Genomic DNA, 67,675 nt, shown 5'->3' with positions numbered 1-67,675 from the left:
GACTGAGCAGCAGAACTCCAACAGTACGGGAAGTGGCCGCGATCTCCCTGGCCATCGGAGACTCGAGGCCAGTGCCGTGACACCGCCACAGCCGACCGGGGAGAAGGCACAGCGGGGTCAGTGCCCACAGACGGCTGGGCAGGCCACTGCTCAGCACACAAAGGCTGCACGCAAAGGCGGACAGCGGCGTTGCAGTGACGCTCGGCTGTGGACGCGGCCCGCGGGCCGGGCTCCAGGGAGGCGAGGGCCGCCCAACAGGCCACAGGGACGCCCGCCGATGCTCCGTCCACACAGAGTCCCAGGACACCGGCGCCGAGCGCACCCCAGACTCCAGGGAACCGCACGCTGAGAGTCAGCACACTGCTGCCTTCCAGGACTGGACAACCGCAGGGGGCCTCTGCGGGCAACAGAGACATTGGGGTGACGGGGACAAACTCACTGGGAACATGACTGGGAAACTCACCCACTCAACAACAAACCTCATCTGTGGACTTCACTGCCTACAACTTGAAAGAGTGTTAGTCACTCAGTCGTGTCCAACTCTTTGCAATCCCATGGACTGTAGCCCGCCAGGCTCCTCTGTCCATGGACATCTCCAGGCAAGGACACTGGAGTGGGGAGCCACGCCCTTCACCAGGGGGTCTTCCCTGAATCAGGGATCAGACCTGGCTCTGCCTGCATAGCAGACTCTTCACCATCTGGGCCGCCAGGGAGGTCCGTGCAACTCACACCTCAACAAAAAAGTGTTTTTTAAACTTGAAACTTTTAAAAGCTGAGCTCTCTACCCACCTAAGTCTGTACCTGCAGAGCTGGACACGCCAGGGGCCACAGCACACTGAGGCCACACCCACGCAGGCTGGCACACGCTGACTCTCCCTGGCCATGCACCCCTCGCCCCTCACGGGCTCCTTGCCCAGGCCCCACCAAGGCCTGTGAACAGGAGGCCTGCTCCCCAGACAGGCTGCAACTTCTGCTCCAGCACCGGTCCTCACCGAGAAGGGACGCCAAGCACCTGTCCCCAGGGGCTCCTGGCCCCTCCCTGGGCTCTTGGCCCCTCCCTGGGCTCCTGGCCCCTCACTGGGCTCCTGTATCCTCATGGGCTCCTGGCCCCACGGGCTCCCGGCCCCTCCCTGGGCTCTTGTCCCCTCCCTGGGCTCTTGTCCCCTCACTGGGCTCCTGGCCCCTCACTGGGCTCCTGTATCCTCATGGGCTCCTGGCCCCTCCCTGGGCTCTTGTCCCCTCCCTGGGCTCTTGTCCCCTCACTGGGCTCCTGGCCCCTCCCTGGGCTCCTGTATCCTCATGGGCTCCTGGCCCCATGGGCTCCTGGCCCCTCCCTGGGCTCTTGTCCCCTCCCTGGGCTCTTGTCCCCTCACTGGGCTCCTGGCCCCTCACTGGGCTCCTGTATCCTCATGGGCTCCTGGCCCCACGGGCTCCTGGCCCCTCCCTGGGCTCTTGTCCCCTCCCTGGGCTTCTGTATCCTTATGGGCTCCTGGCCCCTCCCTGGGCTCTTGTCCCCTCCCTGGGCTCTTGTCCCCTCACTGGGCTCCTGGCCCCTCACTGGGCTCCTGTATCCTCATGGGCTCCTGGCCCCACGGGCTCCTGGCCCCTCCCTGGGCTCCTGGCCCCTCCCTGGGCTTCTGTATCCTTATGGGCTCCTGGCCCCTCTCTGGGCTCCTGGCCCCTCCCTGGGCTCTTGTCCCCTCCCTGGGCTCCTGGCCCCTCCCTGGGCTCTTGTCCCCTCCCTGGGCTCCGGTCCCCACCACCTCCGGTCCCCACACTCTGAGCCCTGTCCGTGCACCCCCCGCAGGACCCTCATCCTCTCTTGGCTCTCGGCGACACGCCCACTACTGCAGAGACCCGGCGGCCCCCGTGTCAGGGCGGGAAGAACAGACAGGACCTTCTGGCCATGCCTCTCCAGGGGAGCCCTCCTGCCCACCTCCTTCCCTGCCGGACTGGCAACAAGCCGGCCCAGGGCCACCAAGGGCACGCCAGCTCTGAGCGCCTGCCCAGGAGACCTGCAGGCTCGGACTCCAGCACCGGGCAGTGCCCACGCTCTGTCGGCTCCTTCTGGACCTGCAGCCTGAGCAGGCGGGTGTGACCTTCCGGTCACGGGAACTCAACCTAGAGCACAGCACTGCCTCTGGCGAAGCCAGCGCCGGGAGACAGAAGGTGAGACGGGCTCTTGGGAGGGGCCGCGCCCGGAGGCCAGGGCGGTGTTGCTGGGCCGACATCCAGGCTGCGCACCAAGGGCCGCACATGGCCACAGGGAGCTGGGCTCTCGCTCACAGTGGTTCAATGATGCCAGAACCCCATCACTACCTTGGGGGGCTCTTTGAGCTCTGAGGACGCCAGGGCCTCCCTGGGGAGCTGCCCACCCACCCCCGTCCCCTCCCCCAGCTGAGAACCAGCCCGGGCAGCATCCCCTGACCCGGGGTGGGCAGCTCACCAGGCCGGTATCATAGCTCTTGTGGGCGAGGTCGTCCAGGCGCTGGCTCTGCAGCCTCTTGGTGATGAAGGCGCCATGGCCTGGGGCCCAGGCCCCCTGTCGGTCCCAACAGGCCCCGGGCTTCTAGAACATCAGGTTTCGGGAGGCCCAGGCTGCTGTGGGCGCTGAGCTAACCCACACGTGTGTGTTTTGGTTTTAAAGATGAGCAGTCCGTTTCCAAGGATTCTCTGGACTCTGTGCCTGTTGTCAGCAAAGAGAAACCGTCACACACACGGGACCGCGAGCATCCCACCAGCTCCGTGCGGTGAATGAATTCGCCCCCTAAGATCCTTCCGCGTGTAAACGACCGCACGAGCTTTCTCCTGGAAAACCTAATAAAAGCTGCGGTCTGATCGCAGGACGGCGGGTGGACAGGGTGGGAACCAGCGAGGGTGGCCCCCCACGCCCTCCAAACAGGCACCAGATGGAGGAGCGCAGTCGGCCACACTCTGGACGGGAGGAGCTGCTGGGAAACCGAGGCCTCGGCCAGCGGCGGGGAGACCCCAGGGACGGCCCGGCCGTTGAGGCTGACCACCGCAGTTAAACACGCCTCCCCCGCCGCACCCGGCCAGCGAGAGCCCCGCCCCCAACTGAAGCTGGGGGTCTCTCCCGGGCGGAGTGAGGGGCTGCAGCTCGGGGGTCGCAGAAACAAGGAGCCGGCAGCGGGGCCCAGTCAGGAAGGGCCCTGAGCCCAGGCGGCTGGCCCCCCCGCCTGCCACCCGCCCTGGCCCCTCCCGTGGGCACTGCCGCCTGCGGGCACTGCCAGGGCCGCCTGGGAAGCCGCAGGCGGAGGCGGAGAGACAGGAAGCCCAGCGACGGGCGGAAACGATGCCAGAGGAAGAAGGCGCCGCAGCTACAGAGGGCGGTCAGGAAACACTGAGGAAGTACGAGCTCGGAGGCTGAGCCTGCTCGGGGGCTGAGCCTGCCCGCAGGACCGGGCGCGGGGGTCTGCAGAGTCCAGTTCCCACCCACCACCAGGCCGGGGGAGCCCCCTTCCCCGAGGCCTCCCGGAGCTCGGCAGGCGCCCAGGACCCGCCTCCAGACAGCCGGTCACCATCTGGGCAGCTTCACTTTCCCAAAACCTGGTGCACAGCCCCCTTGCCATGCGAAGCACCCCAGGCGCCTTGCGCGGATCGCGAGGGGCACTCACCGTCATAAAATCCGTGGTCAGATCCGGAGGGGAAGCTGCATGAAGCCTTCCACAGATGCCGGGACGCCCTCTGATCCTAAAACACTTGTGAGCACACTCTCAGCGGGTCTCAACAGGCCCGCCGAAGGACTCGGAAACAGTGCCCCAAGGCCAGCATCACCGAGGGAGGGGAGAGGGAGGCGTCCTGGCACAAACAGGGCACACCTTCTAGCAGAGAAGGAACAGGGGCCTCCAGGGCGCAGGGCCCTCCCACCGGCAGGAGTGTGTGTGATGTGAGCTTGCCCACCAATGGCGCCGACCGCCCCCAGGGCTGGCTCCAAGCCAGGAGAGGCGCTTGCTGTCTGCAGCATCCGCATCAGCGCACTTCAGGTCTGAAGCTCACCCACGGGGTCCTTAGCCCCTGGCATGCTCGGCCCTGACAGCATCCCCGGGTCCCCCCACGGGGTGACCATCTCTTGCAACACAGTCGGGGCCCCTGAGGCTCCAACAGGTGGACAGGGCCAGCGGGTCCCCAGGGAGCGGCTCTGCAGCAGGAGCGGCCCCACTTCAGTGTGTTTCAGACCAAAGAGCCAGACCAGAGCCAGCCACACCGCACCTGCACCCCAGCCCCCAGCCCCCAGGCAGGAGCCGCCACAGAACACTCGCCCTGCCTCGCCCCATGGGGGCCCCACCCAGAGCCCAGAGGGAGAGGGGCTTCCCCACCCAGAGCCCAGAGGGAGAGGGGCTTCGCCAGGGCCCGACATGGGACAGGCCAGCCCTGCTGCAACCTCACCAGCCCCCAAGGGCCGTGACACCACCCCAGCCCACTAAGCTGGTCATCCTAGGCTCTCTCAGAGCCTCCTGTCAAAGCCTCCCGGTAGCTCACAGCACGCACAGCCCTAGAAAGGGAACAGCAGCAGTGACAAGATATGCAATAAATAGCAAAATTACTAGTATTCGAAAAACGGGCCCACAGTCCTTGGAGAGATGCTGGGTGTCCAGGGCTGGGCGGGGCTTCTCCAGGGGCCCAACCGTCAGGTCAGGTGAGAGGGTGGAACAGGGGCCCCGGGCAGGCGCCAAGAGAAGGAGGCAAGAGGAGTGCACGCCACAGAGGAAGTACGGTGCACGAACCCAGACTGGGAGAAAACTGAGAAGAGAGGGAAATGGGGGGAGGAGGAAGAGGGGGTTCTTCCTTTTGGGAAAATGCTGACCAAGAAACACAGACGGAAGGACGGAATGCTTACGTCACCACCTAGCAGACGTCCCGTAAAGCTTCAGGCGAGAACAAGCTGAGCTTCGAAAAGGCAGAGGAGCCAGAGACCACAGTGCCAACACCCGCGGGGTCATAGGTCACAGAGAAGCAAGGCACGTCCAGGAGAATGTTTGCTTCTGCTTCACTGGCTACGCTAAGGCCTCTGACTGTGTGGATCACAACAAACAATAGAAAATTCTTCAAGAGATGGGAACACCAGACCACCTGACCTGCCTCCGGAGAAACCTGAATGCAGGTCAAGAAGCAACAGTTAGGACCGGACATGGAACAACAGACTGGTTCCAAATCGGGAAAGGAGTGCGTCAAGGCTGTGTATATTGTCACCCTGCTTATTTAACCTCTATGCAGAGGACATCATGCGAAGTGCCGACCTGGATGAAGCACAAGCTGGAATCAAGATTGCTGGGAGAAATATCAACAACCTCAGATACACAGATGACACCACCCTTATGGCAGAAAGCAGAGGAACTAAAGAGCCTTTCGATGAAAGTGAAAGACGAGAGTGAAAAAGTTGGCTTAAAGCTCAACATTCAGAAAACAAAGATCATGGCATCCGGTCCCATCACTTCATGGCAAATAGATGGGGAAACAGTAGAAAGGGTGACTTTATTTTCTTGGGCTTCAAAATCACTGCAGATGGTGACTATAGCCATGAAATTAAAAGACGCTTACTCCTTGGAAGAAAAACTATGACCAACCTAGACAGTATATTAAAAAGCAGAGACATTACTTTGCAGACAAAGATCCATCTAGTCAAAGCTATGGTTTTTCCAGTGGTCATGTATGGATGTGAGAGCTGGACCATAAAGAAGGCTGAGCACCAAAGAATTGATGCTTTAAAACTGTGGTGTTGGAGAAGACTCTTGAGAGTCCCTTGGATATGGCAGTTTAATTGCTGAGTTGTGTCCGACTCTTGTGACCCCATGGATGGTACCCTGACAGGGTCCTCTGTCCATGGCATTCTCCAGCCAAGGATACTGGAGTGGGTAGTCATTTCCTTCTCTAGGGGATCTTCCCGACCCAGGGATCGAACCCAGGTCTTCTGCATTGCAGGCAGAATTTTTACCAACTGAGTTATGAGGGAAGCTGGAGAAGACTCTTGAGAGTCCCTTGGGCTGCAAAGAGATCCAACCTGTCCATCCTAAAGGAGATCAGTCCTGAATATTCATTGGAAGGACTGATGCTGAAGCTGAAGGTCCAGTACTTTGGCCACCTGATGCGAAGAGCTGGCTCACTGGAAAAGACTGATGCTGGGAAAGATCGAAGGCAGGAAAAGGGGACGACAGAGGATGAGATGGTTGGATGGCATCACTGACTCCATGGACATGAGTGTGAGCAAGCTCCGGGAGTTGGTGATGGACAGGGAGGCCTGGTGCGCTGCAGTCCGTGAGGTCGCAGAGAGTCGGATGCGACTGAGCGACTGAGCAACAAAAAGTGGGAGCAGGAGGAGAACAGGGTGTCACACGGCCCCAGAGGCTCCCCCACGAGGCGCTTCCTCAGCAGGAAGCACACAGCGGAGAAGCCTGGACACCACCATGGAAGCCAGCTGCAAGGCACGCCTGGCCGGTCACAGGACAAATGACAGTGTGGGACACGGGGTTCCTGCCAGAACGTAGGACCTGGATTTGCTTGTGAGAAAAATCAGAGAAACCTGATGAGGTGAACTGTGCAAAGGGACGGGCAGTGATCAGCAGCATCAGAGCCGGAAAGACGGACGCGAGGGGCCTGCCCTGCAGGCCACCCTGCGGGGGCGCCGGTCCTGGGCCAGAGAGAGGGCTCCGGGGACAGCGTCCGACTCGTGTGTCAGACAGCAGTCAGAGCCCGCACCTCGGGTCCCAATCCAACCTTGTGCTGCGCCGGACATGGACGCGGGAGCCACGCGGGCCATGGATGCCGAGAGACAAGCGGGACGTGAACACGGGAGCCACGCGGGACGTGGACACCGAGAGACAAGCGGGACATGGACGTGGGAGCCACGCGGGCCGTGGACGCTGAGAGACAAGCAGGACATGGATGTGGGAGCCACACAGCCCGAGGTGGGCACACGTGGGGGGGTCCTCCGCCACCACAGACGTGCAGGGAAAGGCAGCCACTCGGCAGGTCCAGGCAAGCATGTCTCCTGGGGCGGTCAGGCACCACCCAGGGGGCAGCAGCCACAGGCAAGGCCAGGGATGCCCGGTGAGGACGCCCAGCAGCACGCCGGGCATCGGGGTACAGCTCAGCACCGAGTGCAGAGCACGGCCGTCCTGACGACGCTCTCACTGTCCTGCTGGGAAGGGACGTGTGCCACCTGGGGTTACCAACACGCGCACTCCAATCCCACTCCCAGGGCCACCCCCACGAATCGCCAGGACAAGGTGGGGTTAGGACGGTTCTGAAGCGCAGAGCCAGAGGCCCAGCCGTCGGCAGGGTTGGCTCCCGCTGGGGGAGGCCGGTGGTCCATGGGGCCCCGGCTGGGCCGGCATCACGGCCAGCCCCGCCCCCTCCCCCCACAGCCTCTGCTGGTCCTGTATCTCCGCGTCTCTCCACCCCAGGGACCAGGCCGAGGTCCACCCTGATCCAGCGTGACTGTCTCTTAGTTCAAACCTCAGTTACACTTGAAAGGACCCCGTTTCCAAATGAGGTGTGTGCACAGGTGCTGGGGGGCAGGGCCTCAGGGGTCAGAGGTCAGGGCTTACCTGAGTAACTTTTTGTGGGGACACAGTTTGGCCCATGAGGCCGAGCCAGTTCCCCTCACAAGAAACCCAGCAAGCGGGATGAAACATCACTGTCACAGTGCGCGATGCCCTACTCACCCCTGCCTGTGGTCAGCGTGCCGAGCGGGGCTGCAGCAGCTCAGAGCCCTGGCCCTGGGGACGCGTGCTCTCGCTGGGGACAAGCCAGCTGATGGCAGACGCGGAGACAGGAGGGTCAGGAAGCCCAGAGACCCCAGAGCGCCCCCTTGACCGGGGCAGCCTCCCCCCGCGCCAGGCACAGCCACGGCAGAGGACACACCCTCAAGGACAGTCTCCACTTCTCCTACAGTGAGAAACCCAAGCTCACGTCCCCACCTCCAAAGGCCCTGGTCCATCCTTGCGACCAAACCAGGGACTCAGCGGCCCACCTCCTGACTCCCCTCTCCCTGCCCGACAGCCCAGTGAGCCTGGGCAGCTGCAGCCCCTAAGCTAACCCTTCCTGTCCATCAGTGGCCCCCAGCCGGCCTCAACTGGAAGCAGCCACAAGGCTCCAACCCCAGAGCACCCCACGTGGCTGCAGGACACAGGCCAAAACCCTCAGGCTTGCCCTCCCTGCCCACCCTGTCCCGACTCGAATCCTGGCAATGCTGGCATGCTCTAGGCCCAGGGTGGCACACACACAGTGAAGGCTCCACAGACTGCCCTGCGCACGGGCCCGGCTGGCCGGGAGGCCCCCTTGCGGCCACTCTGGCCCCTCGGCCTCAGGACCCCACCCCACAGGGGCCAGAGTGGGCTCCGGTCTGTTTCCATCTCAGCTGATGCACAGAGTCAGACAGGATTTGCAGAGCGCCACGGGAGTGTCTGTGGAGGAGGGCACAGCGCCCACTCCAGCACTCTTGCCTGGAGAACTCCACGGACAGAGGAGCCTGGTGGGCTGTCGTTCATGGGGTCACAAAGAGTCGGACGCAACTAAGTGACTAGGCACACACAGGAGTGTCTAGACAGCATCACGGATGCGGTGAATGGACTGGGGCAGACTCCAGGAGTCGGTGAGGGACAGGGAGGCCTGGCGTGCTGCAGTCCATGGGGTTACAAGGAGCCGGACACAACTGGGCGACCGAACGACAACATATGAGTGTCTGGGGCGGCCGTGACAAGGTGCCGCACGCTGGGGGCTTATCGACAGATGCTTCCTGTCTCCCGCTCCGGAGGCCAGGCTCCCCAAAGGCGCCGAGGAGAGCCTGCTCCGGGCTGTGCAGCTCCTGGCAGCTCCTTGGCTCATGTGTGTCCAAACCCCCCGCTTTTCATAAGGGCACCAGTCATCCTGGATCAGGGGCCACCCTCCTCCAGTGTGAAGGCATCCTGATGCATTCCGCACACAAGCCTATTCCTGAGGCACTGGGTTTAGGATTTCAACACAACTCAGCCGACGACAAGCAAAGTCCGATGTATCACCCCACGCATTGTTTCAAAGACCAGCACTGCCGCATTCCTGTGACGCGGGGCTGGGCACCTGGCCCGCGGCTCCACCCTGGCCTCTGCTGTGTTCACAGCAAACGGCCCCACGCATGGCTCTTCCTGGCTGTTTCTGACTTGGGGAGCATCAGGGCTGAAGTCTTGCCACCATGGTCCCCCACCCCACCTCCCCGCCCCCAAGCTCTACCAAATCCTCGTTAAGTCATCACGACATCATTCTGTCACTATAAATCATGTCCCCAGCGGAGCCACACGGGGAGTCTGTTTCCCAAAATTTATAACTGCCTCCTTTTCCTCCTATGCAAACTTTCTACACAAGGCAAACTCTTCCCCCAAACTCCCCCAAAGAATTATAAACTCAACAAGTAAGCTTGGGACTTCCCTGTTGGCCCTGTGGTTAAGACCCTATGCTTCCGACACAAGGTTCAAGCCGTAGTCAGGCACTAAGATTCCACGTGCCACAGGGCGTAGCCAAAAAGTTGGCTTTAAAGAAAAAAAAGGCATCATTTGGTCAGACACCAGGATGGCCGTTAGCCCTCATACTCCTTGACCTGTGGCCTCAGCTCAGGTCCAAAGGGCGCTGTCCAGCTCGGCCCTGGGCCCCCCACACCTCGGTGCTTCCCGAGCAGGGTTCCCAGTGCCCCTCTTCTCCTCCCCGGATGCCCGGCAGGTTTCCACATCTCCCGGGGTCAGGAGATGTGCACAGGCCTTGAGCAGGGTCTTCTCAACAAGGAGCCCGAGCTGTCAGGGCCTCTGAGGTCTGCCCGGGGTCACTGCTGAGCCCTTCCTGCACCCCTACCCCCGTTCCTGGAGCAGCCGGTGCTCGGGGCTGGGGCCTGGCCCGGCCTGGCCCGGCCTCCCTGCCTGTCCGTCTCCGCCTCCCTGTTTGCTGCTGCTATCTGTTCCCACACTTGCCCAGTGACCACATCTTCCACGCCTCCCGACGCCACGCCTATTCCTGCTCCGGGTCTAAGCGCCAGGGCCCCGCCTCACTGAGCACCGCGAGCCTGCATCTGCCCACACAGCGCTTCCCTCGAAGCCTCGCCTCCAGTCCCTACTGTCCTGCCTGGACTCCTCGGCCTCCTCTGCTCCGCTTCCGGCCAGAGGGGCCCCTGTGCCGGGCACCTGGCTCCCCACTCACACTGGGAGAAGCGTGCACGGCGTCTCCACTACGGGCGGCCCGGCGTTCGGGGAGGTCAGCAACGGGTGGGTCTGCGCTGGCAGCAGGCTACAGACAGGGTGCAAGGGGGACGGGGCCCCGGATGGCAGCCTCTCCAGCCCTTAAGCCCGACCCCGGCCTTGGCTGCAGCCCGGATGCTAGGCCCGAGGCTGGGCTCCAGACAGGTCGCTCCAGCTCCCCGGCCAGCTCCTGAAGCCCGAAACGGGGAGGAAAAGGTCCAGGACCTGCTTGGCCCGTTGTGTCAGTCGGAGCCGGGAGGCCAGAGCCCGATTGCATTGGACCCAAAAGTGTCGGTCCCGAGGTTTCCACGGAAGAGACAGCACTAAGGCCTCGGTACCCCAGACCCAGCAGCGCACCCCCATTCCCGCCCCCCGAGCAGTCGCCAGCCCGCGGCCAGCAGCCGCGGCAGACCTCCTCCAGCGTCTCTGAGCTTCTACTTTGCTTCCTCTCCAAAAGCGCTCAAGTGAAACTCGGAACCCGGCTGGGCCTGAGTCTCTTTTTTCCCTAAAGGGTGTATTTATTCATGGTGTGCTGGCTGGGATGGGTCTTCACTGCAGCGCGTGGGCTGCCCTCGTTGGGGAGCACGGCTCCAGAGTGCAGGCTCCGTACCTGTGGCTTAGTCGTCCCTCTGCACGTGAGATCCCCGTTCCCCGACCTGGGATCAAACCCGCGGCCCCTGCGTTGGAAGGCAGATTCTTCACCACTGGACGAGCAGGGACGTCTCCCTGTTCTTGAGCCGCTCTCCTCGCCTCCCCAGAAGAGATGGTGCCGAAGGCCCCGTGGACCTGAGGGGAGCACGGTGACTTCCAGGAGCCGCAGAGGCCTGGTTCCTTTAGGAACACCCCGCGGGGGTGTCACACGGGGGGCGGCCACAGCCACAGAGAGGCCGGCAGCCCTGCTGTCCACGTCTCCCCAGCCCTGGAGCCGGGAGGTCCCTGAGGGGGTGCTCAGCCCCACCCCCAGGCGGCCAAGCTGTCCAGTGAGAACCAGCGCGCTGCTCCCAATTCTGGGCCCTGAAACCCTGAGTGGTAACAAACGATGCTCACTGTAAGACTGGCTGTTAGCTCTCTGCCGGAACGTGCAGAGCACACAGGCTCAAGGAGGGCCACACCCAGGAAGCTCGCTCTGGGAAAGGACACGAGGCGGACTCTGCTCAGCTGGACAGAAGATCCAGGGTCAGACCCGCTGGCCCACTCAGAGCTGGGCTCTCCCAGGCCTGTGACTTCACTCTGGGGAAGAACCAGCCACATCACGAGGTTGCAAGGGATCCAGTTAAGGAACGGGCAGGAAAATGCTGGGCCTGCGCGGCACAGGCACTATGACCACTTATAACAAATACTCCAAAGATTGTGCAAGTCCACGTTCCTTTGAAAAATATTACAGCAGAAAAAAGGTTTATATAAAAATTTTAATTTGCTTTTTTTGAAAAAAGAAAAAGCCAATTTTTTGAATGTTTGCAATCCACCTGTTTAAAAAAAAAAAAACCTGGCAGTTGCACTGGCTCCTTTATCCACCAGCAAACAAACAGGCCTCCTATGAGCCTGTCCCCTGTGTGCACAGGTGCGCATGAGCAATGACAGGTCCTGATGCACCCACTTAAAAAGGAAAAAAAAAAACATATTAATGATGGCTGCCTCCCAGTTACACACTCCCAGGGGCTCCCGGAACAGCCTCCTCTCCGTGGTCCCCAAATCCAAAGTAAGACAAGACAACGTAGGGATCCACCCAAAGGGCAAATCATTCACACCACACGTGGCCGCCCCACCCCACGCAGATCCTGAGAAGGGCACTGCAGAGCAGGGCAGGGGGCCACAGCATCAGAACCGAGGTGTCAGTTCACTGGGCACCAAGGGAGGAGACCGGCTTAAAGAAAGGCCACTGTTCCTAAACAAGCGTATTTCAATTTCAATTAGGAGGTGGGGGTAATATTCTAGAACTTCAAAATCAACCTGTTTTCCTGCCTTCTACTACCAGTGGGCAAGTCTGTGCTTCTCTGCCCAGACCTGCTTCAACGAGGACACACTCCAGTCGGTCAGAGGAAGAAGCCGCACCTAAAAGCTCGATTAAATTTCTTTAATACTGTGAAGCTGAAGCCATTCTTGAAGTCAAACTAACTTCCCTGGCAAAGCTCTCAACTCTGAGCGATCATCATAAACTCAGCTAAGCACTGAGTAACACAGGTAAGAAGAAACGTGAACCTGTGGGCACTTAGGAGTCCAGAAGAGGTAGCCCACGATCAAAGGCAAACGACTGCTCAGCTGAACACAGCCTGACACGCTTCAGACCCGCGAGTGCACCTGGACAAGGGGGAGACGACGCAGAAGTTAAGAAAAACGCCATCCCCCTAACACGCGTCTGCACTCCCAGGAAAAGCCCTGCAGAGACTCAGAACCCTCGTTCTTGGCACAGACAGCAGCGTGGGAGTCCACCTCCAGTCAGTCGCCTTCCACAGGTCCCCGGCAGGGTCTGGCCTCCCCGGCCCAGCGGGCCCGCCTCTGGGCTCCCATAAGGCACAGTCGATGGCGTCCAACTTCCTGCTTCTCCCGCTGCCGGAGAACAGGCGCGGGAGGGGCCCTGGGAGCCGCTCAGGCTGCGCGTCTGGGCGCTGGGAAGAGGCCGCTCGCAAGGGCGGCACCCAAAGACGCTGTGGCGAGTGAGTGGCAGGGCGCCCCGGGCAGGGCCCTTTACAGCCCAAGGGCGGGCGGACTGCACGGGGCCCTCAGGCTCTCGGGGCGCCGGACTTCTGGGCAGCAGGGGTCCCGGGGCGCGCGGAGATACCAGGGGGCGCAGAGCTCTCGGGGTACAAGGGTCCCGAGACTTGTGGGGCGCAGGGGCCCCAGGGTGAGCGAGGCCTTGGGGTGCAGGGGCGCCTGAGGCTTGGGGGGTCCCGGGGCTCAGGATCCCCAAGGCCAGGGACTGCTGGGGCACGAGGGATCCCGGAGTGCACAGAGCTCTCGGGGTACAAGGGTCCCGAGACTTGTGGGGCGCAGGGGCCCCAGGGTGAGCGAGGCCTTGGGGTGCAGGGGCGCCTGAGGCTTGGGGGGTCCCGGGGCTCAGGATCCCCAAGGCCAGGGACTGCTGGGGCACGAGGGATCCCGGAGTGCACAGAGCTCTCGGGGTACAAGGGTCCCGAGACTTGTGGGGCGCAGGGGCCCCAGGGTGAGCGAGGCCTTGGGGTGCAGGGGCGCCTGAGGCTTGGGGGGTCCCGGGGCTCAGGATCCCCAAGGCCAGGGACTGCTGGGGCACGAGAGATCCCGGAGTGCACAGAGCTCTCGGGGTACAAGGGTCCCGAGACTTGTGGGGCGCAGGGGCCCCAGGGTGAGCGAGGCCTTGGGGTGCAGGGGCGCCTGAGGCTTGGGGGGTCCCGGGGCTCAGGATCCCCAAGGCCAGGGACTGCTGGGGCACGAGAGATCCCGGAGTGCACAGAGCTCTCGGGGTACAAGAGTCCCGAGACTTGTGGGGCGCAGGGGCCCCAGGGTGAGCGAGGTCTTGGGGTGCAGGGGGCCTGGGGCTTGGGGGGTCCCGGGGCTCAGGATCCCCAAGGCCAGGGACTGCTGGGGCACGAGAGATCCCGGAGTGCACAGAGCTCTCGGGGTACAAGGGTCCCGAGACTTGTGGGGCGCAGGGGCCCCAGGGTGAGCGAGGTCTTGGGGTGCAGGGGGCCTGGGGCTTGCGGGGGTCCCGGGGTCCGGACTGACTCGGGGGCGGTGAGCGCAGCGGGAGTTCCAACCCCGGGCCGCGAGCCCCCAGTCCCGGCGCCCCCAGGGAACAGCCGCGGAAAGCGCCCGGCGCCGACGCGGGCGGACGCGCTCCGGGCGGCGCGGGCCAGGCTCGGCGCGCTGAAGGAACGGACACCGTCCGGCCCAGGCTCACGCGCGGCTCCGCGCCGGCGCTCCCGGGCCACGCCGAGCCCGGCGCCTGAGCGCGGCCGGGCGGGAGAAGAGCGGGAGGCTCCGGCCCTCAGGCCGCGCTCGTCCCAAGGGTGCGGCGCCTCCGCGCTCACGGGAGCGCCGGCGGGCGGCCGCCAGGCTGCGAGCTCCCGGGGGCGGGGCTTGTGTTGGGGGCGGGACCCCCGTCTGCGGGTGGGCGGGGCTCGTGGGGGGAGGAAGGGTTGTTGGATGGGCGGGGCTTGCGGGCCGAGGGGGCGTGTTCGGTGGGCGGGGTTTGTGCCGATGGGCGGGGCCCGCGCAGACCCCGGCGCGTTTCCGCGGCCAGCCGGCGAATGGCGCTTGCGCAGCCCTGGCCCCGTCTGCAGACTCGGAGCACCACCGGCCTACACGGCTGCGAGCGGTGGATGTCGGTCCCCCTCTCGGACCGCGAGGCCCGCCAATGGCGGCGACTTGAGGCGGCGCGGGGCACGCTTGGCTCGGGGTTGGCGATCTATCCAGCGCGAAGAGCCCGGTCCTGCTTAAGGCCCGGCCGGCCGTTCGGGGTCTCCACTGGCCCGGACCGCTCGCCCGCCGTCGCCGCTCTTGGTGCCCTGCCTGGGGCTGGCTGCGTGGCCTTGGGCAGGCCTCCTGCTCTCTCGGGTCCCTCTGCGGCTCCGCCCTGTGCGATCGGTAGGGCGGCGGAGGCCCCCAGGCCGTGCGTGGTCCAAGGCCAGAGAGAAGGCTGGGCACTCTCCATCTGAACCCAGTGGCAGCTATGGTCGGACCTCGGAGGGGTCTCCAGATGAGGCTGGCGGTCAGCGCTCCTGCCCTTAGAAGGGGCCCTGCTCCACCTCTAGCCTTCCATCCTGGGGGGTGGCTGGGATACTGACCCAGGCCCACAGGCCCACTGGACCCAGCAGCAGACAGGGCCCTGGCACCCCAGCTCAGGAGCAGCTCTGAGTCTGGGAGTCTGCATGAAAGTGAAAGTCAGTCTGTCATGTGCGACTCTTTGCGACCCCATGGACGCTATACAGTCCATGGAATTCTCCAGGCCAGAAGACCGGAGTGGGTAGCCTTTCCCCTCTCTAGAGGTCTTCCCAACCCAGGGATCAAACCCAGGTCTCCTGCATTGCAGGCAGATTCTTTACCAGCTGAGCCGCAAGGGAAGTCCGTTTGTTTCAAATGAAATGGCTCACTAAAAGGGTGAAGACAGAAGGCTCCTCCCCCAGGAGAGGGGTTGCTGGGCCTGGAGTGGCCGTAGGGACCATGTGGTCCAGAGGCCTCCCATCTGAGTTCCCAGGCTCTGAGCTTCTTGCGGGTGGTGAGAAGGGGTCTGATGGGAAAGAGCCCCTTTCCACCTGTATGCTGACTCTGCCTGGGGGCAGGGAGAAATTGAAGAGGGGGCCCCAGCTGACCAGGCCCCGCTGTGGGCCCTGAGGCCAGACGATGCATGACAGAGATGGGGTGGAGGCTCTTTTAGACAGGATCAGGGGGCTGGATGGGGGTGGGGGACAGGCACTCTGATGCAGGTGCCCAGGCTGTCCACGGCGGGCCGGCAAAGCTGCAGCTGTCCACACCACCGTCCTCTAATCCAAGAGTCAGGCAGTGCTGGCCAGGTTCCCCAGGACCAGCAGCTCTGTGATCCGGGCCAGAGCAAAACACGGACCCCTGGGGGTGCCTGTGCAGAGGATGGAAGCTGGGTCTTTTTTCTAGTCCATCTGGACCCGTAATGACCACCTCAAGTCACCAAGGTCCCACTTCACAGCATAGAAGCCCGGGGCAGGTTGTGAAACTCAAGCTGGAGGTGGGTCTGGAAACCTGCCACTGGGAGCCAGGGTCCAAGTCCTCCTCGGGCCCAGCACCAGCCTTGACAGCCTCCGGGGCCAGGTGGGAGGTGGGCGGAGGTCTGGATGCACTGGGCTCAGCAAGCCCAGCGTCAGTTCCAGGTGCCGCTCGTGCCCCCGGGCACATGGCAGCCTGGGGCCTCCCTCCCGGACACGCTGCCCTTTGAGCTCAGGGCTCCAGGCAGAAAGTGCCCTGTGCTCCGGGGGGGTGGGCCTGGGAACTTGGGGACCAAAGTTGCGGGGCAGTGCTCTTGGGGAAAGATCCTTCTTCCAGGGCAGGAGGGTCCACAGGCCGGTGGGTGAGAGCCGTCACAGTGGACTGGCAGTGGGGATGACCGCCCGGGGAACAGCGGGAGCCTGGACTTGGTCTGGACCCCACCGGGCAGCCTGCAGGGCTCTGCTCGGGCCGGTGAGGCCCAGGGCGCAGGGCTGAGGTCATGGCTGAGGGGCTGCAGAGCCCCTGGGGAGCCTGGCCGGGGGGACCTGCCTCACGACGGCCAGCTGAACCGTCAGGTGAGGGTGCAGAGACAGGTCTGCCAGGGCCTCGGGCAGGAGCAGACTCCCATCTGGGAGCAGCTCCGCTCGTGGAGGTGGCTTCAGGCTGGCCTGCATGTTAACATGGCATCCGGGGGAGCGAGGAGCCAGTGTCTGAGGGGGCCTCTGCTGCTCCAGCCACGCTGCACTGGTCACCCCCCAGCAACTCAGGGCAGCACCCCGGACCCCTCAGGACACGGCCCACCAGCCCCGAACGGGAGGCCCCCCATCACTGCTCGAGGCTGGTGTAGAGGTGACTGTCCATGTTAGCTCGCTGGGTCACTGGGCGCCCAGACACTTGGTCAAACACTGTGCCCTTAGGATTGCTGGGAGCATGTTTTTAGATGACAGTGACATTCAAATGGGTGGACTTTAGGCACAGTCAAGCAAGCACACACGTGCACACACACCCCACACACAGGCGCACCCTCCCCTCCCCCTGAGTGCACTGCTGGCTCTGAGATCACTGTTTGTCTGGGAGCGCTGGCCAGCAGAGTGGGTTTGTCAGGACCAGGCTCCTCCCACCCCTTGCTGGGCCTGTTCAGTGGAAGGCTGCCTCCTGCTACAGGCAGCTGCCCAGCTCCCCTCGTCCCCTCTGCATCCCAGCCATAGGGAAGTGGAGGGCACCCCTTCCCTTCAGGGCAGAACCTGAAGTGGGTCATAGGTCACTGGGCTGGACCAAGTCACATGGCCACAGCTACTGAGGAAATGTGGCCTTGAGCTAAAAATTCAGTCACCTGGGGAGAAAGAGAAGGCTGAGCAACGGGCTGTGTCCTAGATGGGACAATGGGCCGTGTTCTCGATGGGGACAGCGGGCCGCGTCCTAGACGGGGCTGCTCACCAGCACTGACTCACAAGGAAGCCGCGGTCACCCAGCCTCCGTGGTGACAGTCCCAGCACTCAGGCTAGTCTGAGTCCTTGAGTCAAGGACCAGGAAGGAGGACACCCCCACCCGGCGCCGGCCGTCCTGAGGCTGTGACCACAGGGCCAGGCTGCCCGCTGCCTGCCCCCTGGAGGGGTGCCTGCCTGAGCGACGGTGATCCCAGACCACAGAGCGCGGCCTGGGAGGCCCGCAGCCTCACCTCCTCTCCTTGAAGCCTTCAAAGGGGCACTCGTGGTTCGGGGATCTCCCGGCCTGCACACCGTCTCGTCCTCCGCTGCGGGTGCGTCCCGGAACGCACGAGTGATGGATGCGGCCGTGCTGATCTGAATGCTGAGCAGCCCAGCAGCAGGAGCAGGCTTGCACGTCCCGACCCTGGCGTTTGCTCCAAAAAGTCAGAACAAAAAATATGTAAAAAACTAAAACAATTAAAAAATGTAAAGGTATGATAGTCCAATATGCTTTCTGATATAATGTGCTTTTTTCAAGATGCCCAAAGGATCCCTTTTCCCTTAAAGTCCAGTCATTCCAGCAGAGGTGTCTCTGTGTCGGTCACTCTGAGCCAACACACCCAGGAGCATGACGTGCCCTTCCAGGATGTGTCAGCTCTCTCGTGCTCCAGGAAAACCGTCAGGAGTGCTCACCGCCCCAAGGTAGCGTCTTGCAGAGCCCCAGCCTGCGCTGGGTCGTGGCCAGGGATCCGTCTGAGCTGTGGGTGCCCTGGGGCTCAGCGTTGCCTGCAGCAGGACCTCTGCCGTTCTCCAGGAGCGTTTGCACGCGGGGTCCTCCTGAACAGGCGTTCTCGGGGAGCACTGTGCTGGCTCCAGGGGTAGCTGTTGGGTTTGAGGGGAGTCTGAGTACTTTCCAGAGCAGCTGCACCGTCTCCCCGCCTCCAGCCCTCCGAGTGTCCCCCGCGGTGCTGGCCTCAGGCACCTGGCTGGTTGATTCCCAGCCAGCTCCCGCCGCCGTGGGCAGCCAGCCGGCCACACTGGGTGTCTCCCCACGCGCTCCGCTGCCACCCACGCGTCTCCAGTGTGATGCCTCCCTCCTCACGCCCCGGCCCGTCCTCCAGTTGGACTGCTCCTTCCTGTGAGTTTGGGGAGTCTCTGCCCATCCCAGAGGCAAGCCCATCGCGTCCACGCTTGGCAGTCCTCTTGTCCAAGTCTGCGGCTGGTCCTTCTGCTTCTCAGCAGGGTTTTGCCCAGAGCAAGTCTTTCATCCTCATGGGGCCCCGTTTGACAGTTTTCCCTTTAACTGAGCGTGCTCTTGGTGTCCAGCCTAAGCACTGCCTGGACCTAGAAACCCGTTTTCTACAAATTCTATACTTTTGCACTTTATGCTCAAGTCTGAGATCCATTTTTTCCCCCTACCATTTATTTGATTGGGTTGGGCATGCAGGATCTTAGTTCCCTGACCAGGGGTCGAACCCAGACCCCTGCACTGGGAAAGAGGTCTTAGCCAGTGGACCACTAAGGAAGTCCTGGGGCCTGTTTCAAGCCGAGTTCTGTGTACCATGCAGCTGAGGTGCCAGAAGGTGTCCACTGCCCTGCCAGGGCCTCTCACAGGGGGGTTGGCTGTGGTTCCAACAGTCCCGCTCCTTGTGGGCAGGCTGGATGGCAACTTGCTCCTGCCCAACCAGAGTGACAGGCCGTCAGCGATGGGCCCCCACCACGCCATGTCCACTTGCTCTGGTGAAGCCAGTCCACCCTGTGAGGGGCGAGGGCGACCTCTGGACTGTGAGGCCCCCTGACGACAGCTATGGGTGTGGGTCCTCCCGGGTCAAGCCTTCGGATGACATCCCAGCCAAGAGGCAAGGACCCAACCAAGCCGCGAAAGCCAGGGACGATTAAGACCATCTGTTAAGCCAGCCAGCCTGTGACTTGTCCCACAGCAGCAGGCAGCTGTCCCGGCCTCACACACCGGCCCGTTTCGGTGGCAGGGGCCTGCTTGCCTCTCCCGCCTGAAGGACGGAAGGCGGTTTCTCCGCCCTTTTCCGAAAGAGCACGGCAAGCTCGCCAACGGCTATGATACTCGGAAACCCCTGGAAATCGCACCTGCTGCGTGCCCTTCACATGGCTTGGTGCTCACTCAGGGGAGCAGCAAGCCCTGGGCTCCAGGGACACCCCCTCCCCAGGCAGACTGACCATGTCTCAGCCTCCGGGAGGCAGCTTTGTGCCCGTGTGGCGGGCACCCACTTCCTAAAGGTCTGCATTGTTACTTTCGTTCGAGGACCACCCCGCCCTACCCGTCGGTGAGAGTTAATGGGCCTGGGGCTTTTGCGGACTTCTTAAACGGGGCCCTCGGCCGGCACGACAGCTGCCGTCATGACGTCACTAAGATCCCGTGTCCTCTCTCCTGTGATCCTCAGGGCTGGCCTGCTGGGAGGTGCTGCTTCCTGGTCTCAGCCACAGGGACACGGAGGCCCCGTCACATGGCTGGAGAAGGCGGAGCTGGCACCGACGCAGGGCCGCACTCCACGTGCCTGCAAGAGCCAGGTGGCGGGCTCTGCGGACCCCAGACATAGTCAGCACCTTATGGGAGGCCAGCCGCCACACCAGTGCCGGAGCCTGTGCTTCCTGCATGCTTCACTGAGGGTTTTCCAGGAAAACTTCACAGGCATCTCTGAGGTGTGCGTTTTACAAAGTGGCTTAGACTCCAGTAAAAATATGTAATTTTTATGTAATTACAAAGCAAATATTGACAAGAAAGCAACAAAAGTCTGAAACAAACGAAAAAAAATCCTCAAGACTCTTTTTTTTTAATTTGGCTGTGCTGGGTCTCAGTTGCATGTGGGACCTAGTTCTTTGACCAGGGATTGAACCCAGGTCCCCTGTACTGGGGGCGCAGTCTTAGCTACGGAACCACCAGGGAAGTCCCTCTCAAGACTCTTCCTTTAAAAAAGATTATCTATTTGGCTGTGCTGGGTCCCAGCTGTGGCACGTGGGATCTAGTTCCCCAGTGAAGGGCTGAGCCCAGGCCACCGGCACTGGGGGCTCAGTCTTAACCGCTGCACCACCAGGGGAGTCCCCAAGAGTCTTCCTTTTCTTAAAAAATAATGTTTCACTAATGTGTTTATTTCCTCGTTGCTGCTCAGGCCCTTCTCTAGTTGCACTGAGCAGGCGCTGCCCTCCCGCTGCAGTGCGCAGGCTTCTCATTGCGGGGCCTCCTCCTGTTGCTGAGCACGGGCGCTAGGTCAGGCAGGCTCGGCAGCCGCGGCTCCCGGGTCCAGAGCGCAGGCTCGGCAGCTGTGGTTCCAGAGCGCAGGCTCGGCATCCGCGGCTCCCGGGCTTTCAGCAGCTGTGGCTCTCAGGGTTACCTGCTCCCCGGCGTGTGGGATCTTCCCAGACCAGAGACGGAACCAGTGTCTCCTGCATTGGCAGGCGGATTTCCTCGCCACTGAGCCACCAGGGAAGCCTCCCTTCAAGATTCTTAAACATGAAATATACACAGCGGTGATTAAAAAGGCACACACCCCTCTCCCACCCCGGTTCCAAGAAAACAGCTAACGTCAAGGTCCTCCCAGTTCAGCTACTGCCATCCTGTGACTTCACCCAGGAGGACTTTTCGAGTCGGCCTGCCTGGGACAAAACCGCTCCTGTAACCCCTCTCTTAACCAGAAGAGCCACCACCCGGTGGAAGCGCAGCCGTTGGCTCAGGCAGGCTGCCTGCTCACGCGGGAGGCGTCATCAGCACCTCCCTCCCAGAGAGGCAGAGGGTTAGCAACTTGATGGCAGGGTCCCAGCGGGCCAGCAGAAAAAGACGACGTCCTGGCACAGGAGCGGCCCGGGCTGCGGATGACAGCCCCGATAAGCCGACCACGGCTATACACGGGAGACAGGAAAATGAATCTCCGCTGGCGACAAGATCACAATCAGCCTGGTACGGTGAAGAATTAATCATGCTGGCCAAATGTAATTGAGTTCTGACACCTCTGGGTTCGAAGTACAAGAGTCAAGAATAAAGGCCAGTCAGTCCCAGCCGATCGGTTACTTGTTACACTCACATGGAAAGGCCAGATTATGTTAACAGCACTCACAGGCAGGAACTAAAGTCTGAAGACCGATTTCCTCGGGGCTTAAGAGCATTCTAAAAATACAGGTGACAGCAAAGGGGTAGCTGGGCGACTTCCAGGACCTGAGTCGGGGATCATGCCTCCCGCCCAAGGCCCCCACCCCAGACCACACCCCTCAGCCTCTGCTCCAGCCAGCCTGCCTCCTTCACCCCGCTTGTGTCCAGCACAGTCCACGCTACGGCCGCAGATTATTTACAGTGCTCCCAAGGGCCCCGTCTCCCTCTCCGTCAGCACCAGCCTGAAGCCCTGGTTCCCGTCATGAGAACAGGCTCTGACGGACGGAGTCCCCTAAATCCAGGCCTCAAGGTGAAGGTCCTCAGGGTCTGAGGACACCTGAACAAGAGACAACTTCCCTGCACTCTGTCCCCAGGCCCCCCGTCACATACACACCCCGACACGCGGCAGGCTGAGCCTGGGGCCACTGCTGCAACCACTCCCGTCTGGGGGACCCTGGAGTGGGGGCACGCAGGAGGGCTCCTCGGAATAAGCCCTCTGTGCCTTGGGACAGGGTCGTCTCAGATGGGAAGGCTCTCCAGCTCCACAGTCCTGACAGCCTGCTCTGCTTCACTAAGGACCCCCCTCCGCCGCTTCTGGGGAGAGCAGGCCGGGACCGGGAAGGGCCCGCCCCCAACTGGACAGCGGCCCCGCTCCCCAGGAGCCCGGCAGGCAGGGGCGCCTCTGTGGCTCCGCCTAGAAACCCCATCCAGCCCGTCAGCCTGTCTTCCACGCCTGTGTGCACAGGCCTGCTGGCGGTCACTAAGGAGCACGGGTCTGCTTTGCTTCGGTTCCCAGTGCCCCACCCCTCCCGGGCACTGAGGCACCCCCACCCTGCGCCCCCGGCCGAGCCCCTCACGAGTGTGGACAGTCTGGCCACCGGCTTCCCACCTCTGGGCCTCTGTGCTGGCCGCACCCTGGGGCCAATGCTCCCAGCTCCCGTGGCACATCTGGCTCCCGGGGCACTCAGGCGTCTCCCAACCTCCACCCTGCCTGGCGGCCCTCCTGCCCTGTGACCTGATGCCACACTCACTCTCTGTCCCCAAGTACCTGAGCGTAGGCTTAGAGCGCCCATCTGTGTCCCCCCGTCCATGAGGCTGCTGGACAGCTCAAGGGCTGCACGAGACAAACCAGGAAGGGCTTCTGCCCGAGCATAGCACTTTGAACACAGTGGCGAGAGCCCACCCCTTGCTTAAAGGGAGCTGTGTCACTTCCAAGGAGGTGGGCAGAACTGCGGGCAGAGCTGCAGGCTGCAGAGACGCACCGTGGGCGGGCAGCCCCTCGGGCTGCAGGGTGGACTGTACAGCCCTGGTCCCCAGACACGGAAAGGCGCTGGCCTCCCAGTGCCCGCGGGGTACACACTCTTCAGGAGCAGACTGGGGCCGACAGGCACACACAGGACCTGGCTGGCTCCACACCCAAGGTCTAGACCCCGCTTCAGCGTGACCAGGACCCCAGGGCAGAGGTGCAAACCGACTTAAAGGAGGTCATTCACCATCTCCGTGTCCACCCTCCCCGTGCACGTGCCCAGGACCGACGCTGACGTAGCTCCTCCCAGCACAGCCAGCACCCAGCAGCCAGTCTGTCTGGCGACACAGTTTAAGTCAGTTAAAGAAGGTTTTTATTTTTGCAATGTCATTCCATACAAAAGCAATAGAAACATAACAGTCTTAGGAAGTTTACAACTGAATATACGAACAGAAAATCTGTACACGTTATCCTTTACAGCCATTTTACAAAGTGAATTAACTGATTATTAAAAAAAATTCTTTCTAACCCCTCTGCTGCCTTGCCTTTCGGAGTATTACAGGGAGAAGGCCCGCTTAGTGCTATTTACAAGTACCCAGTTAAGACTGTATAACTCACAGAAAATCCACTAACTTATCAGCTCAGCTTAGTATCTTTGACTATTCAGTGCTCTGTATGAGGAAAAATCCCACCTTGATATACTGACAAACAGCCAGAAAACCAACGCTTTCCATAGAGATGGTGAAGGAGCCGATTATGAGAACACTCACTCAGATACCAGTAAAGAAAGTCGATGCCAGACTGGTCCCAAGAACACAGTTAAACCCAAGCCAGCCATCTGACGAGTAGCAGTTTCACATCTGCAGTGTTTAGCAGGTAATGTTAAATCACCCGTGGAAAAAGTTACGCTACACTTTCCAGGTTAACGTCAAGGACATTGGAGATGAAACGATTGAAGTTGGTGCAAGACTGCTTCAAGTTAAATTTTCCTCGAATTTAGTTCCATTTACAATTTAAAACATGCAAAGTACACTCCCTATACATAAAGTTAACATTTTTTAAGAAAACAGGGCGAGAACACTTCCCCAGGAGACAGCAAGCTATTAACAGGAACCTCCAGTTACACATGAGGATGCATGCTGGGCAGTCGGCCTCCAGGTGGCGCCGGTTAGCTCATGGCCGGGAAGTCTCTCAGGGGCTCCGTTAAACAGGCCTCCAAGTCAAACTCGTCCTCCGCCTGGCGGTCCACGTGCCTGACTTTAGTGGGGGTGCCGCAGAACATGTCCTGGAAGACAGAAGCACAGTCTCAGCGGCCCCTGGGGCACCGGACTTGCTGCTGGAGGGCGCTGAGCAGGGCCGCTCAACCTCTGGGGGACTCAAGACTCCCCAGGAATGCAGGGAACTCCCGGGAGAGAATCCAGAAGTTAGTTAATTAACATTGGCAGGTAATGTCCAACTTTAGCTGACCTCTCAAATTCCAGCCCCCAATCCTGCCCCATGAGAAACTGAGCGACCATTTAAGGCCTCTGAGCCTCAGCCGCTCGAGGTGACGGAGCTGATGTGGACGAGCCGCGATGCCGTGGCTCAGAACCACTGCCAAGCGCCCGAAACCAGGCAGGGAATCCCTCTCAGCTCTGGCCCTGGGGTGACGCAGCCTCACTCCACCCCGAAACAGGGGCCAAGGTGTTCAACCTGAATCTAATCTAAGTGGCCAACATGACAGCCCCCCACTGAGGAGCCTGAAGCCCTCTAGGAAGTCGTCTCGTGGAGGAAAGCAGGAAGACTACTCTAAACCACAGGGAACTAGAGAGACGTGGCTATCAAACATGTAACCCTTGATTAAACTCCAGCTCAAAAGAGAGAAAAAGACCTGTGAAGAGTATCTCTGGGACAAACGGGCAGCCGGAACAGCCTGTTCGCGCGGCAGTGGCCTTCCGTGCACAGCGGTGACACTGCGGCGTCTGTGCTCAGCTGAGCAGCTCTCCCCCCGGCTCGCCTGCTCCCACCCAGACTGCTCTCTCGCCTCCCACATCCCCCACGTCCGCTTCGCCTCCCCCTGGATGCCCCGGGACCCCTGCCTCTATCTACACAGCCACCCCTCCCAACTTGTCTGATCACAAGCGCCCGATCAGAATCCTGATCAGAATCCGTCTGCTGAGCTGGGACGAAGGTCACTCTTAATCCAGATCAAGGACGCCACTTGCCGAGATCACCTGGCATGGGTTTCTCTGTAGTCCTGCCTGCATCTGAATACCCACTCAACTGGGATCCTCCTGTGGTTCAATATCCTGTTTTCATTTGACAAGTTTCCAGGTTACTGGTCCTCAAAAAGCACTTGCGGTAACTGTATTCCTTACCAGTTATCTGTGTCTCTTGCTACACTGGCGTTTGCGTCACTTCTAACACCTCGCACAGTCACAGAAAGGACGTGGGGTGCGGGTGGCCCCCGTGACTGGAAGGACAGGTGCCCGTTTCCCAGGGTGACGGGCAGCAGGCAGGAAGGCAGCTGTGGGCTTCCCTTTTACCTGCTCCTCAGCTGTCCACAGTATAAGCTGGTCTTATATGAAGTCTGAATTTTCCAAGAAAACATTTACTTCTTCTAGTTTTTAACCTGTTTTTCCATTCAGTGGGCAGGATATTTATACATGCAAGTACTGGAGCAGGCTCCATACCAAGTGAGATCTCAGTCACTTCAGTCATGTCTGACTTTTTGAGAGCCGGTACACTGCAGCCCATCAGGCTCCTCTGTCCATGGGATTTCCCAGGCAAGAGTACTAGAGTGGGTCGCCATTTCCTCCTCCAGGGGATCTTCCCAGCCCAGGGATGGCACCTGCACTGCAGGCAGACTTTACCACTGAGCCTCTGGGGAAGCCCCTGTGGTCACAAAGGCACCCTTCGCTGTCAAGTGCTGTGTGTGTGTGGCTTGTACACATGCGGAGAAGAACTCACACTCAATCAGGAGCCACAGAATTAGAGACGAACGATTCTGCACACGCTTCTCATCTTTCGAGGTTTTTTCCTATCCCAAAACATGTACTTTTTAAAAACTGGCAAATGTGGGGAAACCCCTAGGCCCAACGCATCTCTGCACGTAAGACAACTGGCCGGTGCTCCTGCACCAACAGTTCACCAGCACAGGCTGCACAGCCTGACTAGCACTGATGCCACAACCGGAAAAGGCCTTCCACCTCCACACGAGCGGGGGTGTTGGTCAGTCAGACTGAGCTCGGAGTCTAAAAGAAGGATCCGTCAAATCTGACATTCCAATAAGATCAGAGAATGATGCTTCTAAGCATCAGAATCGAACTTCAGCCTCCACTTCAGTTTATCAAGGGGCGTAGGTCATAAACAATTAGCCCGCAGCACTTGTGGGAGATTCACCCAGGGAAAGGCACTTACGAAGTTGTCCTGAGAGCTCGTCTGGGACTCAGAGCTGCTTTCTGCGGACTCAGTCTCCATCTCCCCGAGGTCCACAGGATGTCTGTGCAGTGAACACACGCGTCAGCCACCACGTGAGGGAACCAGGAGGCACGCGATGCAGACGAGCACGCCAGGCCGGTTCCGTGAGACCCTGCCAGTGCCACGCCGCCACGCACGCTCCCAGCACCTCCTCCGCCCTGAGGAGGGGATGCCCCCCCCCCCCGAATCCTCCCCGAGGAAGGCTGGCAGCGGCCACCACGGGCACAATGCCCACCACGGGCACAATGCCCACCACGGGCACAATGCCCACCGTGCCCAGAGCACACAACAAGCTGCCCACTCCTGTGCGTGTCCAGCTGTCTGTACGCGCCCACAAGCATCCCTCTAAGCAGAAGCGGCAACAGTAAAGCCCAGTTTGGGGGGACACACGCTGACAAACCAAACTACACACCACCACTCATGTTTCCAATCTCCTGCTCACAGAGAGAACGGGGCAACAATGGCAACTGGAAAGAAACCAGGCATGCTTGTGAAGTGAGGCCAACTTCATAAAGACGTGCCTCGGACCTCACCTCAGACCTGACAGCTTCTAATAAATGTCCCCAGCTCAGAGCAGAAACTCAGACATTTGGACAACTAACTGGGTCTCTGAAGGAGGGAGAGGTTCAGACAAGGGAGCTGAGGAGAGAACCACAGGCCAGCCTCCATCTCCCTGCCAAGCCGGCATCCACACCACATGGCAGAAGCTCAACCCGAGGCCTTCTCCACTGGACAGAGTTTAAAAAGAAAAACCTTCCGTAGGCAAAAAAAAAAAAAAAAGGGAAAGCCTCTCACGTTTACACTGCTGTTCAGCCACTAAGTCAGATCTGACCCTTCTGCAACCCTGTGGACTGAACGCTGGGATCCTCCGTCCATGGGGTCCTCCAGGCAAGAATACTGGAGTTCTCCCTCCTCCAGGGATCCTCCTGACCCAGGGACTGGACCTGTGTCTCCTGCATCAGCAGGCACTCTTCACCACTGAGCCAACTGGGAAGCCCCCGTTTCTACTGAGTGTAGTTGCTTTACGAGCTTGTGTTAGGCTCTACCGTACAGCAAAGTGAATTAACTACACAGTATGCCTACTTGCTACTGTTTAGTCCCTAAGTCACGTTCAACTCTTTGTGACCCCATGGACTATAGCCCGCCAAGCTCCTCTGTCCATGGGATTTCCCAGGCAATACTGGAGTGAGCTGCCACTTCCTTCTCCAGGGGATCTTCCCGACCCAGGGACCAATCTGCAAGTCTCTTGCAGATTCCGTACCCCTGAGCTGCCTAGCTCAACATAAACCATTCAAGCTTTTCAAAACATTTTATCTTAAAAAACAAAGAAAACCCCATGTACCTCTACTAAGATCAGTCTGGTGTAACTACAAACAGTAAGTCCAACCCAGAAAGCACATCCCTCCCTCTAGCCCCTCCTGGAGCCCACACCGCCAGCTTCAGACACTAGCAGAGACAAGACAGACAGGATACAGGGTGACCTGCCACACAGCAAGAGCCGCTGCCATCACGACAGACAGGGAGGACAGGACTCCAAAGAGACATACATTTCTTGCAAATCACATCCTTCTTCAGCTGGGGGATCCCAAAAATGCAGAGCCACCTTCCAGAGTCTGATCTGCTGGTCCCACGACCGCCGACTGTACTTCTTGAATTTGTTGGGGGTTTTGGGATGAACGCCGGGCTGTCGAAGGTGCCTACAGGGAGAGAGGGGTGATGCTGGTGCACAGCTAGGCCCACACGTGAACAGGAGCTGAACAGCGCTACCTCGCCGATGGCTCTTCCCTGCAATCCACGCTCCAGCAAAGGACACCTGCATTCAGCCCGGCAGCTCCCGTGCCCTGTAAAGCTCCCACTGCACCCTTGTGTGGGAAGCAGGAAGCATGCTGCTGACACAGACTGGGTAAGGCTTGTGTTCTTCTCTAGTAAAAGCTTTACAACCTGCAACCTGAACTGAACCTTCCCTGTCATGTACGTTAACAGTCCCACATTTACAAGACAGCTATTCCTGACAGACGTCACCCAACACTCTAAATTACGAAAATGTCACTTGTCTTCGTGTCCTTGGTTTCGCAGGCACCAACATGTTCCTCTTTATGTAAGTGCCTGAAGATCATTGATAAGAGAGCTCTTAGCAGGTGAACTACACCCAGAATCAGATTCACCACCTACGCCCGTGACCTGGCCAGCCCACGCTGGCGGCGCAGGCCTACCTGGGGACTTCTTTGATGTAACGGTCATAGGCGATGGTGTTCTTCCCATAGTTGATCTGCTTCTGTCTCCGCATCAGGACACTTTCATCCGTCTCCAAGTCGGCCGGCAACGCGGACACAGACTCCTTCGAATCCGAACTAAATAAAATGAAATTAACACAGCAAACCTCACAAACAAGATCATCACATAAGAAAATGCATAAACACAGCAACAGAGCACCTGCCCGCTGGATTTCCAAACTGTATTAACTCCAGAACAGTCTAGAACCTGAATATACAGAGACTTAGTACAGGATACATATTTCAAATCAGTGAAGACCAGAAAAAATAGAAAATACTATTGAGAGTCAGCATTTCACGTTCACATGTTCACCTTATTTTTCATGACTAAGTCACAGGGTTATTAATTAGAAAAGAAATGATTACACAGCATTTACCTTCCTGATGATGACTTTCTCTCTCTTCCAAAGTCATTGATGAGGAGTTTCCTTTTATATCTGAGAGCAAAGTAAATAAACGTTGCTGTTTTTACAAAGGTACAGAAATCAACTCAACGCTTCTAGAGCTACAAAGCCTCTCTGAGGGTGTGGTCTGGTAAGTGGGTTAAGCAACAGTCACAGTAAGGCGGCTTCTTTTATTTTCAACCTCCTTCAATCACCATTCTCTGGTGAGAAGATAAGGCTACTTACCAAGACCATACAGGATACTGAAAGCAGCCAGTTCTGAAAGAAAACTGCTGCTGCCCGCTAAGTAGTGAGACCATGGAAATTTACATCTCTCTAACCCTGAAACCTTCAGGAAAAACTAATGTGCGCTGAAATGAAGTCTTTACTTCTAATACCACAATCACTCATTAACAAGACACATGCCTGTTGGGCACCGCTCACCTTGGGAAAACTGCACACCTTCCCACCCCCAACCTCCTTCCTTGTGGATGCACCGGGAATTTGCTTTCTAACACAGCAACAACCAACACCGAACTTTGCAAAGGTGTGTCACCAACCAAAAAACACAGAACACTCTGACCTGGAAACTGCCTCTAGGCAGAGGTTCACGACCGGGTCCAAAAGAGGCCACACACTGCGGTGCCTCATCACCAACCAAAAAACACAGAACACTCTGACCTGGAAACTGCCTCTAGGCAGAGGTTCACGACCGGGTCCAAAAGAGGCCACACACTGCGGTGCCTCATCACCAACCAAAAAACACAGAACACTCTGACCTGGAAACTGCCTCTAGAGGTTCACAGTAGGGTCCAAAAGCGGCCACACACTGCGGTGCGTCACCCGGTCCCAGTCTGCGGGGCCCAGGGAAGTCTGGACGCCAGGAGACAGTGTGTGTCTGGAGCCATCACGCGAGAACTGAAGCGCTAGTCCCTGAGGCCACTTCCTGCAGGGCCTCATTCTTTCTGGAGCCCTTTCAGGTACGACCAAGGGATTCCCCGGTGGCTCAGAGGGCAGAGTCTGCCTGCAATGTGAGACTGGAGTTCAATCCCTGGGTGGGGAAGATCCTTTTGAGAAAATGGCAACCCACTCCAGTATTCTTGCTGGAAAATCCCACAGAGGAGCCGGCTGGGCTACAGCCCACGGGGTCGCAAAATCAGACACGACTGAGCGACTTCACTTTCACCCTCAGGTGTAACTAAAGCCCATTTTCCAGTTTTCAGGCTGTTGGTGTGTAGTGTGAGCCAACTGCCTTGATACACAGAGAGCTCACCGCTCACCCCTCACCTCCTGGTGGGAAGGAAGGCAGACCACCACCATCAAAAGCTCCATCACCTGGTCTGCTCAGAGGCAGCAGCTTTCCATCAGAAAGGGTGTGATCCAGAGAGGAACAAAGAGGAGTTCAACAACAGGAGGGTCAGGACGGACAGGGTCTCCCTGCATCACACAGGTGCTGGAGACGGTCCCCAGCAAGGGGCGACAGGGGGGTATCAAGACACACAGCACTGGGGCTCCACAGTCCAGTGGTCAGGACTCTGCACTCCCAACACCGGAAGCACGGGCTCAATCCCTGGTCAGGGAACCAAGATCCTGCATGCCAAGCGCAGTCAAAAGAAAAAAAGAGAAATACACAAGCACATGATCCGAGTTGCTACAAACCTGTGAGCAAACCCAAAAACCGCACAGACCCAGCCAAACAGCCTAACTTCTCACAGCTGAGAAAAATCAGCATCCATGTAAATACAACTCATTCAAAATACTGCTGCTGCTAAGTCACTACAGTCGTGTCCAACTCTGTGCGACCCCACAGACGGCAGCCCACCAGGCTACACCGTCCCTGGGATTCTCCAGGCAAGAACACTGGAGCGGGTTGCCATTGCCTGGAGCCTGTCAACTCCCAGTTCACTCTTCTACCCAGGCAGATATCTGCCCACATACGTTTTTATGTCTGAAAGAAATTAAGTGGCCCCTTAAGTGGTCATAGCCAAACCCAAGTGTGCCCGTGTCCTTTCCACTGGAGGCAGCTCTGAACACCGCTGACCACTGCAGACGGAGAGAAAGCGTCTGGCCCCGCTTCCCTGCTGGTGGTGAGGACAGACCTTCGCCTCTGCATTAGGGACCAACAGACTCCTGGCTCAACATCCTTCAGTTAATCTCAAGCCACAGCATTTTTTAACTCAAGGCTCATTCAGTGGACTGGATGGCATCTATCAAATGGAAGAAAGGCCCCAAAATAGCAGGGAGAATGTCATCTTGGGATAAGCAGGGGTGAAGAATGCCATCTTCTGAACTGAAAGGAGCTGAGGAAGAGGAAGTAGCTTGAAATTGAACTTGAACACACACAACTTTGGGCAGGCCTGCAAAGGGTTCACAGATCCCAAGTCAGGGGCTTCCCTGCACTCTGGCACTTCTGAGCTGTTACCTGAGGTGGGTGTCAGTCAAGAGTGCACTCCCCAGTGGAGGGGAGCAGCCAGGCGGCAGGCCAGCGCACAGGGCCATGGCTCTCTGCAGCCCAGCCAGCCGCTGCCCACCCGCAGCCACCCCAGGACAGCCCCAAGGCACTGGCCCGCAAACGGCAGTGGGCAGGCTCACCTGAAGGGCTTAAGACAGGGCTGGACCCCACCCAGGTTCCCATCCAGCAGGCCTGAAAACCCACATTTCCCACAAGTTCCCAGGAGCTGTGATGTGGCTGGTTGGGGGCCCACCACTACTTTAGGATATGCGTCAAATTTTCATAACACTTTAAAACACCACAGATAACACTTCAAAGTGGTCTATAATATATACCTTGCGATTTCTTTGTTAACCCTGGTCCTCATTTCATCTTCTTCCACTGCACTTGCCCAGTCTGAACACCTAGAATGGGGCTTCGGGCCTTCAGGAGTGGTAAAACTGCAAAGCAATGAAAAGGCACATTTGAACCATGACTCAACTTTCAGTTTCCTCTCAAATCATCCATCAGGAAATTTTCTGAGGTTGTTTGGAGAGTGCCAAGAAAATGGGCTCCGGAGTAATCAGCTCCATTACCTCCCTAGTTCACCAAGTTCCAGCAATTCGCTCCAAGCCTCTCTGGGCTCTGTTAAACCACCGTGCACTCCCTATGTGCCAGTGTCGGCTAGATCGTGAGAACACAGTCCATGGGGGGAAAGGCAGACCAAGTCAACAGCACCAAGAAATGCACTTATCTAACACAACTTTTTCTGTAAAAAGTTTTGTTTTTTCAAAAGCATTTTAAAGAAAGATTGCAGTTACTACATTCTCAGTGCTAAGCAGAGTGACCAACACCTAGTAAATGTGGCTACTATCTATTTCCAGATGCATGCAATTAACGGTTCAGAATATATCACATCATAATTAAAATGTGGGGAATAAAAATACCCTTCAGAGCTCTTACCACACCAGTGCTTGGTCTGATAAAGGCACCCCTAGAGTTGGATACATTTAATCTAGGAGCTCAGTTCTATCTGGAACTCAAGGAAATCTTCAGTCAAGTTCAGGCGATTTGAAAGCATGGGGCTTAATGCCAAGAATTCTGGCAGCTAGAATTGTTGGTATGTCTGTTACTTATAGATAAGATGTAAACTCACATTTTTATCTTTCGTCCTCTATTTCTATTGGCCACTACTGGTACATCAAAAAGAGAAACTAACTTCAACTGCAACAGTAAGCAACTTCATATATTCTAGCTGAAAGCTCAATGGCATGCTTTGAAACTGCAACAGCAATAACCAAAGAACAACCCCCCTACTTAACCATCATTTCTTCCCTTAGTTACACAACCAGAAAAACTCAAATCCTAAGAACAAATTTCCACAGCATAAATACGGTTGGTAGGGTCTGAAATCAAATTAATGAACAAGTGAAAATGACTCAAGCTTGTATCGCAGGCACAGAGGAAAATCAAACGGAGCTGTGCCCAGGGTTAGGCCTCAACACTCTGCAGTGTGTCAAGAGGCCCAGGTCTGCATTTCTCAGCTCCAACAGGGGCCTCAACCTTTAAAAGGCGCTGAGAAGACTCTTTGAGAGTCCCTTGGACAGCAAAGAGATCAAACCATCAATCCTAAAGGAAATCAACCCTGAACATTCATTAGAAAGACTGATACAGGGGCTCTAACAGTGTGGCCACCTGATGTGAAGAGCCAACTCGTTGGAAAAGACTCTGATGCTGGGAAAGATTGAGGGCAAGAGAAGGGGGCAACAGAGGATGAGATGGCTGGTCGACATCACTGACTCAATGGACATGAGTTTGAGCAAACTCAGGGAGATAATGAAGGACAGGGAAACCTGGCGGCTGCAGTCCGTGGGGGATGCAAAGTCAGACACAACTTGGCAACTGAACAATGCCCTTTTACTCCATCTCACATTTTGGTAGCTCAACAGAAACTACCTTTTGTGGAACTGAAACTCATGTTTTAGATTAGGCAAATTACACTCACCCACCTCACCCTAGCTTGGGATCAGAGTACTTGTGGGGAAAGTGCTCAAATGGAAGATAAAACCTTTATTTACACACTGAGCTAACGTCCCTCCAAAGGGATCAGTTCTTGCACTCATGGAGATGTGGATGGCTCCACTCTCCAAGAACCTGCATGCATCTTCCACTGCCACCACAGGGGACTGTGGGAATAAAAGCACACAGAACAAATCGCAGGGGCAGTGCCCCAGGACAGGAACACTGCTGGCACAGGAGCCAGCAGGCCTGTGTGGCTGTGAGCCAGGCGGGATCCCAGGGTACAAAGGAACTCTAGAGCAACTAAGCAGTTAAGGACTTAACATTTTGTCTTCAGTTAAAAGGGAGATCACTGCAGGGGTCAAAGCTTGATCTCAAAGATAGCTTTGTGACAACGCCAAAGAATGTTCAAAGTACCGTACAACTGTGCTCACTTCACATGCTGGCAAGGTAATGCTCAAATCCTTCAAGCTAAGCCTCAAAAGTATGTGAATCAAGAACTTCCAGACGTATAAGCTAGACTTAGAAAAGGCAGAGGAACCAAAGATCAAATTGTCAACGCTGACTGGCTCACGGAGAAAGCAATGGAATTCCAGAGAAACATCTACTTCTGCTTCACGGACTAGCTGAAAGGCTTTGTGTGGAAAATTCTTAAAGAGACGGGAGCACCAGACCACCTGACCTGCCTCCTGAGAAACCTGTATGCAGGTCAAGAAGCAGCAGTTAGAACCGGATATGGAACAGCGGACTGGTTCCAAACTGGGAAAGGAGTACAATACAGCTGTGTATCATCACTCTGCTTATTCGACTTATATGCACAGTACATCATGCGAAATGCCGGGCTGGATGAATCACAAGCTGGAATCAACTGCCAGGAAAACATCAATAACCTCAGATATGCAGATGATACCACTTAAATGGCAAAAAGTGAAGAGGAACTAAAGAGCCTCTTGATGAGGATGAAAGAGGAGTGAAAAAGCTGGCTTGAAACTCAACATTCCAAAAACTAAGATCATGGCATCCGGTCCCAACACTTTATGGCAAATAGATGGGGAAACAATTTTCTTGGGTTCCAAAATCACTAAGGATGGTGACTGCAGCCATGAAATTAATATAGACACTTGCTCCCGGGAAGGAAAGCTACGACAAACCTAGACACTGTATTAAAACTCAGAGATATCCCTTTGCCAACGAAGATCTATACGGTCAAAGCTGTGGTTTTTCCAGTAATTATGCATGGATGTTAGAGTTGAACCATAAAGAAGGCTGAGTACCAAAGAACTGATGCTTTCAAATTGTGGTGCTGGAGAAGACTCTTGAGAGTCCCTTGGACAACAAGAAAACCAAACCTGAATATTCATTTCAAGGACTGATGCTGAAGCTCCAATACTTTAGCCACCCGATGTGAAGAGCCAACTTATTGGAAAAGACTCCAACACTGAGAAAGATTGAAGGCAGGAGGAGAAAGGGGCAACAGAGGATGAGATGGTTGGATGGCATCACTAACTCAATGGACATGAGTTTGAGCAAACTCCAGAAGATGGTGAAGGATGGGGAAGCCTGGAGTGCCGCAGTCCAAGGGGTCACAAAGAGCTGAACTCCACTTAGCAAGTAAACAATAACCTGTTCCTCACATCTAGCCCCAGGGCTGTTAGAGCCTCTCCTCTTCTCACATCTTTCCCCAAGATCCTTCCCACATCTCTCACATCTTTAAAAGTCACGTGTGTGCTGGTAACTCAATTTGTGCCTCCCAACCCAGACTGTTAGATGCTGCTTTCTCAGTATCTTTTCTTTACTCATCTGAAAAACTTAAAGCCTAATCCCTTCCGCAGACCAGGTCTGGTCCACACCATCCTCTTCATCTTGGTAACAAGGTTTCATAAGAGACCAAGGTCTCCAGGTCTCAAAGCTAGAGTCGTCTTTGACTCCTCCCGGCACCAGCCCCTCAACCCATCAGCAAGTACTGAGGCTCCTGCCTTGGAAGCCTACCCGAAGCGACACGCTCCTCATACCATCCCCACTGCGCAGTCTTCACCGCCTCTTTCGCCTGACATGGCAGCCGGCCCCACCCTTGTCCTCCTCTAGCCAGTCCTCACACTAGCTAAATGCATCCCCACCTGAGGGCCCTGGCGTGTGGATCCTCAAGGGACCACCTCCCAGCTCATCCCAACGGAGGCCTTGCCAGACCACGGATCTGAAGAGCACGCCGGCCTTCACCACCGGACACCCCCTGCGTGTACTCTTCAGCCACTCGTTTCCCTGAAACACCTCGTCTGACTTGCTGACCCACCTGTGTCAGAGTATAAGCAGAACAAAAAAGAAACCATGGTTGGCAGTGTCTTGACCTCCCCAGCACGCTGCCCCGCCTAGAAAACACTCAAGTAAACTGCAAGCTGCATGAGAATGGTCAAGGCTCCTCAGAGGGGAAAGCGCCTCAGGAGCCTCAGGGTGGACAGAGGGTCCTAGAGCCTAAGTCTTGGTTTGCCTCCTGGCGCCCCCCTTCTGCGACTGCTGCAACACCCAACTTTCCTGACTCTTTCACGGGTGAGCCTGACTCGCCCTGTTGGAACGCTCTATGAAGTTTCTGGGGGCCCTCCAGGCCACCCCTGGAACCTAGCAGGGCCCGCTGCCTGAGACTGAGCCCAGCTTTGTTGACACCCGTCCCTGAGACACCTCCTCGGATCCTCAGGGGCCTCCCGGCCCTGCTGTGACGCACAGGGGCCGGGACTCGTCAGGGGTGGGGACCCAGGGGCGCCCCGAGCCCAGCCGGCCAGTCAGGTGCGGGGAACCTGCGCCCAGGCCCCCCGAGCCGCCGCAACGGGCCCACCTGTCGGGTCTGTGACCGCTGGGCGGCCTTGCGAGGCCCTCGGCGTCTTCGGGCTTCCGGCGCCTCCCGTCGGCCGTGCGCTTGCGTCCGAGGCTCCAGCGCGCGGGGGGCGGGGGGCTGGCGACGAGAGACCGCGTCAGAGCGAGCTGGCCCGGGACTCCCGCCCGGGAGCGCCCGGCGCGCGGCCCGACCTCACCTGGCGTCGTGGTCGCGACGGTCCTCGTAGCCGGCGGGGCTTCGCGGCCTGCAGGCCATGGCGAGGCGGCGAGCGGGCTCCCGGGGTCCGGCGGCGCGGGCGGCAGGCGCGGGCTCCTCTCCGCGCGGCGCCGACTGACGCGCGCGCCCCGCCCCCCGCCGCCCTTATAGGGCGCCGCCCCGCCCCCCGCCGCCCCGCCCCCCGCCGCCCTTATAGGGCGCCGCCCCGCCCCCCGCCGCCCCGCCCCCCGCCGCCCCGCCCCCCGCCGCCCTTATAGGGCGCCGCCCCGCCCCCCGGCTCCCGCGCGCGCCGCGCCGGCGAGACCATCGCGCCGCGGCCCAGGGGGCGCCCCGCCGCAGCGCGCGCCGCGCAGGCGGCCCAGGCCGGGGCGGCCGCCGCGAGACCGCTGCCCCGCGCACTGCCATCCGGGCAGCCAAGGGGCTCCGCCGGGGAGACTGAGGCGAGGCCGCCAGAGAAGGGTGTCCCCTCCGCCATGGAGGCGGCCGGGCCGCCGGGCCGCTCGATGCTGATTGGCCGCGCCTTCGCGGGCGGGGGTAGGCGTATTGGCGGGAGATTCGGAGGCAGGCGACTCGGGCGCGCCGAGGGGGCAAAGCGCGCGCCTCCGATTGGCCGAGCCCAGGTTTGGGGCGCTCTCCGATTGGTCGGCACGCCAGGGACTTTGTCCGCGCTGGCGGGAACCCGGAACCCGGAAGAGGAGGCAGCCTCGGGCTGCAGGCTTCGCGCCCCGAAAACTCGCTGCCGGCGTGGCCAGTCTCCATGCATTAGGTGGTGATACTTGTGTGCAAATAAAGAAGATAAAAGAGACTTGGGTTCAATCCCAGGGTTGGGAAGATCTCCTGGAGAAGGAAACGGCAACCCACTCCAGTATTCAGGCCTGGGAAATCCCAGGGGCAGAGGAGACTGGCGGGCTACAGTCCATGTTTTAGGGAAAAGCCAATTCTGACTCCATGCTGGAACTGTTTTGACAATCATACATAAACCCTGCCTCAGAGAACCCTGCTTCTCTGCCAGACTCTAAAGTGCCTTTTGTTCAGAACCCTGTCCACCTGTAGAAGGCAGGAAGAAATTAACATACACCCTGCCTGAGGCTTGCAATTCTAGGAGATATTTGCAAGATTAACGGCCTTTTTACTGTTCCCTCACCTCCCCCATCTCTGACCTATGAAAGAATCTGGCATCCAGACCCGAATGACATGGTTGTTTTGAGACAGTCTGCCGCCTTCTCAGTCAGCAGGCTCTCAGAATAAAGTATTCCTTGCCTCAACACCTCGTCCCAGATTCACTGGCCTACCGTAGTGCAGTGAGCAGAGCGAGCTCGGACTCAGTAACACATGAGGTCACAGAGTCAGACATGACTTAGTGACTAAACTATCAGAGAAGGACTATAATGAAAAAAAAAAATCAAGTATCCCCAAGATAAAGTAAATTCCAGCCCACTGGCTTTCAGTGGGTTGCGTGTACTTTATAAACATGTTCAGGGTCCAGCAGCAGCATAAGGGAGCATGGAGCTTGTGCTGCTGAGGAGCTCTCCCAGCCAAGCGGCTGTGCCAGCAGGCTGCACGTGGGACCCAGCAGCAAGCACATGGCTGCAGGCCTCACCCAGCAGGGCTCACCACCTTGGATCACCAGTGTCCTTCACGTCGGCCCCTGCATCTGGAGCACCTGTATGCTAACCCCTCCCCCCACCCCTACCCTCCAGGACCCATCCACAAAGGCTCCCTGGAAGTAAGCTTTTTGAGACCCCAGCAAGAACATCAGGGGAAGATTCCTCCCTTTATTCTGAAGAAAAGATGCCCAATAAAGAGGCCATTTCTAAGATGGCCTCGCCCCAGTTGTTTGAGTATCAGGAGAAACAAAACATTGATAACTTCATACTAACGTTTTATTCAATACCATACCACTTTGCTACAATAGGTATATCTTTATAAAACTAAGTAACCGTCTCTTGTAGAAAAGACAACCCCAGGCCTGGCTCTCCCTTGCCAGAGTTTGAAATTCCAGGCTGAGGCCGGGCATGGCTCCTGGCTGCCCTTCTGACGGCTGTCCCCTATGGGTGCCCCCGGAAGACCACGAATCTGGGCTTGCTCACTTCCAAATCTCTGGGCTCAGTGCAGCCTTGGTTGAGTTCATTCCATCTAACCTGCTTAGAAGGACCACGTTTAGGAGGCTCAGGGCCCCTCCAACAGCCACATTCAAAGCTGTACCCAGGAGCCCAGCACTTGCCCCTGCCCTCCACCTCACCACCCAGAACTGGGGAGGCAGCTGTCATTGCCTTGACTGCCAGGCACTCCCCTTCTGAAGCGGGTGGGCCTGTGGGGAGCCTCACGCTGGGTCCCCACAATCCTGCTGTCTGGATACAAGATGTCACTGCACAACCAGGAGTCTGAGACAGCCCATTCCCTGGACTCGTGGGAGCACCAGAAGGCACATGGCCACAGGCCCCTCAAAGGGGTGGGCAGCCCCACATGCACTCGGCCAAGGGAAAGGCAGGTGAAAACAGGCCCTGATGGAAAGCCCGAGGCATCTCTGGGTAGGGGGCAGATGGGGGCCACCCCCACCCAGGAGGGCGCCCTCGGCTGGCCGCGGTCACCAGGAGGCCCTGGGCAATGCTCGTGCCCTCCACCGTCAGGCTCTGCACTGGGTCTTCAGAGCAGCCTCGTGGGGAGGGCGCCCATGCCGCAGGGCCAGCGGCCAGCCTGGCAACGGAAGCGTGACAGACTGCAGTCGTAGACAAATCCAAGTCTGTCGTGTAACTGAGGAGCAGTTCAGACTTTTGTGCCCCATACATTTAAGGCAAGCGGCTAGGTTAGGGTCATCTGGGGCAGACCAAGGGGTCGCCCAGAACACAGCTCGGGGGCCACAGAATGCTCTGGAGATGGACCCGACACCACGCTCTGCGTGCCCAGCACTGACCCCTGGTCGGAAAAACAGAGAGTGAAGGAGGCAGAGGTGTTGAAGACCACCCCACTGCCAGGGACAGAACTTCAGGAGGAAGGTTCTGCCAAAACCACAGCCAGGCCCTTCCGCAGCCTCGGGGCACCAATGAGTCACTGCACTGAAGATCTGCCCACAGCAGCGCCGAGGAGGGCCCAGAGGCCCGTCTTCCCCTGGAGGCGGCCGCAGGGTCCCCCCAGGGGGCTCAGCGCACGGCGCACACGTCCAGGATACAGAAGCGCGCTCGGCAGGTGGGGCAGGGCACACGGCTGGCCAGCCAGGTGTCGGGGCGCTGCGGGTCCTGGCGGCTGGCGAACCACTTGCCCATGCAGGTGAGGCACCACATGGGGCGGCAGCGGCACTGCTGGCACTCGCCCGCGGCCGCCGCCTGGCAGTTCTTCACCAGCTTCACGCTGGCCCGAGTCTGCATGCAGCCGATGCAGGCCTCCAGGTCCTGCAGGCAGGCCAGGTGGTCAGAGGAAGCTCGGTCAGGCTGCCCTGGGGATGTGGGTCCTGCCCTACCCCAGGAGAGGCGGTCCACGGTGGCCCAGCTGTGGGAACCCACCTCCCCTGCCCAGCCCCCTACCTGGCTGCTGGGGACCGAGTAGGCCGGGTTGACCTCCACCAGGGAGGCGAAGGTCTCCAGGAAGAGGTCGCCCAGGCTCTGGTGGATGACCACGTTGGCCACGCTGCGGATGGGCGCCCGGAGCTTCTCACACAGCTCGCCGTACTCCGTGGAGTTCAGCCTGTAGAGGTGGACGCTGCTGGGCGGGGCCCACTAGAGATGGCCGTGGGTCCAGAGCCCACTGGCCCAGTGCTGCCCATGGGCCTCTCCTTGGGACATGCGGAGGGGCCCGGAGGGTGGGAGAACTGCCACAGAGGGCCTGGCCCTCGGCAGGTTCAGGCCCAAGACGGGTCCAGGAGGGGCGGGCAGGCCTGCCACAGCCTGAACTAGACAGGAGCACCTCGGCCCCGGCCCAGGCTCAGGGCTGAGGGAGCCACTGAGCATCTGTCCCATACAGTGGCCCCCAGACACCCCCCGTGTGCTCCTGCCGAGGCGCCGGGAAGACAGCTCAGAGCAGGCTGAGAAGAAAGAGGACACGCAGAGGACCTGAGGGAGGGGCACTCCAGAAGGACCAGCTCCCACCCACCCCGGCCCCGGAGCAACACCAAGAGCAGACCAAGGGTGCACCACCCCAGCGGCCCCAGCCGCAGGCCCGCCTACCGGATGTCGAAGGCCTGCACGGCAGGGTTGGCGCTGGCCACGCGGATGGTGAGCAGCTGCACGGGCAGGTGCGAGTCTGGGGAGAGGTCGTGCTGCTGAGACTCCATCAGGGTCAGGTGCACGTCCTGCTGCTGGGCCACGTGCACGCGGTACGTGGTCACCTTCATCACCCACGTGTCCGTCACGATCACACGGGCACCCGGCACCCCGGTGGCAAACTTGTCAATCCGCCGGAACTCCGTGTTCACGGAGGAAGCCACAGCCCGCCAGCCCAACCGTGGGAGGGCATAGAGAGCCAGGGTGCGGGCCAGGGGGTGGCGGGCCCACCGGTCCCGGGACCAGTAGTAGATCAGGGTGCAGGCGACGGCGGGCAGCATCAACGCTAGCAGGAGGAAGGCCCGCCAGGTCTCCGGGGTCTGGCTGGGGTAGTAGAGCTGCTTTTCCGAGGCTGCAAAGCACATGCCCACATAGTAGCCTAAAAGGGACGGGCAAGCTTCAGCAGAGGGTGGGACTGCCCGGCTGCCAGCCTCCCCAGTGCTGACCTGTCCCTTGGTGGGACTGGGGGAGGCCTCTTCCTTTAATCCCCAGGCTTGGATCTGGCTCTCTGCCACGGTCAGCGCCCAGGGCAAGGCCATGGTACCCCAGGGCAGGTGGGCCTTGTCCAGCTCCATAGCTGACTCAACTGAGCACCTGTCCAGTGAGCAGAAAACATTCTCATCTTACCACTTTAGCTTTGTAAAACCACGTATGAGCAGAGGAAATAAAATGAGAAAATCCTAGAAAAGCAAAAATAAGCACAAGGATATGGTGTCACCCAATGCAGAGCTGCCCACAGGCCGTCTTGGGACTGGATCTCAGCCTCTGGGTCCCACCTACTCTGAGGAAGCAGACCAGAGTATGGCCCATCCCAGAACCAGGACGTCGTGGACCAGACAGTAAAACAGTGACAAGACCAAGGGACATGGGAGCCAGCTCCAGGCCCCTGGTGGCCAGATGGGGGCCAATTTGCATATCAAAGTTAATAACGTGGACAGTGACCTGCAGGAAGGGTTTGAAGTTGCAAAAATAGTAATAAATGCTATTGATCAAACTGATACATGATAAGTAACTCATGTGGCAATAAACAACACTTCTCTGAAGTTCCAAAAGGGCTTCTCTAGGACTTCCCAGGCCGTGCAGCGGTTAAGAATCGGCCTGCCAACGCGGAGGACATGGGTTTGATTTCTGGGCCCGGAAGATCCCACATGCTGCAGAGCAACTAAGCCCGGTGCCACAACTACTGGAATCTGCGCGCTTTAAGGCTTGCAACAGAGTATCTCCCACGCGACTAGAGAAAGACCTCGGGCAACAACGAAGACCCAGCACACCCGTGAATAAAATTATATTTTTTTTAAAGAGTAGGGGTGAGGGTGGGGGCCTTCCCTAGTGTTCAGTGGCAAAGATCCTGCCTGCCAATGCGGGAGATGCGGGTTCGATCCCTGGGTCAGGAAGATCCACTGGAGGCGGAAATGACACTCGACTGCCGTCACCCTCTCTGCCTGCCTTTCCCGCACCCACCTTCCAAGGAGATTGGAACAGGCCACCCCTAGGGGCATCAGTTAACTCATACCTGACCTGTCCGCCGAGAGCCAGCTCACCACTTGCCCCAGTGAGCAGAGCACCCCCTTCCCCAGGGTTCTGAGCTCGCCTCTCCGCCAGGTACCTGCAAGGGGCAGCACTTCCCCGAGCACACGGGCGCTCCCCTCGCAGCCTCGGCTCTCCAGCACGGGGCCCCGCCCCCCGTCCCTCCCGCTCCGGGTTCCGGAGGTCGGCCCCCGGCTCACCGAGGGGCAGCAGCGAGTGGCACAGCAGCGTGGCGGCCGTGCGGCGCAGGTGATAGGGCACGAAGGCGGCGTCCTCGCTGCCCAGCCAGCCCGACAGCAGGTTCTGCACCGTGAGCCCGGCCGAGTGGAACTCGGTGGGGGTGAACACGAAGCACACGGCGAACACCAGGTAGGCCAGCGTGAAGGTGACCTCAGGGCTGTCCATCGCGCCGCCGTCGCAGCCGGGAAACCGGCCCGGCGAGGGCCGCCACCCAACGTAGCGAACCGGCCACAACGTCCGGGTCCGGTAGGCGCCCGGCAGCGCGGGGCGCTCTGGGAAACGGAGTCCCTGCCCTCGGGGCACTCGCGGGGCGCTCTGGGAGATGGAGTCCCGCGGAGTATTTTGGGAAATGAAGTTCTCGAGCCCCTCGTGCGACACCCCCCCCCCCCGCCGCCCCCCCCACATCACGAGCCGCCCCTACAGTTCTCGCGAGGGTTTGGCTCTTCCCCCACGACCCGCTTGGGGGCGGCGCTGCACTCGATCCCATTGCCCAGCTGGGGAAACTGAGACTCGGGGGAGAGGCTCTCGGGCCCTGATTTCCGCGCAGCTCAGGCGCGTCCGCACCAAAGTCCGGGATTCCTGGGAGATGGCGGGCTCCGCAGTCACCGTCCACCCGCGTGCGGCCTCCCCTCTAGGCGCGTCAGGCGAGCCGCCTTTACTGAGGAATCCGGCGACCGCCGCGCCCAGCGTGCCCTCGCCCCGGAAACGAAACCTCCTAGTGGGCGTGGGCTGGCGTTCTGCCTCCCATTGGCTGTCGGCGCCCCGCGCCCCGCCCCAGCCACGCGCTGATTGGCCGCGCTCGCCAACCGTCGGTATTTGAATCGGCGGCGGGCAGAGGGGCTCCGGAACTCGGCACCTCCCACCCTGGGCTCCGCGCGGCGGCCGACAGGTAAGGGGGCGACGGCGGGGTCCCGGCTCGGGGCTCCGGTCCTGCCTCCAGCCGGGGCTTGGGGCTTTGTCGGCCTGGGTCTGCCTGCCGCGCTGGCGACCTCCCCGCCCCAGACCGGGGCCTATGCCGCCTCCGGCTCCGCCCTCCTCGCGGTCTGGGCCGTTCTCCCGCCGTCCCTCACTCCGCCGGCCCGGCCGCAACCGGGAGCCGAGCAGATGGGCTGCCACCCCCGCCTCCCGAGGCGCCCGGTGATTCCGAGCCTGAGTCCACGCGCGCCGCTGCCCTGCGCCCAGCGCTGGCCTCCCGATCCCCGCCCCTCTGGGTCCAGCCCCACCCGGACCCATCGCCGACTCCTGCCGCACCTGACTCGGCAGACCGCCCTCACCCTAGGTCCCCAGTCCCTCCCCGCCTCCCCGGCCAGCCCTCCTCTTCTCCATAGACCCCTCCTCTTGAGCAGAAGCCCCCGTTATTAGTAGAAGCCAAACTCCGGAAGGCTGCCGTCATTGCTCTCCCACCTTCCCCAGGGCAAGGAGGAGGTCTGCCAAAAAGGCGTCCTGTCTGTCTGCCCTCCGTCCTGTGTCCTGCAGCCATCCAGCCCCCCTCCCCTGTTTACCCAGTTGTTCAGGCCAAACCTCAAGAGTGAGTGGCCCCTAGCTCAGGCTCATCTTTCGCGTCTCCGGACGCAGTGTGTGAGCCTGATGCCGAGAGGGGCTGACCACGCCCCCTGGCCCAGTGCCAGAGCCTCTGACCCCCCCCCCCACCCCCCACCCCGCTTCCCTCCTACCCCTCTTGTCGTCCACAGGCAGCCCCTACCCCCAAAGCCCTTCGAGGTGGCTTGTCACCCTGACCTCCCCTCTTTTAAAAGCCACCCTTTCTCCCGTGCCCCAGCCACCTGGCCTCCTCAACCGCAGTCCCCAGGGTCCCCACCACCAGCGAGTACCTGTAGTGCCCCCACGAGGCAAATGCCCAGTCCTCTGGTGACTCCTAAGTTGGGAGTGCCATGCCACTGACCATCGTGAGGGCCTCGGGAAGGAGGAATGAGACTCTCCTGGAACCCCTGGGCCTGATTGGAGGCCCCTGATGGAGACACTCAACTCCCTACAGGTGACTCGACACCTGCTGCTTGTTGCCTTCTCCAGCTCCTCCTCGGCCATGCTGCTGGGCCCTATTGCGTTTCTGTTCTCCACGAACTGGGCAGCTGCTCCACTTGATGGAGGGGCCCAGGCTTCCTCTGCCGCTTCAGTTTCATCACAGATCAGCCCTTATCTGTCTCTGAACTTTTACCCACAAAGTTCAAGTTGTTTTAATCACCTGAGCCTTCCCTCCTGCCCTATTAGCTGAAGGCTCCTCTGGCTCTTACTCCTGGGAGGTGGCAGCTCCCTTGGAGCAAGATGGGGACTGCCTGGCAGAAGACACACTGCCTGAGGTCTGACCCACCTGTGCCGAAGGGGGACGTCTCCCTGCAGCACCATGGGTCAGCCCTGTCGCTGTCGCCTGTGAGCGCCACTGCCCGCCTAACACCCAGCTGCCTGCTTTTCCAGAATGAGTCTGCATGTCTTCAGTGACGGAAATGTCCCTGGTGACAAAAGGACAGAAAACTGCGACTTCCTGTTTTCACCACCGGAACTTACCGGAAGATCATCTGTTCTCCGTCTGTCGCAGAAAGAGAATGTGCCCCCGAAGAGCACAGCCAAAGCTGTGAAGGTGAGCACGCTGGGCCCCTGCGTTCGATCCGCCGTGTGTCCCACGAGAGGTCGCCCTGGCACCTGCTTTCCTGGCAACTTACTGCGCTGCCCAGGCAGGGCACGGTGCTGCCAGAGGGGTGTCAAAGACTTGAATTATTGAGCAGGTGCCCTCTTCTCTCCCCAACAGGTGACTTTTCAGACACCTCTGCGGGACCCACAGACACACAGGATCTTAAGTCCCAGCGTGGGCAGCAAGCTCGAAGCCTGTTTTGCTCTGGGCGACCCCATTGGGTTAGGAAACTGCCATCAAATCTACACCCAGAAAGAGAAGTAAGTGTGGGGTTATCCGACGTACTGCTGTCCGTAGCCTCCGGGATTCAGCAGAAAAGCTCTGTTCGCAGAGTCTGCCACACCCGGTTAGGCTCCTCCTGGTCTCTGCTGTGTGTCCTGTGTGGCCCAAAGCACCTCAGAAACCGTTTGTTACTGGAAAAGTGAGTGATGGAACGGAGGAGGCACAGACTCCACATTCAGCTCCTCTGTTGTGCTCTTGCCAGCAGATGGATTGGTTTCTGTTCCTCTAACTTCATGAAGTCCTGGCGGAATTTCCAAAGAGGGGGTGCTCTGCGGCTCTGCTGCGGTGTTAGCACGCTTGGGGAATCTCCTGTGTTCAGCAGCAAGCCTGGGAGAGGGCTTACGGACAGGCCTTGCTGCTAAAGGCATAGGAGCTGTCTGTTGGGTGATCCAGTTTGATGAATCAGATTGGAAACACTTGACTTTGACCAGCAGGAGCGTCTTTGCAGCCTCACCTGCCATTAGGTGTTTGGCTGGATGTGGCGGTCAGCTCAGTGAACACCCAGGCTTTCCTGCCTCTGTCTAGAGACGGGGACCCTGGTGGCGGCTCTTCACCCCAGATTAGGCTGAATTTACCCAGCGAGTGCCCCCAAGGGACCCACTGAATCCAGAGTGGGAAGGGGCCTCACTAGCATACAAGTCAGCCTCATTCTGACTTTTACCGACTTACATGGTCTAAAGCTTGCTTTTTCTTTTACACTGACTTTAGATGTGCAGAGAAAGGTGTAAAAGCAGAATCTCTCCAGGGTTCCCTTCACCTCACTCACACAAGACATCCCTGGGCTGCATTTCCACCTCCCCTTGGGTGGAAATTCCTCACACCTGAATCCCCTCTACCCAGGTCTCCTCACTGCTTTTCAGCTTCAGGTTTATGCTTTTCTGTTTGAAATTCAGCTGAATGAGATTAGAGTGACTCAAATACTGTCTGTTCATCAGAGCCCAAAGAGAGGGAGGCCAGGCTACTGAGGCGCCAGCTCTGAGCTGCTCCAGCTGCGGGGAGCTGGGGTCCTGCTTCTCCTGAAGGCCACGGCCTCCACCTGGCCTTTCTCTCTGCAGTGGGGAGCCTGACCCTCGTGTGCACTGACTCTCCCTGATGACACAGTGGTGGTCCCCAGCCGGAAGGGGGACGTGGGCTGGTGCAGGGAAGCTCAGCGCTGACCGTCGTTGGTCAGGTTTCTGCTCTTGTCCCCTGCGTCTCCAGGGCCCGCCAGCACTGACTTGTGGGAATATTCTTGTGAAAGCTGGTCCCAAGGAGGGCGTTGACGCAATGCTTCTTATTTTTGTATTTAGTTAATGTTTTCACATGGACTAAAATCTAACTAAAGTCCTAACTGGTTCGTTAGTGTTAACTAAGTTTGTTTTCTGAAAAGTCAACAGTTCACCAAGGAAACAGACACCAAAACGACCCATGGAATTCTCCAGAAGCCAGTACCGGTCAACGCCGAGCCGCCTTCAGAGGGCATGAGACCAGCCTCCGAAGACCAGCCTCCTGGTGGGCCCCCCTCAGCTCCCCTGGTCAGCCTGGGACCCTCAAACTCTTCCCAGATACCAGAGAGTGTTGAAAACCCCGAGGCCTCCCGAGGACCAGCGCCCGGCAGCCCTGAGTGCACCCAGGAGGAGCACGTCCACCCTCGGCCCTCAGAGGAGAGCATGCCCTTCGGCCCCGCGGCTCCAGAACAGCCCCCCAGGGTGGCGTCCCAGGACGCGGCAGAGGACCCACTCAGCACTACGGAAGGAGACTTGGAGGGGATCCCTGGTCCCCCGACTGGGCCCACCTCGCCCTCTGGTGCCCACCCTGGAGAAAAACCCCTCGTGGGCCTGCCTGGGGTGGCCCCAGCGGGCTCCGTGGACGCCACCGGCTGCGAGGACACGGCCCTGACTGGCCCCAGAGAGGCTGCAGGGGCCACACACCCCGGTGCTCAGGGGGAGGAGGCCCGTGGCCAGGCCACTGGCTCTCTGAGGAGTGGCCCCGTCCGGCTGGAGTTCGACTTCTCTGACGCCACCAGCAAAAGGTCGCCCCCACTGCGGAAACGAGGGAAGGTCCTGGGTTTCAAGCCCCCCTCAAGGAGACCAGAGGCGAGGCGCGGAAAGGCCCCCCTGGAGGCGGGCAAGGGTTGCGAGCTCGCTCTCCCTGAGTCCGACGGCCCGAGCAGGGACGAGCCGGACGACCCAGAATGTAACCTGGCCACAGACAGTGGAGAAACCCGGCCCCCGGAGCACCTGCAGAGCGGCCGGGCTGCAGAGGCCTTGTCTCTGAGCCGGTGAGCACGGGCTGGTGGTCCTCCTCCAGGGCAGGCGTGAGACCAGAGATGTCGCATGTCCCCCAGGTGGGGGCCCTGGGGACCAGCAGGGGAGCATCCCTTCGCTGCGGGGCGCCCTGGGGACAGGTGGGGTGCTCGTGTAGTCCAGGAGGGCCGTCTGCGCCTCTACCCTGGCGCCTCACCACCCGCTCCCAGGGGTGCGCTCAGTGCTGAGCGTGGGCCTCAGCCTCCCGGGCTGGCTTCTGTTGCCATTTCCTAGCAGCCATAGGATTCACTTATTTTTGCTTTTACTTGAGTTGAAACGAGCTCAGGGCTCTTTGCCCACTCCTGAGGAGCGTGATTCTTGTGCAGGCAAGGTTGGGCGGGATGGCTTTGTGGGGCCCCTGATGCGGCCCTGAGCCTGGCTTCTAGGGGAGGGGTCGCAGGACCTCAGCAGCTCGGAGCCAGGGGTGGGCTCAGGCCCTGCTGACCCCATCTCTTCAGGCAGGCATGCTCAGATGACACACCCGGGACAAGGGCCCCAGTGAGGACGCCAGAAGCGGCGGGCGAGGTACGGGCGCGGCCACCACGTCTGCGGGCGCCACGGGCAGAGGGAGGCTGGTGGGGAGGGCACGCCGCTGCCCCTGCTCCCCTGCACCCCTTGTTTCGGCCAGCCCCGCAGTGACCCCACCTCCCTTTCAGGGGGGGACCACAGGCTCTTCAGGGGGGTCGGCGCCCCTCAGCAGCCCAAGCAGCAAGCCACAGACTGCACACCCACCCCCCACCGAGAGAGAGCCGGAGCCCACCCTGGACCTGAGCGGGGAGCAGTTCCGGGACCCCGCGGAGGGTATGTGGTCATCCGTCCTCAGCACAGGCGGCAGCAGGCCGCCGAGCTGGGAGGGCTGTATGAACCGAGGCCCCTGGAGAGGGGGAGCCACCCGCCCCCAGAGACAGGCTGAGCCACCTTAGTGCAGCCGGGGCCTTTCAGGGCCGGAGAGCTCACGGGTCTCCGTCCCGTGAAGACCCCAGGCCTGAGGCAGGCAGGGCACAGGCCGAGGGTCTCTGGGGGGCTCTCTGTGGGGTCCTCACCGTGCTAGCGGGGCTGGGAGCCGGGAGGAGCGTCCCTCTGCCCCAGGGGCCCTGGCGTCACGTGTCCCTTCGTGTTGGTGGCGCTCTGCCTCGGGTCAGGGTGAGTCGGGGCTTCTCCTGGCCGAGCAGCGCCCCCACCGTGGATGGCGCCTCGTCTCCTTCCATTGCTGCTCTGGCCCTCAGGGGCGGGCTGCCCGGAGCGCGCGCACTGCTGTCTGTCTCTGGGTGGGGGCCCAGCCTGGCTCCTCGGGGTCTGAGGTCCGGGGTGTGGCTGCGTGGTAGGTTTGCTACCTGATGCTGAGCGGCGCGCGTGCTCCTGACCTTCCTATGCTCAGGTTCTTTGCCTGGTTTTACTCGGACTATTTTTGTTGTCACGCTGTTCCGACTCTAATATGATCCAGAGAAGAGCTGCTCCTCAGGCACGTGCCTTGCGGAGGCTGCCTTCACCCTCTCGATGGCGTTTTCAGGGGCGCAGACGTCCACGCTCAACCCCAGCTCGCTCTGCGCCGCTTGGGCTCCTGGTGTCAGCTTTAAATCTTTGCCTATGGCATCAGCCACCCTTGGGTTTTTAAGCAGAGTTCAGACTATCAGATAGTAAAGAACTCCTCCGTGGCGGTTCTCAACCAGGGCGACCTGGCCCCCAGGGGACGTCTCTGCGGCGCCCCCGAACCCTCCAGCCCCAGGCGCCCTGAGCAGCCCTGCTCTGTAGCAAAGAGCAGGAGCCCGGGGAGGGGCGCTGTGCCGGGCACGGCCAAGCGCCAGGCTGGAGGGCACACGGCTGGCCGGGCCTTGTCTCACTGAGGCCCATGGGGGGCGGGCAGCCTGTGGCGGGCAGGGGGCGGCTGTGACCCTCTTCTCAGTCCTAGGCGCAGGGGCCGAGGTGGACTACCTGGAGCAGTTTGGGGCATCCTCGGTGAGTACCCAGCATTGCTGCGGCCCCGCTGCCTGGGAGCAGGCTCTGTGTCCCTGGAGGCAGCGTCACCCCCGGCCCTTTGCTGCAGCCACTCTTCCCAGCGCAGTCCTGCCCCGGCCCCCAGACCACTTGGCTCAGGCCCCAGAGGCGTCTTCCTGCGGCCTGGGCTCCCCCCGAGGGATGGGGCAGGCACGCTGGGGAGACTGCTGACCCTGCCCCCCCTCGCAGTTTAAAGAGTCAGCCCTGAGGAAGCAGTCTCTGTACCTTAACTTCGACCCGCTCCTGCAGGACAGTCCCCGGAGGCTGGTACCCAGCAGGTATGCCCCACTGGCGGCAGGGGCAGGCAGGGGCAGGGGCGGGGGCTGGGCCCGCCTGGGGGCCCATTTGGTGAGCAGGCGTGCTCCTGTGTGCCCACAGCGGCGGCGGGCAGCCTGACGGGCCGCGGGGCCCACCTGGCCCGAGCATGGGCCTTCTGACCTCCAAGGAGTGCCCCGGGCTCATGCAGACGGCGGGCGGCTTCTCTCCCGGTCTCCGTGCTCACAGTGTGGACGCACCTCCCTCTGGAAGACCCCCACAGGCCCAGCTGCTCGACCTGGACTTCCCAGGAGCCCCTGGCGTCCCTGTAAGTGCCACCTCTCTGCTTTAGAGACAGGCGCGTTCTAAGGGCCCGGCTTCACGGGGTGGGTGGGGGCCGAGGCACTGCCTCTTGGCCGCGCTGTGCTGTGGGGAGCCGGGGGGTGGAGGGCCACGCAGGGGAGCGCACGACCCTGCCGGTCTCTCCCGCAGATGCCTGGCCCGCCTCCGTGTGACCTCGGACCCGGGGCTCCACTGCTGCCTGTGGGGCCGATCGTGGACGTGCTGCAGTACAGCCAGAAGGACCTGGACTTGGCGGTGAGCATGCGGGCGGGGCGGGGGTGGGCAGCATCACAGGCTCCACTTGCTGCGCCAGAACCGGGTGGTCCGGCAGCCGGGCGTCCTGTTTCCGCCCCCACGTGTGTCATGGAACCCGTAGCATGAGGGTCTGCGCCGTCCCGGGGGAGCGCCCCCCAGCCTCCTCCCTGGTGATGGGACGAGGCCAGGGCGATGTCTAAGGTAGTGGAGGCCTGGGTGGGACCCTGCGCCCAGCACCTCCCACCCACCTCAGGCTGCCCCGCCCCGCCCCTCCCGTGTTGGGAGGCGTCCCCCGCGCAGGACGTCCACCAAGTGGGGCGGGAGACGTCAGCGCGGGGAGCGGCCCTGGGCCAACGCGGGCGGGCGGGTGACCACGCAGGTGGAGGCCACGCAGAAGGAGAACGAGGTGCTGCGGGGCAAGTGCGCAGCGCTGCAGGAGAGGCTCCTGGAGATGGGGTGAGTGCGGCGGGCGCGCAGGCGCGGGCCGGGCGCTCTCCTCCCCCCTCCCCCCTCTCCCCCCCCTCCCCCCTCCTCCCCCCTCCTCCCCCCTCCTCCCCCCTCCTCCCCCCTCCTCCCCCCTCCTCCCCCCTCCTCCCCCCTCCTCCCCCCTCCTCCCCCCTCCTCCCCCCTCCTCCCCCCTCCTCCCCTCTCCTCTCCTCCCCCTCCTCCCACCTCCCCTCTCCTCCCACAGGAAGATCATGGACAGCTTTGAGGGGACTGTCTACCAGGTGATGGGTGAGTGCCGCCCCCTGCCCCCCGCCTCCTGCCCCCCGCCTCCTGCCCCCCGCCTCCTGCCCCCTGCCCCCTGCCCCCTGCCCCCTACCCCCTACATCAGGGGCGGGGGTGGCGAGGCAGTGGGCAGGTTGGGTCCCTTCCCTGACGCTGCAGTGTCCATCCTGCCCTGGGGGCTGTGCGTTCCCCCGGCGGCCTCCGTGGACGTTGGGCACTAGCCGTGGCCAGGCTGGAAGCCCTGAGTGTGGAACAGGCCTGGGCTCACTGCCAGCTGCCTTGGTTTCTGGGCGAGCTGGTGTTGAGGAGACAGCTGTTTTCTGGGCATTTGGAGCCCTAAGGGTCCGCCCTGGGAGGTCCCGAGAGGCAGACACCCTGCCGCCCACCAATCCGAGGTGCTGGTCTCTCCTCCAGAGGAATCTCAGAAACAGAAGGAGCTCGCCAAGGCCGAAATGCAGAAGGTCCTGAAGGAGAAAGCACAGCTGACGGCCGACCTGCACTCCATGGAGAAGTCGTTCTCCGACCTCTTTAAGCGGTTTGAGAAACAGAAGGAGGTGATCGAAGGCTACCGCACGGTGGGTGTTGGGCCAGCCTGGGGCCCGGGGAGGGGCGGGGGCCCTGCAGGAGGAAGGGGCTGAGCATAGCCCTGGTGCGGAGCCTGGCAAGAAGCGAGAGGCAGGCCTGCAGGTGGGGCCCGGCTCAGCCCTGCCTCTGCCTGCACCCTGGGCTCTTGGCTCGTCACCTGCAACAGGACACAGTGCCCGCGAGGCGTCCGTGTGGGCCTGCGCTGGTCGCTGCGCTGTCCCCACCGCCATGCGGCAGGGCCCCCGCCCCCAGAGCCCGGGGCCCGGGGAACGAGACAGGCTGTTCCGGGGCCTGGTGCCTGACACAGGTTCCCCCACAGTGCCTGGACAGAGCCCCCGTGGCAGGGCCCTGAGGGGCGGGCAGGGTCCCGGGTTGGGGTCGGGGAGGCCTGGGCTGTCTGCAGGGAAACAGGCGGGCTGCTCCCACGTGGCCTTTTCCACGGCTGCTCCATGAACCCCCAAAGAGCTGGGCCTCGGCTCAGGGCTCAGCGTCCATCTTCCTCCCAGAACGAAGAGTCGCTGAAGAAGTGTGTCGAGGATTACATAGAGAGGGTGGAGAAGGAGGCCCAGAAGTACCAGGCGCTGAAGGCCCAGGCGGAGGAGAAGCTCCAGCAGTGCGTGGGGAGGCGGGGCTCGGTGGTGTCAGGATGGGGGCGCGGGGCTCGGGGGAGCAGGAGCCTAGGGCCGTCTGGCCCCGCCTGCGGCTCAGCCAGGCCCTCTGCTGCCCCAGGGCAAGCGAGGAGATCGCCCAGGTGCGCAGCAAGGCCCAGACGGACGCTCTGGCGCTGCAGGCGGTCCTGAGGAAAGAGCAGATGCGTGCCCACTCCCTGGAGAAGGCGGTGGAGCAGAAGGTGGGCGCAGGGCCCCTAGGCCAGCAGGGGCGGGGGCGGGGAGCCCTCGCAGCTCGGGAAGGCTCGGGGGGTCGCCGGGCTCCAAGCACTGTGAGAAACCCAGGGGCGCCACTCTCCTCCTCAGGCTAAAGAGAACGATGAGCTGACCAGGATCTGTGACGACCTCATTTCCAAGATGAAGAGAATCTGACACGACAGCCCTGACCTTGCTGTCTTCCGTGTGTGTGTGTCTGTCTGTCTGTCTAGGTTTTCCTTCTCTATTGGCGTCCATTCTTTTTGCAATTTGTTTTTAAACTAGGTTGCTTTGGGAAAAAACTAAATAAAGTTTCTCTTAAATCTAAGCAATAGAGCCGTCCTGGTCTTCATTAAAGGGGCAGTTTCTGGCTGGTCTGGCCACAGCTGCTGTCCCTTTGATGCCTTCGCCCCATCCCTGCCCGCACCTCGCAGCTGCCCGGCCGGCCACCAGCACCTCCTGGGTGTCGGCTGAGCGGGCCCCAGTCCCCCAGTCCACCTGGCCAGCCACGTGGTGTTGGGGTGGACACTGTGTGCATCAACCGCAGGTCTCGCAGGCCAGTGCCTTCGTGGAAGAGAGGCAGCCGCGGCAGGGGTCCTGGTGAGGGCTGCAGGCCCCGCAGTGGGACGCTCACGGGTGGGGGGTGTCGCGACCAGCAGTTCCCAGCTGCCCCCCTCCTGGCTGGAAGCCCCCAGTCTCCTGAGACCCAGGAAGATGCCGTGCGTGGAAACTCACGGGCAACGGGTCTCCACAGCAGGGGGTCTCCCTGCAGAGCCCTGCCAGACAGACATCCAATGCTCCTGACAGAGGAAAGGCTCAGAAGTCAAGTCGCAGTGGGGGCTCAGAGTCTGCACCCCCAGGGCCAGGGGCCTGCTCCCCAGGAGAGGCTGAGCGCATCTTCCTCCTGGGCCCCTTCCCATGGGGCAGGGCCGGGGGTCCCTGGCCTGGGGGCAGTGAGGGCCGGGCGGCCCCCGGGGGCCCTCTGAACCAAGCAGGCCCAGCCTGCTGGGCAGCGGGACCGTGGAGGGGGCAGGCCGACCGCTGGCTGGACACTGGTCACGGAAGCTCGAGCTCTGGAGCGGTTACCCCTCACGACATGACCTAGGAACCGCCAGAGGGCACCCCCAGGGTCTGCACGTCCACCCCGAGCCCAGGGTGCCCTCCTGAGGCGGGGGGCACCAGTACAGGGAGCAGGGGTCCCCACCGAGAGGCAGCAGGCCCCCCCCACCACCCCTTCAGGAGGGCAGGTCCCTGGGGGGGCCGCAGTGGCAGCTCGCCGCCACCAGGGGTCGCTGCCGGCCACACGCGGCAGAAGGATGGGACCCTGGGGATGCCCGCCCCCCACACTCCCTCGGGCGTCCCTGTGGCCCCCACAGTTGTACAGCATGCCTCTTCTCAGGACTCAGAGTGACAGGGGTGGGGACTGGGGGGCCACTCCTCCCAGCCCCAGGCTCCCTGGGGCTGTACTCGAGTCCCTCCTGTCCAGCCCGCGGGGACCCCTGTGGGTCCCCCAACTCCCCCATCCTCAGTAACACCGCCAGCAGGCCTCTCCTGACCTGAGTCACACGCAGCCCTCCTGTGCTCAAGCAGCTGTCCCGGCTCCCACGTCAGGGCCAAGCCGCTGGGCTGGGCCTGCAGGACCCTGGCCCAGGCCGGCCGCTTTCTGCTTAACTCCTGGAGGGGTGTCCTCAGAACCCGAACCCAGTCAGATGCAGGGCTGCGGGGTCCTGGGACTCCTGCCAGAGTCACCCCAGCCAGCCCCAAGACTGTGCCCTCGAGGCCCAAGCCAGCCACCTCCCGACACCAGGCCCTCCCCTGGCTGGCCGCACCTTCCCCAGGGGTCTGTGGGCCCACCCGCAGGGGCCAGGGTGAGCAAGGGATGCCTGCAGCGCCGGGACCACCCTCCACACCTCCCACGTGTGCCTGGCGAGGGTGGGGGCCCCGAGGCTATAGCTACGTGGCTCACTCCAAGAGGGCCCGCAGGCTTGCCCCCTGCTGCTTGCCACTCCACAAGCCGCCCAGGGCGCTGTCCCCAGCTGGGGCCTCTGAGCTGAGCCCAGCGTCTGCCCAGACAAGGCCACGAGGGGCGGCTGGCCACGCTGAGGACACGGGCCGCCGGACAGCGTCCTAGGCCAGCAGCCTCGCCCTGGACAAAGGGGCCTTGTGCAGCTGAATGGGTGTTTATCCTGGGGCCCGAGTCAACTCAGGGCCGAGAGGCCGGGCGGGGGCCTGGCACCGGGCTCCTGAGGGTAAACATGACCCGAGCTGGGCACGCAGCCGCAGCCCCGGCTTCCGCACCCCTGCACCTGGCACGCCATCACCACGGCCGGGGGCCTCTGCTGGGCGGGAGCGGGTCAGCCAGAAAGGAGGCCAGAGGTGTGGGCCTAGCCCTGGCAGCCACCTCCAGACGTACAGCCAGTGAGCCCCTCCCGGCGGTGGGGTGGGACCCGGAACCCCAATCCAGAGCGGACGTTCGGGCCCCCAGATTCAGGGGCTGGAGCCCTAGACCAAGCGATAGGATCAGGAGGAGGTGGGCCCTTTAGGGGAAGCTGAGGGGTGGTTCCCGTCATGGGACGCACTGGCGTCCTCACGTTGAGGCCTCTCCGCCTCCACCGCGAGGACGCGGCGAGAAGGCAGCGTCTGCAGGCCGGCGGGACGCAGCCCCGCATCCCGAAGCCGAGCGACGGCCGCCCGATCGTGACCCTCCAGCCTCCGGGGCTGCGGAAACAGTGTCCGCCGCAGGGGAGGCCGGAGCAGTTCACGACCCCACCACGCGGGGCGCTGTCTGACCCAAGGCCCCGCCGCTGCCGCCTGTCCTCCGGCAGCTGTGGCCACGCGCACCCGGAGCGGGCGCCCGCCTCGTGGAGACGCCCAGGTCCGTGGGCATCACCGCCCGCCCGTGCCCCCCAGCAGGGTCCGCCTGGGCTGCCCGGGGCAGTCTCAGCCCTCTCACTGGGCTCCACCCATTCGGCTGAGTCCTCGAGGGGGACGAGAACTTGGGGGGGCTGGCCAGAGCAGGCTGACCACAGGGCTCCCTGCTGAGCCGCTGTGTCCCCGCCCTGCCACCCGCTCCCGGGGGTCCTACCAGCCCTCTCCTGCCACGGACTCCGCCCGAAGTCAAGCGCTGCCTCCATGCATAGCGACCCCCAGCCGAGGCCAAACCCCAAACCCCCTCAGCCCCTCACAGTCCAAGCAAGTGGGGACTGCCAGGCAGGGGCCCACGAGCTCTCCCTGGGGCTGGCCAGCCCTCAACGCTGCTGGCCCTGGGGAAGAACCCTCTGTCTGTGCCTGTGTGACCCAGGCGTGCCACCCAGAGTTCCCTCTCTGCCCTGGGCTGCCGCGGGCACGGGGCTCTCATTCCTGTGTCTGGGGTCGGGGGGGACCCAGAGGGGACGGCCCAGAGGCACCCAGGCCAAGGGGAGACAGGAATTGGCGGGGAGCAGCCGGAGCCATCGCCTGGGCAGGGCCAGAGCAGGGCTCCCCAAACTGAGCGGGGGCTTGTCTGGGGGCTGCCTGGGGTGGGGTGGGGGGGCCTGCCTGGGGGTGTAGGGTGTGTCCCCTGGGCTGCATGGGGTATCTCCGGGGCTGCGTGGGGTGTCTCCAGGGCTGCGTGGGGGATGTCCTCGGGGCTGTGTGGGGGTGTGTCCCGGGGCTGCAGGGGGTGTCCTCCAGGCAGAAGGCACACCTGTGGGGCTGTCCGTGTCAGGACAGGCATGCCCTTCCTGGTCCCGGCAGCCAGTCCTGGGTCCCAGGCCCCCGTGTGCCCCTCTGGCCGCAGCTCTCCTGACCCCCAGGTGCCCAGCCCCCCATGCACCGCCCGGGTTGCGGTGGCCACCTGCGAGTTGGGAGCTCAGGCGGCCTGCAGGGGGCACTGTTGGGCCAGCCTGAGACTCCCGTGGGCGGGCGGCGCTGCATCCAGAGTCCATCCGGCCCTGCCCCCTGGGGTCCCTGGGACCCTCACCAACCTGGTGCCCTGCCCGGCTGCCTGGGGCGTGGTCCTGCCCTCCCACACTCCCCTCTGTTCTTCAGACCCCTGTGACTGGCCCAGCCCCTCACAGGAGCCAGTGGAGGGCAGGCCCACCCACTACACAGGGGCCAGCTGGCAGGCCCAGGCCGGGGGCAGGTGGGGAGCTGACGGGCACCATTGCCACTGAGCAAGCCCGGGGTGGGACCATGGGACCCGTCCGCAGCAGGACCGCCCCCCCCCCGCCTTCCTCCCCAGCCCCATCCTTGTCCAGTGACTTTTCTGAGCTCCCTCTCAGTGGGGTGGGTGCTGCCCCCCAGCCCAACACATGGGCACAGGAAGTACTAGACTCACGGCCCTCACGTCCATAATGACCCAGCAGTGGGCCAGGCTTAGGTGGAGATACAGCCCTTGTCCCAGACCTGGTGCTGGGCACCAACTGGACAGTTCAAGGGTGTTGATGGGGGAACAAATGGATGGGTGGGCAGGGACCCAGAGACTCCTGCAGCCTACCTGGATCCAGAGCAGGCAGAAAGGATGAGTCTTGGCTCCTATGGACAGTGACTGGAATGACCTGGCACATGAGTGAGTGAGTGAATGAGTGAATGAATGAATGAGTGAGTGAATGAATGAGTGAATGAATGAATGAATGAGTGAGTGAGTGAATGAGTGAGTGAATGAATGAGTGAGTGAGTGAATGAGTGAGTGAGTGAGTGAATGAGTGAATGAATGAGTGAGTGAGTGAATGAATGAGTGAGTGAATGAATGAGTGAGTGAGTTAGGGAGGGAGGGAGGGAGGGAGGACCCGCGGGATCTTGATTTCCATTGCGGCACGTGGGATCTTTAGTGCAGCACAGGAACGCTTAGCTTTAGTGTGTGTGTTGCTAAAAAAGTGGCCTCTGTTCGCTGATGCTAAATATAAATATGGAGACCGAGATTTGGAGGAGTAGAGGGGAGGAAACGGCAACCCACCCCAGCGTTCTTGCCTGGAGACTCCCTGGACAGGGGAGCCTGGCAGGCTACGGTCCCCGGGGTCGCAGAGAGTGGGACACGACCTGCTGACCTCACAGAAAGGACTGCCTTTGTTACTTTGCCAGGCGGAGGGGACCACAGCAAGCTGATGCTTCCAGGACCACGCCCCTGTTCCTGGGAAGCTGGAAGAGGTCTTATGGTTTAGGATGGCAAACAGGCTGGAGACAAGGCGTGCTGTTGGTGTGGCCATGCATTCTCCTCCTCCTGGCGGCACTGAGGTCATTAGGGCAGGCATCAGGTGATTCCAGGACAGGTTTGGGGGTCCTCGGGGTCACCATCCCTGTGACATTCTTTCTGTGACGAAGGCTGCTCGCAGAGGAAAGGAGAGTTAGGGAGTGTTGTCTTGGAAGGGTAAACGCCAGGTGTAGCTAGAGGGCACTCCTTTTCAGAGTGCGGTTAAGCAAGAAAGTCGGAGGACATATATCCGTGGGTAAAACGGGTGGAGAGAACAGGATGGATCAGGGCTGGCACAGCGGGGTGCCTCGGCTGTCTGCCATAGCACGTGGGATCTAGCTTGCCAACCGGGGTTTGAATCTGGGCCCCTGCATTAGGAGCTCAGAGTCTTAGCCACCAGACCACAGAGAGGTCCCCCTTTTAACCGAGATCACACACCTGGTCTCAGGGCTTAACGGAGCTCAGGATGTTTCATGGCAGAGAGAATTCAGTAAGCTACAAAGTGATAGCTAAGAAGTGGATTTATTTAGAGAGAAACAAGCTCTGCAGACTCCGGGCCATCTCAGAGGGCTAGACCAGCCTTAGGGTGCAGGGGTGGTCAGTGTTTATAGTGAAAGTCGCTCAGTCGTGTCCAACTCTTTGTGACCCCATGGGCTATCCAGTCCATGGAATTCTCCAGGCCAGAATGCGGGAGTGGGCAGCCTTTCCCTTCTCCAGGGGAGCTTCCCAACCCAGGGATCAAACACAGGTCTCTCGAATTGCAGGTGGATTCTTCACCAGCTGAGCCACAAGGGAAGCCCAAGAATGCGGGAGTGGGCAGCCTATTCCTTCTCCGGATCTTCCCGACCCAGGAGTCAAACCGGGGTCTCCTGCATTGCACATGGCTTCTTTACCAACTGAGCCATCAGTGTTTGCAGGGGTGGGTTATTTCAGGCGCTGCAGTGGTGAAGATGAATGAGGGTGCGCCCGAATCCCATGGACAGCGGAGCCTGGCAGGCCACAGTACGTGGGGTCGCAGAAAGTCGGACACGCTGAGGATGCACGCGTGCATTTCATAGGCTAATGAGTGGCAGGAGTATTCCGGCTAGTTTGGGGGAGGGGTGGGGATTTCCAGGAACTGGGCCCCTGCCCACCTTTTCACCTTCACGGCGCCTGCGGCCGTGTCACTCAGCTTGCTGATAGTCTGAGGCTCGGGTCTAGTGGGAGTCAGCTCTTCTGCCCTTTTGGACCTATTTGTTTCTGCTCAGTGGCCCGGCCCCTCCCCTCCCGTTTCCGTGAGTGGGTGGGTGAGGCTGCGCCCTGCGCAGCGGCCCAGTCCCCACAGGGGGTGCCCTCTCCCGTCCTTCTTCCTCATGCCCTGCTTCCTGCCGTCTACCCGCCATGTGCCCACTCCCGAGCGGGGCCACTGGCAGGCCCCCCGGCTGCAGCGCTGGGACGGGGACAGGGCAGCTGGGTCACGAACAGAGCAGGAGCCTGAGACCCAGAGCCCGGCCAGGCCTGGCAGACTGGCCGCCATGAGCGCAGGGCGGGACGCCAACCTCACCTGTGTGCCCACGGAGTCTTTGCCAGGACAGGGCACCAGTGAGCGCCCATCCTGTCAGGAGCCACGGTGTCGGCAGAAGCCGGGGGGTGGGAGGCACGGGGAGGGTGAGGGTCTCCAGAACCCCGGGGTCACAGCGAGTGGGCCCGAGGGGCCTCCCAGACGGGGCGCCCTTCCCTGTGCGCCTGGCCCGGGGGTGAGCCCCAGGCAGGGTGGGGCCCCGGGGCTCCTGTCTGTCTGCGCCCGCCCCCTCCCAGAGCCCAGGGCTGGGTCCCCGAAAGGTCCAGCGGGCAGCGGTGGTGCCAGGGGCTGTGGTGGGGCCGTGAACTCTGAGTAGGCCCCCATCCAGACCCCTACCCGCCGCCGCTGAGCCCGTCCCCAGCCATCAGCAGGCCTGGGCCCTGAGGCCCGATGATGGCGCCACAGGCCCGGCCGTCGGCTCTTTAGTTCACGGGCACCTTCACGGCTCCACGCGCTCCCCGGGGTCAGCGGGGACAGACCCACCCAGTCGCTGCCCTGGGGGTCAGGTGGGCAAGCGGAGAATGAGGAATGAATGGGAAACGCAGAGGTCGTCGGTGGGGGTGACCGCGGCAGGGGCGGGGGGTGGGCAGGGAGGCAGGGCTGCAGCTGCTTGTGGGGGTTCCTGGGGGCCTCTGCGGCCAGCAAGGTCCAGCCACTTCCTCACAGCGCCCTGCCCACCACTGCACACCATGCTGGCTCCCCACTCACCAGGCTTCCCGGCCTGGGGTGCCCGCTGTCCATGAAGGCCTGCTGGGTAGAGGGTCCTTGATGCCCGAGGGCCAGAGGCTGGCCCCTGCCCAGGGAGGGGCTGGCCCCGTACCCTGGCCAGGCTCTGCCCCTTCTTGAAGCACAGGCAAGCCCCTCAGCCTCTCCCAGCCGTGGGAGGTCACGGGCCAACGACCCACAGGCTCCTCTGAGCCCGGCAGACAGCCTCCTACCAGAGTCCCGCCCCACACCGTGGGCCAGGGCTACCAAGTGGGTTCTCCCCGCCGAGGAAGGGGGCGCCTCTCGCCCGAGCTCCGCGCCGGGCAGGCATCAAGGAACCGGAAACGCACGTCCGGCCACTCAGTGTCCCCGTGCTCCTGTGCCCTCCACCCAGTCCCCGGGTTGCGGCCCCTCCTCGCCATGAGGGCCCCGCCGTGGGCTGTCCTGGGGGTCCGTGGGCTTCCTAGAGGAGCGGGTGTGCCGGGGGGCCTCTATCCTGAAGGCAGCACCTGAAGCCCCGCCTGTCCCTGCCAGGAGGGTCTCGACATGCCCTGGGGCGGCCAAGCCCAGCCCGAGGGCTGCGGGGCCGGGCAGGTGAGGCCGGGTACCTGCCCTGACGTGCCCACCCCGCTCCCCACTCCAGGTGCTGGTGCACCCGCCTGCATGGAGCGTGATCTCATCCCCCCACCCTGCAGGGCGGGCTGCAAAGGGCCCACCCCACGCGAGGAGACTTGCCCACGGTCACGCCCCAGCCCTGCCCTGGCCACCCGCCCTCCTCCGCTTCCTGGGGGCCGGGCTCCAAGCCCACGTGTCCTCACACAGACAGCGACCACCAGGCCGGCCTGATAGGGGAGTCCAGGGTGGACACAGCGGGCAGCAGAGATGGGGCCCCCAGTGGTGCCAGGGCCGGCGAGTGGGGGGACCGGTCTTGTCTGGTCTGCGTCCTGGGCGGAGGGAGGCCGGGAGGGGGAGCCAGGAGGGCGAGCCGGGGGGGGGGGGGTGCCCAGGAGGGCGGGCATGCACAGTTGTTGTTGCTGCCCTGAGCCCTCTTGCCAAGCAGGAAGTGCCAGGGGCTCTCCCCGCGGGCTGCTGGCCAGGCCTCCCCGCACTTCTGGGAACCCCCTCCCCACAGGCTCGGGGAGCAGGAATGCGCCCTCACCCCGGCCCAGGCTTGTCTGGCCCCCCAGCGCCCCACCGGAGGCCTGACACACCCTCCCCAGCCGGGGACGGCCTGGGGAAGCAGCTTCCTGGAGGAAGTTGTCTTGGGCCTTGCTGGTGGCCCGACCAGGGAGAGGCCTGGGGCCAGGACATGCTGGGGGCTGCACTGGGGCTGGGCTGGGGCCAAGCTGGGGCAGGAGTGGGGACAGGGTGCCAGGGCCCAGGGCAGGGCTTCCCCAGCCGCCCCTCCGCCATGCGGGCCGTGGACCCCCTCAAACCTCGGCCCCTGGCTCCTGACCTCCACCTTCGGTTCTCAGAGGAACCCCCTCCCCGAGTGCTGCCCCCACAGCTGCACTTTCTGGGGAGCCTCGGGGTGGAGGGAGGGAGAGGCTTCTCAGCTGGTGCTGGTCAGGACGCTGACCCCCGGGCCGGGCCACACCAGACGCGGGCAGGGCCGCGGGGACCCTGCGGGGAGGCCCCGGGTGCCCAAGCCGGGCGTGGAGGGGCAGCAGCCGCAAGGTGGATACGAGGGGCTGGGGCCCCTGACTCCCACGGTCCTGGGTTAGGCGCAGAGTGGCGTGGCCCCGCTAGACCCGGACAGACCGTCTGTCCCACCTGCATCCAGCCTGCCCACTGGGACAAAGGCTCCTCCCGATGGAAGAGCAGCCTCAGGGTGGGCAGGCAGGGCCCCGTCGGCCAGAGCCTGTGGTGCACTCTGGGGCCCACCCGGCCTGGGGCCTGTGCTGGGGTCCTGGGTCGGGTCTGGGGGGCCAGCCCGCTGCCCCTTCCCCTCCTTGAGGGGCTGTGATGGGGAGGGGGGCCAGAGACCTGCGGCTCCCTTGCAGCCCCGAGGGGAACAGCAGAGGGAGGGTCAGAGAGGCTCCTTGGAGAAGGAGGGGGTCCCAGGGCCCGCCCAGCGCACACCTGCTCCGTGGGCTCCGCCAGCAGGGGCCACCGTCTCTGGCAGCTTCGCTGGGCAGGTCTCAGGCCCCGGACGCCTGGAGCCAGTGGTTTGTGGAGGCACCTGGGCTGCAGGTGGGGCTGGTACCACGCACCCAGACCCACCCTGGGCCACACACCCTCCCTGGGGGCCAAGATGCCCCTCGGATCTCCCAGGTGGGCTGCTTGGGGAAGAAGGGCCCCATCCCGCCAGGGAGGCTCCCCGGGGTGGGGGATGAGGCCTGGAGGATGAAGAAGCGGAAGGGAAGGGGTGCTCCGGGGGAGGAGGGGAGGATGAAGCTGGGGACTCCCATCCACCGCTCAGCAGGCCACCCTCCCCGGGGAGGACAGGGCCCCTCTGGCCGGGGGCAGCAGGCTGGGGCAGCTGTGACCCAGCGGGCTCAGAGCAGCCATCCGTGCGTGCGATGCCCTGGGCCCACGTCAGAGTGATCTGGTTTCATAACCAGCCTGGATTCCTCCCCAGCCAAGGAAGGAGCAGAAAAACCCAATATATTTTAATTATATCTTTGAGGGCCACGGGCGCAATCATTTCCAGATGGGGACCCCGCTGATGGCCGCTCCGTGCTGGGCCTGGGGTGGGGGGTGGGGCCAGGCCCCACTGGGGTGATGGTGGCCCCTGCCGCCCAGGGCTCACTGCCCGCTCCCCGCCCGACCGGGAGCAGCCGTCGTCAGCCATGACTTCGGTTCTGCAGACGGGGAGGCTGGGGCCTGGACCTTCTGGGCCACAAAGCCTGCCACAACAGCCAGTTACCTGAGCTGGGGGCCCTTCCAAGCTGTGAGGGCGGCTGGCCCAGGCCCTGGAGGGGGCGAGCAGGAGCCCGAGCATCAGGGCCGGGGGCCACTCACCAAGGGCCCGGATCAGGAGGGGCCTGGACCACGCTGCCCAGGAGAGGCCCGACTCCCAGACCCTGTCCGGCCCCCCCACCAGACAGGGATGCGCCCAGCAGGGGCTGGCCAAGGCCTGGGGTGGTCAGGACCTGGCTGGGGGCACTGATGGGCAGCTGGAGGCCCTGGTTTCCCCCCTACACACACACACACACACACAGACACAGACCCAGCCCCCAAGAGTAGTGCACGCCCAGGGTGGACCACAGATGAAGAAGGTCAGTGGGCAGTCAGCAGTCAGCAACGCGGCTTCCAAAGTCCGCCCCTGGGGAGGTGTGCCCGCGCAGCCTCTCTGGCTCTGCCCGCAGACGCAGCGCTCCTGTCTGCCTGGGACCCCCATCTGCCCTCTGGCACATCCCCACCCAGCTCAGCCCTGCTCGGAGGGCGGGGCAGCCACAGGCCCCCGTGTGGTGAGGCGGGGCTGGGCCAGACGGCAAGGGGCCTTGAGGGGCCGCAATCATGTCTGCCGCTGCGTCCACCTGGGGACCCCATCACCTCTGAGGAGGAGATGGCGGGAGGAGGGTGTGAGGGGCGACCCTGTGCCTCCGGGACGTTGGTGACGGCCAGGCTGGCCGGCGCCGGAAGGCGGGCCGGCCATCAAACCCAGGGGCCTGGAGCCAGTGCCGCAGGCCTTCCCTGCCCTGCCAGCGCCCGGCCTCAGTGGCCCGCCTGCCGGCAAGGTGGGCACCAAGCAGAGGGTCCCCTCTGGAGTGTCCAGGGCGCAGAGGGTTGGCGGCATCCCGGGGGACCCCGGCACCCTGGGCTTCTGCCTCGGCTTCCCCTGCTCCAGCTCCCGGGGGAGGCGCCGCCCTGACCCCCACTTTCTCCCCGCTAGCCTGGCCCGTCTCCTCACAAACCACCCCAAACCCCAGAGGGTGGGCTGGCTTGGCCCCGGCCAGGCTCCACTGCCCAGCAAGGAGGCCAGGGATTCAGGAAGACCACGTGAGGCTGCCCAGGAGACGCTGCCCGCCCTCTCAGTGACCCTGGGGTGACCTGGGGGAGCAGAGGCTGGCAGGGTTGAGGTGGGGGCCCCCGCCGCAGACGTGACATCATCTTTTGGCCTTGCGCCCGCCGGGAGCAGCAGCAGCGGGGTGGTGGGCGGTCCTCGGGTCCCACTGAGGCAGGCAAGGCGCTCCCCACCCCATGTGTGCCAGCCATTGGTCCCAACTCTGCTCCAGGCCCCTGGGTGGGGCCCGGATGCCAGGGCCAGAAGCCCCAGCCACGCAGAAACTCTCCCCTCCCAGCGTTTCCCTCCCCAGGGCCCCTCCGCTCCATCCCCAAGGCCACCAGGCCCAGGCAGATGCCCAGCCACCCTCTCCACGGGCGGGGGGATCGGGCAAAGCGCTCTCTCCCCTGGGACTCCCGCCACCTTCCTGGCGGCTCTGAACACCCCACTCGCCCCGTGTGGGGCTCCAGGATTCCGGGAGACACGCTTCCATTTCTGGGCTCATCCTCCAGGGACTCAGCCCTCCACCCACCGTACCGTGTGCCCACCAGCCGCTCCCGCCTCCTCGCCGGCAGTGTGCGCTCCGCCCCCTGCACCGGCCCCCCCCCGCGCCCCCACTGTGGCCTCGCGGACCCTGCTCCTCTGCCCGCCATACCCCACCTCGCCACGGGACCCAGCGTCCATCGAGGGCTTCCCGGGGCCCTCCATCCACGTGACAAACACCTGCTGACCGCACACTGCGCTGTCCCCGGGGCTGCAAGGAGCTGACACGACAGAGCGACTTTCACCTTCATCCTCTGACCTCGCACCACGGGGTCACAGGCACGGCTGGGGACCAGCGCTTCCGCCCTGGGGGAAGGCGGGTGGCGGGCTTCCCCAAGCAGATGGCAGGTGTCGGCTGAGACTTTGGGGGCCAAGACCAGGGGGAAAATGTGGTGAGAGCCAGTCCTGGGACGCATCCACACATGCGGGGAGAGCCGGGGACCCCGAGGAGGAAGTCGAGGGAGGCTCGCCTCGGAACGGCCGGGCCGGGTCAGGAAAGGCGACGCGTCCCTCTCTGTCGCGGGGCCTCGGGGCAGGCCTGAGCGAACCCCTCCGGCCTGGGCCTGCCTCAGGCCCACAGGGTGGGGGAACCTCACAGAAGGCTCCAGCCAGGATAAGGGGGGCACAGGCCCCCCCACACAGCCCTGTAGCCTGGGGTTCCGGGAAGGCCGGGTCGGGACAGGCCTCGGCAGGATGGAGGTAGCGGCAGGCGCGGGCTGAGCGTCTCGAGAGCGCCCCCCCACCCGCTCCGCCCACCCCGGGGGCTCGAGGGCCAGCACGTCCACCCACAGCCTGCTACCCCTGCGCTGCAGGCGTCCGGCCTCTGCCCGCTCTGCCACTGCCGCCCGGCTCCAGCCAGGCCGTGAGAGAGAGAGTCGGTTTGAAGGTGTCCCTCCCAGATGGATTGTGAGGGGGCTGGCTGAGGACGGCTGCCTCCTCCCCTCCCCTTGGGAGCACTCGGAGGCCCAGGGGAGGGCTGGACACCTGGGGTCCCCACCCCCCACTGCCCAGGGCGCACCTGGGCCGGGGCCGCCCGTCCTGTGACCACGGGGCACCCTGGGGGCTGCAGAGTGGACACGTGCTGGACCGGGGTCAGGCAGGGCGGGCAGGCTCTTCTCGGCCTCCCTGACTCCCAGCCCGCACGAGATGGAGCCAGAAAAAGAGGCCGGGACCAAGGAGGCCGATCCCAAAACACACCTCTGCCAGAGCGGGGACTGAGTGCAGAGCGACCGGGAGTCCTGGGATGGGAAGCGGGGTCCTGGCGAGACTGGGCTGCTGTACCCCAGCCCCGTGTCCCCCCTGGAGCACGGGAAGGGGGATCAGGAGGGCTGCCCCCACCCTCACACGTCCCCCAGGCAAAGGGGTCTCCCTGAGGAGAAGGGGTCACACACAGGAGTCCCCCCCGCTGGCAGGCCTTCCAGGGATCCCCGAGCTGTGGAGCCCGCCCCACCAGCCTTTTCACCTGCAGGCCGCCCAAGGCCCTCGGTGCCCACCCTCCTGGCCCCGGGGCACCCCCCAGCCCTTTCCCAGGCAGAGATAACCTGTTGGAGCCATACATGAACTTCCCCGCCCAAGGCCCTGATTAGCAGCAAATCCCAGGAAGTCCCCGCCCCATCCTGAAACCCCATCTGACCGGGCTCAGCCCAGGCGGAGATCCCACCCATCCGGGGCAGGCCCAGAGGGAACGGTGCCCACTGCAGGGGTGGGGTGCCTGCAGGGCCCACGGCACCCCCACTCTGAGTTGGCTCTGGAAAAGCAAAAGCTTCCCTGGGGGCACCCGCTAACTGGAGACCAAAGGGGGATCCCAGGTCCTGGTGTGGCTGGAGCAGTGCCCCACAGGTGCCCAGTGGTGAGAGGTCAGTGCCCCACAGGTGCCCAGTGGTGAGGGTCAGCGCCCTACAGGTGCCCAGTGGTGAGGGTCAGTGCCCCGTAAGTGCCAGTGGTGAGGGTCAGCACCCTACAGGCGCCCAGTGGTGAGAGGTCAGTGCCCCGTAGGTGCCCAGTGGTGAGAGGTCAGTGCCAGTGGTGAGGGTCAGTGCCCTACAAGGGCCCGGTGGTGAGAGATCAGTGCCCCGTAGGTGCCCAGTGGTGAGAGATCAGTGCCCCACAGGTGTCCAGTGGTGAGGGTCAGCGCCTTACAGGCGCCCAGTGGTGAGAGGTCAGTGCCAGTGGTGAGGGTCAGTGCCCTACAAGGGCCCAGTGGTGAGAGGTCAGCTCCCCATAGGTGCCCAGTGGTGAGAGGTCAGTGCCCCATAAGTGCCAGTGGTGAGGGTCAGTGCCCCACAGGTGCCCAGTGGTGAGGGTCAGCACCCCACAGGTGCCCAGTGGTGAGGGTCAGCGCCCTACAGGTGCCCAGTGGTGAGAGGTCAGTGCGCTGTAGGTGCCCAGTGGTGAGAGGTTAGTGCCAGTGGTGAGGGTCAGTGCCCTACAAGGGCCCGGTGGTGAGAGGTCAGCGCCCCATAGGTGCCCAGTGGTGAGAGGTCAGCGCCTCATAGGTGCCCAGTGGAGAGGGTTAGCGCCCCACAGTTGCCTGGTGGTGAGAGGTCAGTGCCCCATAAGTGCCCAGTGGTGATGGTCAGTGCCCCATAAGTGCCCAGTGGTGAGGGTCAGCGCCCCACAGGGGCCCAGTGGTGAGGGTCAGCGCCCCACAGGGGCCCAGTGGTGAGAGGCCAGTGCCCCGTAAGTGCCCAGTGGTGAGGGTCAGCACCCCACAGGTGCCCAGTGGTAAGGGTCTGTGCCCCACAGGTGCCCAGTGGTGAGGGTTAGCGCCCTGTAGGTGCCCAGTGGTGAGAGGTCAGTGCCCCACAGGTGCCCAGTGGTGAGGGTCAGCGCCCCATAAGGGCCAGTGGTGAGGGTCAGCGCCCCACAGGTGCCCGGTGGTGAGGGTTAGTGCCCCGTAGGTGCCCGGTGGTGAGGGTTAGTGCCCCGTAGGTGCCCAGTGGTGAGAGGTCAGCACCCCGTAGGTGCCCAGTGGTGAGAGGTCAGCGCCCCACAGGTGCCCAGTGGTGAGGGTCAGCGCCCCACAGGTGCCTGGTGGTGAGGGCAGCACCCCACAGGTGCCTGGTGGTGAGGGGCAGGGAAGACGCTGATTCATGGTTTTCTGTGCCCCCTCTGTCCTGGTGCCCTCCCAGGGTCCCTCCCCAGGCTGGACTCCTCCTTTGAAGTGGTGCAGGGCTATGCAGAGAGAGCGTAGGGCCTTGAAGGCAGAGCCCGCCTCCCTGG

The 67,675-nt window shown here is 61.8% G+C and overlaps 3 protein-coding genes across 4 annotated transcripts; 1 reads left to right on the top strand and 2 right to left on the bottom strand.

Annotated features, from left to right (window-relative positions):
* Nucleotides 1–23,022: 23,022 nt before the first annotated feature.
* SLBP (stem-loop binding protein) lies at nucleotides 23,023–36,333 on the bottom strand. 2 transcript variants are annotated; one of them, XM_052642059.1, is made up of 8 exons: nucleotides 36,248–36,333; nucleotides 36,052–36,168; nucleotides 31,562–31,666; nucleotides 28,769–28,828; nucleotides 28,332–28,469; nucleotides 27,666–27,815; nucleotides 26,059–26,140; nucleotides 23,023–23,944 (listed from the first exon to the last, which is right to left on the bottom strand). In XM_052642059.1, the coding sequence occupies exons 1-8, from the start codon at nucleotides 36,304–36,306 to the stop codon at nucleotides 23,828–23,830; spliced, it is 828 nt and encodes a 275-aa protein (XP_052498019.1). In that variant the 5' UTR covers nucleotides 36,307–36,333; the 3' UTR covers nucleotides 23,023–23,827. The 2 variants fall into 2 exon arrangements, with proteins under 2 accessions (XP_052498019.1, XP_052498020.1); XM_052642060.1 differs by lacking the exon at nucleotides 36,052–36,168 and having other exon boundaries at nucleotides 36,248–36,306.
* A 1,806-nt stretch (nucleotides 36,334–38,139) lies between these two features.
* On the bottom strand, nucleotides 38,140–42,534 carry TMEM129 (transmembrane protein 129, E3 ubiquitin ligase). Its single transcript, XM_052641991.1, has 4 exons — nucleotides 42,251–42,534; nucleotides 40,428–40,902; nucleotides 39,789–39,948; nucleotides 38,140–39,656 (listed from the first exon to the last, which is right to left on the bottom strand). The coding sequence occupies exons 1-4, from the start codon at nucleotides 42,453–42,455 to the stop codon at nucleotides 39,408–39,410; spliced, it is 1,089 nt and encodes a 362-aa protein (XP_052497951.1). The 5' UTR covers nucleotides 42,456–42,534; the 3' UTR covers nucleotides 38,140–39,407.
* A 2,187-nt stretch (nucleotides 42,535–44,721) lies between these two features.
* TACC3 (transforming acidic coiled-coil containing protein 3) lies at nucleotides 44,722–52,769 on the top strand. The gene is made up of 15 exons (XM_052642143.1): nucleotides 44,722–44,883; nucleotides 45,052–45,194; nucleotides 46,586–47,476; nucleotides 47,960–48,026; nucleotides 48,158–48,302; nucleotides 49,405–49,457; nucleotides 49,686–49,774; nucleotides 49,875–50,079; nucleotides 50,244–50,348; nucleotides 50,728–50,804; nucleotides 51,040–51,083; nucleotides 51,492–51,652; nucleotides 52,169–52,275; nucleotides 52,392–52,512; nucleotides 52,637–52,769. Exons 1-15 carry the CDS (start codon nucleotides 44,722–44,724, stop codon nucleotides 52,700–52,702), a joined length of 2,436 nt encoding a protein of 811 aa, XP_052498103.1. The 3' UTR covers nucleotides 52,703–52,769.
* The last annotated feature ends 14,906 nt before the right edge of the window (nucleotides 52,770–67,675 follow it).

Source organism: Budorcas taxicolor, chromosome 6, assembly GCF_023091745.1.
Source record: "Budorcas taxicolor isolate Tak-1 chromosome 6, Takin1.1, whole genome shotgun sequence".
Classification (NCBI taxonomy): domain Eukaryota; kingdom Metazoa; phylum Chordata; class Mammalia; order Artiodactyla; family Bovidae; genus Budorcas; species Budorcas taxicolor.
This window is presented reverse-complemented; position numbering and strand designations above follow the sequence as displayed.

Coding starts and splice junctions, on each gene's coding strand:
- SLBP (XM_052642059.1), bottom strand. CDS start 36,306: ATGGCCTGCAGGCCGCGAAGCCCCGCCGGCTACGAGGACCGTCGCGAC. Junction 36,169..36,247: donor CGTCGCGACCACGACGCCAG/GTGAGGTCGGGC, acceptor TCTCGTCGCCAG/CCCCCCGCCCCCCGCGCGCT. Junction 26,141..27,665: donor GGATGTGATTTGCAAGAAAT/GTATGTCTCTTT, acceptor TTCACTGCACAG/ACATCCTGTGGACCTCGGGG.
- TMEM129 (XM_052641991.1), bottom strand. CDS start 42,455: ATGGACAGCCCTGAGGTCACCTTCACGCTGGCCTACCTGGTGTTCGCC. Junction 40,903..42,250: donor CCACTCGCTGCTGCCCCTCG/GTGAGCCGGGGG, acceptor CGTCCCTTTTAG/GCTACTATGTGGGCATGTGC. Junction 39,949..40,427: donor GTGCAGGCCTTCGACATCCG/GTAGGCGGGCCT, acceptor CCACCTCTACAG/GCTGAACTCCACGGAGTACG.
- TACC3 (XM_052642143.1), top strand. CDS start 44,722: ATGAGTCTGCATGTCTTCAGTGACGGAAATGTCCCTGGTGACAAAAGG. Junction 44,884..45,051: donor GCACAGCCAAAGCTGTGAAG/GTGAGCACGCTG, acceptor TCTCCCCAACAG/GTGACTTTTCAGACACCTCT. Junction 50,349..50,727: donor AGAAGGACCTGGACTTGGCG/GTGAGCATGCGG, acceptor GTGACCACGCAG/GTGGAGGCCACGCAGAAGGA.